Here is a 72089-nt window from a genome sequence, read left to right as displayed (position 1 = left end):
TTGCCAAGCCTTATGGCCTGACTTACCACAAACATAACAGCCACCAGATCCTTTCTCTGACTTCCCATTTTTCTTGAAGTCTCCACCTTTCTTGCTTTGAACACCAAGTTGTTTTGAATTCTGATTCTTCTTCTTGAAGTTTCCAGAATTCTTGTTTTGTTTATTAAACCTGCCAGATTTTGGGAAAGAAGATTCCACAATGTTAGCTTTAACAGAAAGTTCATAAGGAGAAGAGTCCTTATCCTTCAATCGGTTGGCTTCTTCGATCTTCATGTGACTGACCAGTTCTTCAAGGGACATATCTTTCTTCTTGTGCTTGAGATGATTGCGGTAATTGGACTATGAATCAGGAAGCTTCTCGATCAGAACATTGGCTTGCAGCACCTCACACATCTTCATACCTTCTGCCAGAATGTCAGCAACCAGATTCTTATACTCATGGACTTGATCCATGATTGGCTTGTCATCAACGATCTTGAACTGTAGCCACTTTCCCGTAACATACTTCTTTTTGCCAGCATCATCTGTACCATATTTCTTTTCCAACGTCTCCCAAACAGATTTAGCAGATTTGTTATTGATGAAAAGATCAAAAAGAGAGTTACCCATATGACTGAGAAGGTGACCTCTAACGAACTTGTTGTGCTTCTCATACTTAGCGATCCGTTCATCAACATTTGGTGTGGCAGTAGCAGCATCGGATTGTTGAGGACAGTCTTGAAGAAGGACGTAATCAACCTCCAACTGCTCAAAAAAAAACAGTAATTTTTGAGACCAACGTTTGTAATTGGTACCATCGAGAGGTTCCAATTTGGAGAGATCAGGAAGAGTCTTGATGAGAGATGAATCCATAATCAGATTTCACAGTAGGAAAATTTTGCTTCTAAATTGTAGGAAAGAATACTGTAAAATCCGAAAATGTAAATGAAATGTGGGCCGAATATTTGATGTATATAAAGCTGTGACGTGTTATGCAAACACTATCTTAGAAGCAAAATTCGCCCCGACTATGGTGCAATCGTAATAGGCGTTGCTCCCCAAGATTTTACACAGCAATTCGTTTTAACGTGCACTCGAATAAAACGAACAAGGAACTCATAATATGCTCAGAAGAATAGGAGAAGAGAGTTGGAATTTTTCGGTGTGTACAAAACTGATTCCCCAAAACTGATTATAAAGCAAGCAAGGGTTTGTAACCGAAATTAGAATTAAATTGGGCAATTAAACACTTGTAACTGCCAATCAGAATTGATCATGCAATTAACTGCCAATTAAACTGAAAATCAGAATTGATTTGGGAATTAAAACGGAAGCGAAAATCAAGGAACGGAATTAATGCGACCGTTACGGAATGAGCTACGTAACTGAACGGTCTCATAATAACTGGACCGTCAGTTACGACATGTCCCAAAAAGGAGGCCCCACCACACCGCGCACGTGCCACGAACACGAACCGGTCGGACGGACAGCGGCGGCGCGCGTGTGGGGATTCCCTTTCTAGCCCAAACCACTAGGGGAAGCACTTCAAAGTATAAACATTCCTTCCCTATATTTAAACAAAAGGAAGAGTTCATTTTCTTCCCATGTGGGACAATCCCCTTTACTTTAAATACTTCCCTTGAAAACCACACATTTAATCTCTATCAATGTGGGACATTTTCACAAATGGTAAAATTCTTTCTTTGCATTATTTCCAACACATGCCTCTCTAAAGTGATAATTTTTAAATCTTATACAGAGTATTAGATTAATTAAGTTGATTACAACTGCAAGTCTTGGTTTGTTGGTCAATTTATGGTCTGGCAGATGTTAAGTTGTTAGTTTTTAACTTGAAAATAAGTTAGGCATCCTAACATAATCTACTTACACATTTGTTTTGGCAATTTTAATTATGGAACATAAGAGTGATCTAATTAATTGGCAAAGTAGATTTATTACAATTGCTGATTCTTAATTTATCAATGATATGTTTGTTCCCTTTGTGCTAGCGGTGAGCAATGAGGTTGGTCGTAGTCCTCCCATTATACATCACAGTTAAAGAGACTATATGCATGCTTCGCTTTATTTTTCCACTGTCAAAAGGGAAATTGATCACCATATGCATAATTCCTGATAATCATGTCCCCCTGTAACACCCTAATAATTTCTTGCTTTTTATAAAACATTTTCCAACTTGAAACACAGGAATTACCAAGATATTACCGCCACCGTGATAACGGCTAAGGCTATTTACCAAAATTACGCAGCGGAATTAACTAACTTTCAGAACATATTAAATAAATAGTTAATGGTTATTAAAACAAGTTGGAACCGTTGAGGCCCAAACTAAAACAAACCATTTGAAATCCATTAACTGAAATAGTAGTAGTCATGACTTTAAAATAAAATAATAGAGTTTATAAAGTACGGAAGAATAAACTCTCAACACGAATCCCATGATAACTTCTCCCGCAAGTTATCTCTATGAACCAGCTTTATTGAAAATCTACTCCCCAACAACGCAAATGCAATTGATGGATCATCATAGGGTCATTAAGGCAAAGGCCATGACCAGAAGACATGAAGCATGAAGTCAGCAAAGGCTGAGTACGAACAAGCTAGAACAACATTCTATCCTAACATGCTTCACTCAACAAATTAGATAATCCACATGCAAAAGCCATAAAATAAACAGATAAACATGGAGACAAGACTCGACACATGACACGACTCTTGACTCACAGATTAATAAAAAGTAGCTTCGAACGGGTAAAGTAAGGTATCCTCAAAAGGAAAGAAAAGGGTGATGGGAGCCAACCATACACCAAAATAAGTCGGGCTACTACCGACAATCGGGCCATACCGACAGGAATTCCAATGCACAACGGCATAAAAGAGATTGAAACAACGTCTTGTATCATTCTAGGAGTACAAGTTTTCCGGCAAGACTCCCCCCATTGTTCATACTCAAGGTATATACGTTCCAAGAGTTTTGAAGCTCTTTGCGTTACACTTTACGTTAATTAGTATATTATGTTCAGGGCGACTCAAGACACAACATACAAACAATTGAACAATTAAACAATTCAACAAGGACTCTTTAATATTTTACTTCTTTAGGACTTGTGATCAAACATAGACTCAAGTGAAATTACTCCCATTGTTCCTTCTCAAAAACATTGTTTGAGATAACCCGACATTGCCTATTAACAAGTGGGGTGTGCCCTTAGCACGAATTGTCCTTAATTCAATTCATATAGATTCTCTAACATATTCTACCCCTTGGTAGAATATATATTGCTCACTGGCAATATTCGACTGGCTCAATAATTATGCTAGACATCCTGTACTATAGCATAATAATAATAATAACATGCATGCGCACTACTCATACATGCAAACCAACTTGAACAACATGCTTGACATAATTCAACGATTATAAAAGTCCATAACATGATAGTTCAATAGAATCCATAAAGCATAATTCAATTCATAACATGCTCGTTCACATAGATTCAACAATTAATAATAACATGCTCGTTCTCAACATTAAACATGAACCCATAATAACATATTCATTCCCAATCGTCAAACATGAATTCATAACATCATATAAGTTCACATGATTCGCATTCAATACACTTCACAAAGTCCTCAAGGGATGGGTGGTCACCCAAGTCTTGTACGTACCAGGAATACCTAAGTACGGGGGCCATTGTGCGAATCACGACTCACTAGAAATCAACTCCTATAAACAAAACAAGAGAACTAAATTATTATCCATGTTTACTAAATTTCCATCAACTATTTAAGAAACTAAAACTCTTAGTTTAATTGAAAATCATTCATTAATTGGTAATTTAATAGTCTCAAATAGTCAACTCAAGTCCTAGCATAAAAACATTGACTTTTTAGCTTTAAAACCCTTAAAACCAACCTTTTAAAGTTTATAAAAATTCTGAAAATTTTGATTGATTCCCATAATTTAAATTGTCATTAAATTATGTAAATCAATTGCTCAATCAATTTGAAGCCAAAACCCTAACAATGGTTTAAATCCGAAAATGTGTTTTGCCTTCAAAAATCAACACTTTATAAACATATAAAATCTGAAAATTATAAACTCAATCATCAAAACCAATTTCTTTAATCAAAACATACTACTAACCCAATACGGTGTTCATAACCGTTTTAATTAATCTAAACAATCCAATAATTAAACTTAATCACAATAATTAAATCAATTTAAAACTGAAAATTAATATTTTTGAAAACATAATTTGATTGTCCCAATTCAACAACAACACACACACACAACAATTAATTGTGTTGTTTGTGTGTTCGTCGAACAAACAACGCAACAACAACAACAACACACGCACGTACCGCAGCAGGCAGTGCACACGAGCACTCGACGAAGGGGCGAGAGGGACAGGCGCTGGGCGCGCGAAACAGCGACGAGCGGGCACGAGGCTCGTGTGGCTGCTGGGCGGGACGACGCACACGCGACACACAGCAGCAGCGAGGGCGCTGCGCTGCGGGGCGAGGCGACGAGAGAGAGGGAGCACGCGAAGTGCTGGGCGAGAGACAAGGCAGCAGCAACACGGGGCGCTGCGGGGCTGCGGGACGAGGCAACGACGCGTGAGGCTGGGAGAGCACACACGGCACGACAGCGTGCCTTGCGCTGCAAGCAAAGGGGACGGTCGAAGGGGTGTGTGGGTGTGCCGCAAGGAGAGGAAAAGAGGAGAGAGAGAGATTTCTGAATTTTTGATTTTTGGGGTTTGATATGAGGTCTATTTATAGGTTTTCTCTCCCTTGTGGGCTAGGTGAGGGTAATTTGAGTTGGGCTCCTTACCGGGCTCATTTAAGTTTACTCCTTGCAGGCTTTGTTGGGTTTAATTAAAACAAAACGACCGGGCTTTAAGTTTATTCAATTCGTTTTTGAAATACGACCCAACAATTCCCGATTAAATAAATTCCTTGAATTAATTTAATAAAATCCGGTTTTCGAAATAATTAATATTTAAATTAATTAAAAATAAAAGCGCATTTAATTCTTATTAAATGAAAATAATTTATAAAACTACACGAAATGTTTTATAAATATAATAAAATATATTTATAATTATTAGAAAAATACGAGGTATTACAGTCTACCCTCCTTAAAAGAAGTTTCGTCCTGAAACTTGGGCACGGAAATCACAATTTTAAAACTAAACTTGAGACTATTTTGAGACTTTAGTGCGTTTTCTTTGCAAAAAGTTTTAGTTGATGTACTCTTTAATTAATTCAACATGACAATAAACAGTGAAACTTCACTGGAAACAACGATTCAAGCATATCCTAAAGGATAAGTTGGGTAAATAAGGTAAAAAGCGCGAAATTCTACCGCACTCTACCCCCCTTAAAGAAAACGATTTACGGCCCCGTAACTCAACTAACCTCGGGAAAAAACTCGGGATATTTCTTTCTCATTTCCTCCTCCGCTTCCCAGGTAGCTTCCTCAAACTCTTGGTTAGACCACAACACTTTTACGATCTTAACGTCCTTAGTTCGAGTGCTACGCACTTTGCTATCAAGTATCTTGACAAGTCTTTCCTCAAAGGTCAAACTTTGGTCTAACTCTATGGTCTCCGGTTGTAGTACATGAGACTAATCCGGGACATAGGCCTTGTTCTTTAGAGCTGAACTGAACTGAACTGAACTGAACTGAATTGAACTGCACTGAACTGAACAGAACTGAATGCTCCTGAACTAAACTGAATGCTCCTGAACTAAACTGAACTGAACTTAACTTAACAGAATATATTACCGAAATAAATATAATAAATAATAAATAATAAATAATAAATAATTAATAATAAATAATTAATAATAAATAATTAATAATAAATAATAAATAATAAATAATAAATAATAAATAATAAATAATAAATAATAAATAATAATAAATAATAAATAATAATAATTAATAATTAATAATAAATAATTAATAATAAATAATAAACAATAAACAATAAACAATAAACAATTAATAATTATAATAAATAATAAATAATAAATAATAAATAATAAATAATAAATAATAAATAATAATAATAAATAATAAATAATAAATAATAAATAATAAATATAAATAATAAATAATAAATAATAAATAAATAAATAATGAATAAATATAAATAATAAAATAAATAATAAATAATAAATAATAAATAATAAATAATAAATAATAAATAATAAATAATAAATAATAAATTAATAATAATAAATAATAATAATAATAAAATAATAAATATAAAATAATAAATAATAAATAATAAATAATAAATAATAAATAATAAATAATAAATAATAATAATAAATAATAAATATAAATAATAATAAATAATAAATAATAGAATAATATAAATACTAAATAATAAATAATACATAATAAATAATAATATAAATAAAAATAAGAAATAATACATAATAATAATAAATAATAAATAATAATAAATAATAAATAATAAATAATAAATAATAAATATAAATAATAATAATAAATAATAAATAATAAATAATAAATAATAAATAATAAATAATAATAATAAATAATAATAATAATAAAATAATAAATAATAATAAGAAATAATAAATAATAAATAATAAATATAAATAATAAATAATAAATAAAAATAATAAATAATAAATAATAAATAATAAATAATAAATAATAAATAATAAATAATAAATAATAAATAATAAAATATAATAATAAATAATAAATAATAAATAATAATAATAAATATAAATAATAAATAATAAATAATAAATAATAATAATAAATAATAAATAATAAATAATAAATAATAAATAATAAATAATAAATAATAAATAATAAATAATAAATAATAAATAATAAATAATAATAATAAATAATAAATAATAAATAATAAATAATAAATAATAAATAATAAATAATAAATAATAAAATAAATAATAAATAATAAATAATAAATAATAATAATAAATAATAAATAATAAATAATAAATAATAAATAATAAATAATATAATAATAAATAATAAATAATAAATAAAATAATAAATAATAAATAATAAATAATAAATAATAAATAATAAATAATAAATAATAAATAATAATAATAATAAATAATAAATAATAAATAATAAATAATAAATAATAAATAATAAATAATAAATAATAAATAATAAATAATAAATAATAAATAATAAATAATAAATAATAAATAATAAATAATAAATGTTATCTAATAACTAAAGAATAACTATTAGTTAAGATCTAAATAACTATATAACAAATAATAATAATAATCTGTAATTGATTATTCAATAATTACAATAAATGGTAAATATTATAATAATAATAATAATAATAATAATAATAATAATAATAATAATAATAATAATAATAATAATAATAATAATAATAATAATAATAATTCATATTTAGTACTCCCTCCGTTTCTTTTTGTTGTATCCGTTTCCATTTTAAGCGTTTCATATTGTTGTATCCATTTTGAATCTATTCTATTTTTGGACATACATTTTATCCTAAAATACCCTCACATTTCTATCTAATTACCAAAATACCTAAAGATTCTACCAATATTCCCACCTAATTTTCCCCACCCATAATATTTAATTCTTTTCCCTTCCCCATATACCCACTCTCTAACCTCATTTATCACCTATCATTATCACTCTTCTCTCTTACCTTATTTCTTTATTATTTTCTCACTCCTTTATTTATTATAATCTCTTACACCCAATCATTTCTCTTACACCCAATCATTACACTTATACCCATACAAACCAATATTCCAATTTTCTTAAAACCACACCAGATTCCAAATGGATACATCAAAAAGAAATGGAGGGAGTAACTAATAACTAAATAATTAATAACTAATATTCCGTAAGTAATTAATAAATATTAATAAATTAAATTAATTAATAATAAATAATTAGTTATAAATAATAATAATAATAATAATAATAATAATAATAAGTAATATAATAATATAAATATAAATATAAATATAAATATAAATAATAAGTAATACAATAATATAAGCAATATTAATAATAATAATAATAAATATAATAATAATAATAATAATATAATAATAATAATAATAATAATAATATAATAATATAATAATAATATTATTATAAAAATAATAATAATAATAATAATAATAATAATTATTATTATTATTATTAAATTAAATTGAATTGAATTAAACTGAATTAAATTGAACTGAACTTAATGCTCCTGAACTGAACTGAACTGAACTGAACTGAACTGAATTCTCCTAAACCGAACTGAACTGCCAAATAAGTCCTGAAACTGAAATGAAGCAAAAAAGAACAGGGCCATACTTCCTCAGCTGGGATATATGAAACATATTATGCACTCTATGCAAGTCCATGGGCAAGGCTAGTCTATACGCTACCTTCCCTATCCGTTCTAAGATCTCATATGGGCATATATACTTTGGGCTAAGCTTTCCCTTCTTTCCAAATCTCATTACACCTTTCATTGGTGAAACCTTTAGCAACACTTTGTCACCTATTTGGAACTCTTCATCCCTACGCTTTAAATCTGCGTAGGTCATTTGGAGATCTTGCGCGGCTTGGATTTTGGATTGAATAGTCCTAACCTGATTCATAGTGTCCTCTTTCAATTGGGGACCTAGTACAACGGTTTCACTAATGTCACTCCAACATAATGGACTTCTGCATTTTCGTCCATACAGGGCTTCGAATGGTGCCATTCCAATACTGGCATGATAGCTATTGTTGTATGAAAACTCAATTAGATCTAGGCTATCTTCCCATCCACCTTGGAAATCGATCACACAAGCTCTTAGCATATCTTCTAAGGTTTGAATGGTTCTTTCTGTTTGTCCATCTGTGGCTGGGTGGAATGCTGTACTCATTTTCAATGTTGTACCAAAGTTCTTCTGCACACTTTTCCAGAAATTCGAAAGGAACCTAGAATCTCTATCTGATACGATATCCTTAGGAACTCCATGTAATCTCACTACATGTTTGATGTAAGCTTTGGCAAGTTGTTCCATTTTCCAGGTTTCTTTCATTGGTATGAACACTGCTGACTTAGTCAACCTATCGACCACTACCCAAATAGTGTCATTTCCACTTTTCGACTTGGGTAAGCAAGTGACGAAGTCCATTGAGATACAGTCCCACTTCCAACTCGGAATTTCTAAAGGTTGGACCTTTCCCTAAGGTCTCCTATGCTCAATCTTAACCTTCTGGCAAGTCAAACACCTTGCCACGAATTCAGCCACTTCGTTTTTCATCCTTGGCCACCAATAGACCTTCTTCAGATCCTTATACAGCTTGTCACCTCCCGGGTGAACAGAATATGGTGTATTGTGACCATCTCTCATCAACTTCTCTTTTAGTTCACCACACTTTTGAGGTACGCACCATCGTCCTTTATACCTCAAACTTCCATCCTCGTGGACCTTAAAATCAATCTCCTTTCCTTGCGAAATCTTTTCCTTGATCCGCTCTAACTTAACGTCACCAGCCTGATTCTCCCTGATTTCATCAAATACTGACGACTGGATGGTTAAGGCATTCCTCATACTCTCAAGGCATTCTCCACTCAATATTTCTAGGTTCAGTCGCTGCATGTCCTTACACAGCTCGTTATCAACTACTAACGCATTCACACCATGACTTGATTTCCTACTCAAGGCATCTGCAACTACATTGGCTTTTCCCTCATGGTATTGAATATCTAGATCATTGATGAGCGAAATTTATGTCGCTTTAGCTTAGGATTTTAGTTCATTTTATTAGCATTTTATTATTATTTTCGCTTAGTTTTATCGTTTTTAGTTCGTTTATCGCATTTTTGCATTAATCGTAATATTTTCTCGTCTTGCGTATATTTTAGTCGTTTTTGCTCTAAATGTGCCTTTTGTGCGCATTCTCTTTGCGCAAAGGTCGTTTTGAGTATTAACGCGTTTAATATTGTGCCCTTATGCTTGACGATGTTTTAATATGATTTTACGATTTGCAAACATGCGATACGAATTAATAAAATGCTACGCGATTTAATAAGTGTGCTAGGCGATTTAAATAAGTTGGCTATTCGTTGTTTGATTGAGTGTAGCGACGATGTTCTTTGTGCAGCGAAGTAGCAAGCCCTAGCTCTATGTGCAGCCAACAACACTCGAGCTACCTCAGAACAATGCAGCAACAGCCACTCACGCAGCAACCTTGTACATGAGCAAGTAGTCCATAGCTGCTGTTCACGAGTCCTTGCAGCAGCTCTGTGGGCTTATTTTCAAGAGCCTTGAAGCTCCTTTACAGCAGCAACTAAGGAGAGTTATCAAGGCAAGAACACAGCCACAGCAAGGCAAAGCAGGCGCAGCAGATTAGCACAGCAGAACACGCAACAAAAGATAGACAGAACAACTGCAGTTCTGTTTGGTCGCACGAGGCTTGCTGTGCGATCGAACAAAGTTGTGCGAGCAAACATTAGCTTCTGTGCGGGCGAGTGGCTAGGCAGAATGGCCTGAAATTGGTGTGCGACCGAATGTTATTCCTTGTTCGACCGCATAGAATTTGTGCGACCACACAGACCTCTTGTGCGACCAAACAAGAGCGCGGGGCTACTTCTATATAAACTAAAATCGCAGCATTGTCGAGCATAGTTAGTTTTACGTAATTCATTTCTAATTTTCAGATTTTAGGCTTAGCTTATAATTCTCTCTCTAGAATTAGTTTAGGGCTTAGATTAGAGATTAGGATTAGGATTCATTGCTTCAAATTCTTCAATTCTTAGTGAATTCAATCATCAAATTTTCAGATTTCTTTTCTCTTTCTCTTGAGCTTTGTTCTTCATTTTTGTGCTTCAAGTTTGATGCAATTTCTTCATTTCAAGGTATAATTCTAATTCTTCTTTTGATTTGATCTTTAATTCTTTAATTGCTTCATTAATTTCGTTTATGCTTTGATTTCATGTTTGAATTCTAGAATTAGTTTCATGCTTTGAATTTCATTGAATTTTCCCCAATTTTTGTAGTTTGAATTTTCTGAATTTTATTGTTTCAATTAGCTTCATTAGTTCAATTAGTTTCATGATTAGGATTAATATTAGTTTAATGTTGATGTTCATCATGCTAGTTGAGTAGTTTAGTCTAGAGGTTAGGGATGAAGCCTTGGCATTGAATTTGGGGAATTTTAGGGAAAATTCATGATTGATGTTGTGATTAAATGTGATTTAGTGATAGGATTTTCCATTATCAATTGAGTAGTAGTTGCAAATGCTAGTTGATTGAATTAGATTGGAATGTATGATTTAGGTTTTGCAAGACATTGTGAGCCTAATTCATGCAAGTGAATGATAGCACCTATTATATGCTTGCTAATCTAGCTTAGGACTATGCAAAAGCTTTCCATAGGCTAGGTTGCTTCGCGTGCTCTATCCGAGAGGTGGCGAGTACGTCATTAGTTTTCATTCCCCTAATTGCTATGTCGTTGCATATTCATGAATGTCTTGACCTTGTTATTTCTTTGATTCGATTCCATTGCCGATTCCCGATTCCTCTAGAATTTCTTTATTTGTTTGCATTTCTAGCTTAGATTAGATTAATTCAAAAACTCAAATTCCATTCGAACTAGCTTGTGAACGCATAGATTGAATAGCCATGCATATCCATTCCTATGGGACGATCCCTATACTTGCCGCTATAGTCCATATAGCCGGTAGTTTAAGTGTTTTATAAATATTGTTTGGTGAGGTGATTTTCTATTCAACGACGGAAAAACACCTTATCAATCATAGTCCTTGATCAATTCCAACCACCTTCGTTGGCGCATGTTTAGGTCCTTCTGTGTGAAAATGTACTTTAAGCTCTTATGATCCGTGAATATCCTACATTTCACACCATACAGATAGTGTCTCCATATTTTCAATGCAAACACTATGGCGGATAACTCTAAATCATGGGTAGGGTAATTGGATTCATATGGCTTCAACTGGCTCGATGCATACGCAATCACTTTCCGTTCTGCATCAACACACACCCTAAACCATTCTTAGAGGCATCACTATACACATCATAAGTACCGCTCTCATCTGGCAAAGTTAACACTAGCGCGGTTGTCAATCGCGTCTTTAAGGCTTGGAACGCTTCCTCACACTGGTCATTCCATTCAAACTTTGCTTCTTTCTTCATCAAGATTGTCATTGGTTTGGCGATTCTAGAAAAGTCTTGCACAAAGCGTCTATAATAACCCGCTAAACCAAGAAAACTTCGAATATCGGTGACACTCTTAGGTGTAGGCCACTCACTAACAGCTTTATCTTTGCAGGATCCACTGCAACTCCTTCCTTGGATACAAAATGTCCTAAGAACGCAACTCTTTCCAGCCAGAATTCACACTTCGAGAAATTGGCATACAACTGATTGTCTCTTAGGGTACTCAACACTGACCTTAAGTGTTCCGCATGATCCCCCTCATTCTTAGAGTAGACCAGAATATCATCTATGAAAACCACTACAAGCTTGTCCAAGAATGCATGGAATACTGGGTTCATTAAGTCCATAAAGATTGCAGGTGCATTGGTTAACTCAAATGGCATAACTGTGAACTCATAATGACCGTATCTAGTCCTAAATGCAGTCTTTGGTATATCGTACTCTGCGATTCTCAACTGATGATAACCTGACCTCAAGTCAATCTTCGAAAACATTCCTGCTCCTTTCAACTGGTCAAATAGATCATCTATCCTAGGAAAAGGATACTTATTCTTGATTGTGACTTTATTGAGCTCCCTGTAGTCTATACAGAGTCTCATACTACCGTCCTTCTTCTTCACAAACAAGACTGGCGCTCCCCAAGGCGATGCACTTGGTCTAATATAACCTTTCTCTAGCAATTCCTCAAGCTGACCTTTTAGCTCAATCATTTCTGCTGGATCCATCCGGTATGGGGCTTTCGAGATGGGTGCAGTTCCGGGTGTTAAATCTATGGTAAAATCGATTGGTCGATTGGGCGGCATTCCCGGGATCTCTTCCGGAAACACGTCCAAGAATTCACTCACCACTGCAATATCCCCTGGTTGCTCTTTCATTACATGGTCTAGGTCTCTTACATTGCATAAGAAAACAGGGTTCCCTTTGTGTATTAGCTTCACGAGTTCCATTGCCGTGACGATTCCTACACTCCTAGGCTTCCCAAAACGACAATACGATACAACCTTTCCTAGACTAGACTTCAAGTGAATCTTTTGCTTCTCACAGTCAATCTTAGCTTTACACATGGCTAACCAGTCCATTCTCAAAATCACATCTAAATCTCCTAACTCAAACTCAATTAGGCTAGACAAGAATATGGTCTTGGCTATGGTTAAAGGTACATTCCTATGGATCTTGGTACATTTCACGATCTCACCGGTTGGTATCACTATGGGTACTTCTATCTTTTTAGGTTCTTTCAATCCTAACTTCTCTAAGATACCCTTTGATATAAATGAATAGGTCGCACCAGAATCAAATAGTACTTAAACTAAAACGGAGTTAATAGAAAAAGTACCAGCTATGACGTCAGACGAGTTTTCGGCTTCCTGCCTAGTGATCACATTCAGCTTCCCTTGGGCAACTCCCTTGTTATAGCCACCTCCATTGGAATTTCCATTGGCATTTCGGTTCCCATTTTGCTGATAGTTCCCTCCGGCCTTTCCATTACCCTGGCCATTATTGCCATTGTTTCCACACTGGTTACCTCTTTGGTTTCCACCATTATTCCCTCCATTCCGGTTTTGGTTATTCCGGTTGTTGTTCTGGCGGTTGCCTTGGTTGACTTGGTTGGGTTTCCCATTCTTGGCCCAACACTCAAATTCTCTATGGCCTAGCTTCTCAAAGCATTCTCACATCTTTGCCACCATAAGTCGGCTTCTCCCCTAAGGTAATAAACAACACTATTAACCCTAAGGTTCTCTGGGCAATTGACAGCTATGATAAGCTTATCGAACTCCCTTAGCCAGTTCTCAAGTACAGTTGGGTCTATCTCCCCTTGATACAAAGGAGGCTTACTTTGGGCCACCTTCTTAAACATTTCACCAGCTGGATCAACTCCCTGGTTATTCCTATTATGTGCTAAGTTCTGCACTACTTCAGCTAGTTGCCTGACCACGTCGGCAATTCCTTGGGTAGTTATTTCCCTTCTCCTGAATGAAACAAAAGACTAATTTTAACAACTGAGGTTGGACACTGCCTTACTATCACATTGCACTAGCTAGTCATTCAATTGGTGCATAAACACAAAAAAATTCGGACCCTAAGCAGGATAGGCGCCTGTTTATGGGCCGCTTTTCCCCTTAGTCCACATCACAAAGTTCAAGTGGTGAAAGATTTGACCACCTTGCAAGTACAATTTCGTTGTAGAAATGCATAAAATTCCTTTCGCGATAATCGCTCAAAGATAGCATAGACTTAGAATTAAGGATATAAGAAGGAATTCTAGATTTTATTACTTCAATGGAAAAATATGATACATCCTTTGGATCGTACTTTATTCGGAAACCACAAAACTGAACTACTAAAACCATAAACAGTAGTGTACTACTTTATTGCTCCACTAATCTAGGAACTATCTATTACAAAAGCTTAAAATGCTACTCTACTATCTAACCACCTCTACAAACTGGTGAAGAGTGCTCATGGTCTTCAAAGTCATCAAAGTCTTCCTCCGGATCAGACTCATACTCCATATCCTCATTGTTTTGCTGTAGCACACTGTTCACTTCATCATTGTTGATTTCAGGCTCAATTTATGTGTCACTGGAGATCTCAATAGTGGGTTCAGGAATGATAGGATTAGGGTTCTCAATCTCAACAACATCATCATCACTATCCTCATCCATCTGAGTCTCTGGATCATGATATATTCCTACATTGTGAACACTTGACACTATCTTGCCATCCACAAAACATTCCTCCGCTAACTCTATAATCGTAGTCATAATCTCCAAATCATATCTCCATTTACCATCTGGAGTACCATACTTGTAGTAATTGGGAATACCATTTTCCATATGCATATCCCGAAATCGGTTCTTAAGCTCTATGTATAGGTTCTTGGAAGGTAAGAAATGAATAACCATCTCTGCCATAACATCTTTCTTCCTTAATACAGGTAGGTCCTTCACTGAAGCAAAGTAATTGCAGGCAAACTCAATCTTCTTGACATAAATAAGTGGGGTCTCACAGTCTAGCTTCTCTAGGTTTCCTAGATTTGCGTACTTTGAAATCAACATCTTAACCCTGAAAGTTAACAACTACAAAATCTTACTAAAGTGTTCCAAAAACAAAGTAAGTTCGTTGAGCCATACAATTTCAATGCACAAGTACATGCTTAATCATGAATCGTGATGCAATTAATCACATAAAGCAAAACAAAACATGCTCAAACTTTAATTAAAGATCACAAGAATCAAGGCATAATCACATAAACACTTGATTAGAAAGGCATACTTAAACAACACATACTTAGACTAATTATACCCTTCTTATTCTACCCATTCCTCACCTAGAAAAGAAATAAAAAATTTCAAAATTAATTTAAATAAATAACTTCAAATATTCACGAAATTATTAGAAATTAAAATCGAAAATTTAAAATAATTAATCGAATACTTTAATTAATTCGATTATTTTCAAAAATAATGATAAGAATTAAGTAAATAAATAAATAATTAATTCGGAATTTCCGAAAAAATATACATTTATTTATATATATATATTTTTTAAAATTCGGAAAAAGTCCGAAAATTCAAAACAAATCCGAAAAAAAAGGAAAATTTGAAATTTTGAAAAATTTAATTCGACTTGATTTGAATTTGATAAATCCGAAAAAAATATGAAATTAAAATCGATAAATTTTCAAATAACTTAAAATAATTAGTATTTGACTTTTCAAAATATTGAGTACTCAAAATAGCATTTTGACTTTAGGAAAACAGTTTTCAAAAATCCTAAAGATCAGCAAGTACCACTTTGTAGTATAGATTACTAAGAAGCAGCCTTAGTCTCCGATTACCACTTTGTAGTATTACTTACTACAAATAAGGAATGAAACTAAGCTCTAGTATACCACTTTGTAACACTCTAATAATTCCTTGCGTTTTATAAAACATTTTCCAACTTAAAACACAGGAATTACCAAGATATTACCGCCACCGTGATAACGGCTAAGGCTATTTACCAGAATTATGCAGCGGAATTAACTAACTTTCAAAACATATTAAATAAATAGTTAATGGTCATTAAAACAAGTTGGAACCGTTGAGGCCCAAACTAAAACAAACCATTTGAAATCCATTAACTGAAATAGTAGTAGTCATGACTTTAAAATAAAATAATACAGTTTATAAAGTACGGAAGAATAAACTCTCAACACGAATCCCATGATAACTTCTCCCGCAAGTTATCTTTACGAACCAGCTTTATTGAAAATCTACTCCCCAACAACGCAAATGCAATTGATGGATCATCATAGGGTCATTAAGGCAAAGGCCATGACCAGAAGACATGAAGCACGAAGTCAGCAAAGGCTGAGTACGAACAAGCTAGAACAACATTCTATCCTAACATGCTTCACTCGACAAATTAGATAATCCACATGCAAAAGCCATAAAATAAACAAATAAACATGGAGACAAGACTCGACACATGACACGACTCTTGACTCACAGATTAATAAAAAGTAGCTTCGAACGGGTAAAGTAAGGTATCCTTAAAAGGAAAGAAAAGGTTGATGGGAGCCAACCATACACCAAAATAAGTCGGGCTACTACTGACAGTCGGGCCATACCGACAGGAATTCCAATGCACAACGGCATAAAAGAGAATGAAACAACGTCTTGTATCATTCTAGGAGTACAAGTTTTCCGGCAAGACTCCCCCCATTGTTCATACTCAAGGTATATACGTTCCAAGAGTTTTGAAGCTCTTTGGGTTACACTTTACGTTAATTAGTATATTATGTTCAAGGCGACTCAAGACACAACATACAAACAATTGAACAATTAAACAATTCTACAAGGACTCTTTAATATTTTACTTCTTTAGGACTTGTGATCAAACATAGACTCAAGTGAAATTACTCCCATTGTTCCTTCTCAAAAACACTGTTTGAGATAACCCGACATTGCTTATTAACAAGCGGGATATGCCCTTAGCACAAATTGTCCTTAATTCAATTCACATAGATTCTCTAACATATTCTACCGTACCCCTTGGTAGAATATATATTGCTCACTGGCAATATTCGACTGGCTCAATAATTCTGCTAAACATCCTGTACTATAGCATAATAATAATAACAACTTGCATGCGCACTACTCATACATGCAAACCAACTTGAACAACATGCTTGACATAATTCAACGATTATAAAAGTCCATAACATGATAGTTCAATAGAATCTATAAAGCATAATTCAATTCATAACATGCTCGTTCACATAGATTCAACAATTAATAATAACATGCTCGTTCTCAACATTAAACATGAATCCATAATAACATATTCATTCCCAATCATCAAACATGAATTCATAACATCATATAAGTTCACATGATTCTCATTCAATACATTTCACAAAGTCCTCAAGGGATGGGTGGTCACCCTAGTGTTGTACGTACCTGGAATACCTAAGTATGGGGGCCACTTTGCGAATCACGACTCACTAGAAATCAACTCCTATAAACAAAACAAGAGAACTAAATTATTATCCATGTTTACTAAATTTCCAGCAACTATTTAAGAAACTAAAACTCTTAGTTTAATTGAAAATCATTCATTAATTGGTAATTTAATAGTCTCAAATAGTCAACTCAAGTCCTAGCATAAAAACATTGACTTTTTAGCTTTAAAACCCTTAAAACCAACCTTTTAAAGTTTATAAACATTCTGTAAATTTTGATTGATTCCCATAATTTAAATTGTCATTAAATTATGTAAATTAATTGCTCAATCAATTTGAAGCCAAAACCCTAACAATAGTTTAAATCCGAAAACGTGTTTTGCCTTCAAAAATCAATACTTTATAAACATATAAAATCTGAAAATTATAAACTCAATCATCAAAACCAATTTCTTTAATTAAAACATGCTACTAACCCAATACGGTGTTCATAACTGTTTTAATTAATCTAAACAATCCAATAATTAAACTTAATCACAATAATTAAATCAATTTAAAACTGAAAATTAATATTTTTTAAAACATAATTTGATTGTCCCAATTCAACAACACACACACACACACAACAATTAATTGTGTTGTGTGTGTGTGCGTCGAACAAACAACGCAACAACAACAATAACACACGCACGACCGCAGCAGGCAGTGCACACGAGCACTTGACGAAGGGGCGAGAGGGACAGGCGCTGGGCGCGCGACATAGCGACGAGCGGGCACGAGGCTCGCGTGGCTGATGGGCGGGACGACGCACACGCGACACACACCAGCAGCGAGGGCGCTGCGCTGCGGGGCGAGGCGACAAGAGAGAGGGAGCACGCGAAGTGCTGGGCGAGAGACAAGGCAGCAGCAACACGGGGCGCTACGGTGCTGCGGGACGAGGCAACGACGCGTGACGCTTGGCGAGCACACACGGCACGACAGCGTGCCTAGCGCTGCAAGCAAAGGGGACGGTCGAAGGGGTGTGTGGGTGTGCCGCAAGGAGAGGAAAAGAGGAGAGAGAGAGATTTCTGAATTTTTTATTTTGGGGGTTTGATATGAGGTCTATTTATAGGTTTTCTCTTCCTTGTGGGCTAGGTTAGGGTAATTTTGAGTTGGGCTCCTTACCGGGCTCATTTAAGTTTACTCATTGCAGGCTTTGTTGGGTTTAATTAAAACAAAACGACCGGGCTTTAAGTTTATTAAATCTGTTTTTGAAATACGACCCAACAATTCCCGATTAAATAAATTCCTTAAATTTATTTAATAAAATCCGGTTTTCGAAATAATTAATATTTAAATTAATTAAAAATAAAAGCGCACTTAATTTTCATTAAATGAAATTAATTTATAAAAATACACGAAATGTTTTATAAATATAATAAAATATATTTATAATTATTAGAAAAATACGAGGTATTACACCCTCCCCTCCCCCCAAGTAACCTGCCCTAGAAGAATAGGTGGGAAGATAGCCTGAAGTTTGATGAATATTAATCTTACATTATAATTTTATTTGTTTGTCCTGTAGGACTTGGTACCTGTCTGAGCATGCCATTCCTGACCTGCATTTCGTTTTTGGTTGTTTGACTTTCTCACTAATTTCTCTTAGTCACTAAAGATCCAAACCCTTTTTCTCTCCTCTACCAAAGAAAGAAATTGAGTAAAGACACAAACCCTCTTTCTCTCTGCTACACCAGAACACCACCGTCCCAACTCCCAACCACCACCGCCGCCACCTCTCATCTTGTAATTGTTCTCTTCTCCGCAACCAGAATTAAAGTTTGCATCTAAATTAGCTACAGTATTTCACATCGAAGTATTTCAACCGACAGAGAAGAAGCTTTCTCCTTTACTTCAAGTTGTATGGGAAGATGATTTTAGCTGTAGTACTAGTATATCGTATTTAGTGATTTCGTTTTAATTTACGAATAAAATGAACTGTTTTGAGTGATTAGAAGCGGAGGCTTTTACTATGGACTTTGAATTGTTTCAGACCTATGCCACAAGTTTACTTCTAGGAAATGTATTGGAACACTTGAAAATTTCTGTTAACTTTGAGCTAAAGAACACTTGGAAATTACTGGCCCTAAAGAACACTTGGAAATTACTGTTAAATTCATTATTTATTTTTGAGAATTTGTTTCCGATGAATTCTAGTTCATCTATTCAGATTTTGAATCCAATCCTTCGCAAATTATGTAATTTAAAATTGAATTCTAGTTCATCTGTTAAATTCTTTATTCATTTATTGCATGATCACGAATTTATGAATATATGTACTTATCAGTTTATGATGTCTTGCGTTTTGAATATACTTTTGTCTGCAGTAATCTATTTCTAGTTGTAGTTTTGTTTATACATGTAAAGTTCCATTTACGTATGAATAATAAGAAAATTCCTAGTCTCTTAGTTGGGCTTTCTACTGCCTTTTCCCCACTCCCTCTCCTGCTGAGACCTGACCCTCTGATAAGCACTCCCTCTATCCATCGTGACTGTTGGAAAAACAGACATGAGTTAACGTTAACACTTGTCCATTGCACATTTGTCCCAAAGTTTTACTTAGCTACCCGAAGACCCTTTTCACTAATTGTACCTACTGTCGAGAATACAGCGTCATTATCAACACTAAAAAATGCCTTTTAAAAGGCTGTTGCTAATGGCAGGGAAGATGGGGGGGGGGGGGGTGTATGCTTTTTTACCTCTATGTCTGTACACTTCATAGATAGGCTGTTTAGTTACCTCCGTTCTGAAAGGCAAGGGCTGTCTACTTTACAAAAGGCATGAAAGTGGATTGTTGGTTATCTAATTTGATTCACTTCACTAATGATGAGAACTTGAGAATAGTAAACTCTTCGGCTCCTTTTGATAAGGACATTATTATGACGTTTTGGGGGAATATAAAACCATGCCAAATATAAATTGATGCTCCAAACATGATTGTTTCTGATTTTTAATGTAAGCTTTAGGAATTGTTTTCTATGTTCCAATATTCTATGAGAAGACTAAAGTAAATAAATGTCTAGTGAACTTCTATGATAAGGTAAAAAAATGTGATCTCTAAAGTTTGTTGAACTTTAGATAGATATGATTAATACAGGTTAACTAATACTTGTTGATTTGGTTAAGGTTTTTGCAAAACGAGATCACGAAAAACAAGCTCCAAGAAGAAGTTGGATTTTTTTGTCCGCATAAGCTAGGGCTGGTAAAGTTCGTCCCAGTATCCACACAAAATATGTGAATCATTCAATTACCAAGCAAAGTACGAAGAAATATATACTTGCCCCGATCCGTCAAGAGTAAGTACATTTATACTACTTATTGATTATAATGCTTTAAATCAGTCCATTTTTTTTCCTTTAAAACTAATATCTTCCTTGTTTTGTTTTTCTGGAGTTGAAACAGCTACCCATCTTTTGTAGGTGGGTACTAATATCTTCCTTGTTTGCAGTAAATATCATTGGATGTTGGTTGTGATTTGCCTTGAAAGAGGGGATGCCTTTTTCTTTGATTCAATGGCTGATGGGTCGTTAGAGAATTTTCATACCAAAGGCTCCCTGTTTGTGTAAGTACTCTAGCTTCCTTACCTCACACACTTCTCTCTTTCTCTCTCCTCTTTCTTACTCTTCACTACCGACATATATTCGAGATTCAATCTGCAACTATAAGCCATTCATCTGTTAATTTGAAGATTCAAGTTTAAATTTCTGCTTTACTGGCTGCATTGTGGCATTTGTATAAATGTATAATTGTAGATGGCCTTGACTATGTTGGATATCTGATCATTTATCTAAACTTTTACATTTACTGCCGGAACTAATCAAGGGTGTTACTTAATGCAGATATTATTTTCTAATTATAGAAATAAAAATTACAACACTACCCTAATTAATTAAATTAAAATGAAAAAAAACTCCCAAATCCACTAATCTAATCTAATTCTGCGAACGTTAATCCATTACTCTAATTCCCTGAACATTAAGTCCCTCCATCTACCCACTAACATAATCTCACATTCCCATGACTATACCCCCACTGTCATCATTTTACAAAACCGGCCAGTTATGCTTGCATCAGTAAGATGAAAAAAAAACTGTACGAAACAAATTAATTTACGTTTAATACCCATAATCCAAATTAATCATACATATGAAATAAATACTTTGTTGTTATTGAAAAGATAATTGGTTCTTTTTGCATACTACTAATGCATATCAATTCATAGAATAAAAAGAACCATAAAAATCATAAATACTTATTTATGTATTCGTTGTGGTATTGTCCAGATTTTCTTGTCCTCCCTCCATACTCTTGATTTTAAAAGTATTAGGTGTATATAATTATGGAATTCTTATCAAATACGAAGTAATAATATAGGTTGTACTCAAATTAGTAGGATAAGTTTTATCAACTACTCAGTATTTAGTGCGCATAAGAACACTACAATTTCAATAGCATAAGTTTTTTTTCAGTAGGAATTTTTTAAAACCCTTTTTATTAATTTGCTGGCAATTTATTTAACCCTTTTGATTAATTAATTAATAATTAGGGTTGTTTGGTAATATTTAATTTTGCATTTAGAAAAAAATATCTGCATTTAGAAGCTATGCTAATCAACTACTTAACTGCAATTATATATGTTTTATTTTTTATTTTTTGGTTTTTAACTTAAATTCTTTTTACTTCTGCAGTTTTAGTTCTAGCTTTTTGCAAATAGTTTTTGTATTGTATGTGGTGTTTTTTTTCCATGGCATGCCTCAATGTGATGCGGTTCGTGCTTATTAGCTTATCACTTCCTTAGCCTTTCATTCGTAGTGCATTTATTTTAACAAAAATGTGTAGTGGATTGGCATTTATATAGTTCACAATAGTTACCAGACTTGGGTCCCATTCTGGAGGGTAGTAGAAATTACCAGCTCGAGCTGCTGCAAGAGTAGAATGTAGCAGAAACAGAAGCTAAAATGTGTATAGAAATTCTCAGCTCGATCTGCTGCAAGTGTAGACTGTAGCAGAAACAAGCAAAGAGAAGCTAAAATGAGTATAAAATCCATAGCAAACACCAGAATCAAAGAAGTCTCATCACAAGGAGTAAGGACCAAATATCCAGATGACAGAAACGGCACAGGATATTTTTTTTCCTGCTCCACTAATCAAGTAAAACATGATTAACATCTAATCTCACAGTTACTGTGGTTCTTAGCTCTTTTTGCACTCTATAGCTTCATTCTGTTTGTTAACGCCTGCAAGTTACATAAGGGATTGGCTAATTTTGCAGTTGTAAAATAGTTTGTGTTGTGGGGTTTTTCCGGGAGATTTAGACTTGGAGGTTTCCGGTAGTTAATGTTCTAGCAAGAGTCTATCTTTAGAGAGAGAAAGTAGAGAGAAGGCAGAGCAATAAAATGTTCTTGATTGTATTGATTGTGACCCCTTTTTTCTAGGGAAATGGGGCTATTTATAGTACTAGGTTATTGTAGGAATAACCTAATATTCCTTTTACATGATTGGATGAGGTATGAGAGGAGGACACGTGTCCTTCCTTCTTATAGTTTACTAGCCCTTTTAGGCATAAGTGGGCTATTTGGGCCTATTGTGCTCATTTATACTCCGTAGAATACTTGCTACTTATGCCCCTTAGGTATAGATAGAATACATACATTTATACATACATAAATATGAATACATATACGTTGCAGATACGTAGATTGATATCCATACTCCGGGGTAGACGTCGTATGGTTCTTGCTTACGGGGCATAATACGTGCCACGTGTCACATCCTCATTGATACACGAAGGCACGATAATTTTGCCCACAACATTTGCCCCTCAAGAAGGGCATTTCTGGAAACAATCTTCCGGATATCGTTTCTTGACCTTTTATTTGCAGCTACGTCTTTGGGACAAGTGTTAAGATAGTGACAAGTGTCACTTTTCAGGGGAGGGGTAAATTTCATTTTTTTATATTTCATTTTCACAGAGCTATAGACAGGCGATTTCCGGCGTATTTCCACCACCAGCAGGCGATTTCCGGCCACCGCGAGACTCAACTTGTTCTTCATCAAACTCAACCTGTTCTTGGCGAAACTCATCCTGTTATTGGCGAAACTCATCCTGTTCTTCACCGAGTACTTCTCAGATCTTTCATGGTTAGTTTTCGCATTTCTTTCCTGTTTTTGTCATTTCCTCGTCATTTTTATCCTCGTTAGCGGCCGGCACCTTAGTACTAGGTAAGGACTTGATAGTTTTAATTGAGATCTTTACGCCACTCGTCTTTTGTCGGGGCGGACGCCCAATCACGTCTTTTTCTTCATTGTTGGTCACCCCTAAGCCGTGCTTCATTCACTATGCAGAAGGCATAGCTAGAACCAAGCAACGGCAGATCCTACTCGCCTGCGTTTGTGGGAGGAAGCATCCACGCCCCCTAGGGAGAGATATTCTTCCACCGCCCCGGCAGCTGACGCAGAATATGCCGATCTCTTTCAAGAGATCGACGAATATGTCGAGGCTGAGGAGGAACAAACTGCAAGCTCGTCAGGGGGTACAGCGAGCCAGGCAGTGGGGGAGTCGAGCATAGCTCCATTGCCGTCGGCTGCCGAAAAGCAAGAGGTTTCTCCCCTGCCCATTAGGCCCAGAGGTCGGGAAGAAGCTCAGCTTCTTCCTTCGGAGATTCACCCAGACATTGGCTGGATGAGATGGCTAGATAGGCATGGGGCCAAGATGAGGGACGACCTCTGTGTGGGGGGAAGGATATCAGATGCGCGTGTGTGAGGGGGTCGAAAAAGCGCGAGGCTAATGCGTGACCTTGTCCCTCGTGGGTGTGACGATTCTTTTTATTCAATCAAGTGTAATTGGATTTCCTGTGAGTATACACCCAATTGACTAGTAATATAGGAGTCGCCATTCAGTTTTTAACGACAATGAGAAAAACTGACAAAACCTGGTTATCGTGACATAAAGGGAGTGCAATTATGTTTAACCACGACGGCCGTAGGTTCCCTAGTGATCCCTGGTGTGGGGATCTCTCAATGTACACCCGCAAGGTAGAGATTGAGGGTTCAGGGGACGTAACTACCGAGAGGAGTAATTTGCTCGTCGATAACTCCAGAGGCAGGATATCCTTACTAGCTCAGCATAAATAATTGAAGGGACATGCGTTAACTATTAAACTAATCTGAATTGATTTTAGCAATATGCAGCATATAATGCTAATTCGATCGTGATTATCTGATTTAAATAGCATTAAGGGACCTAGCATGATAATCCGATTTCCCAAAAATATTATATTAAATAGGCGTGATAGAACAATCATATTAGGTTACTTTAACAGTTCATAAAAAGGGCGAGGAAAGCAGTTAAATCATCGAAAAGGGACACATTACGACGCACCCTTGAGAGGTGCGTCACGGTTCTCAGAAAACTAACCACTTTGACTTTGCTATTTCTCCTTTTTATTTAACGAATCTCGATTATGGGACAGGATACGTTCTGTTCGATTTATGGATCGATTGCGACAGAACGCGTGAGCAGTTTCGCAGCGAGAGGCTTAGGCTAAGGGTTGGAGTCAATACTCAGAATATAATTATGTGTTGTGTGTGTTGTTTCACGTCGAAACTAGGGGCCTATTTATAGGGAAGAGTTCGTGGAAAGATAGAATTGCAGAGTTCTAATCCGCAAAGAATTAGGAAAAGAAACGTACCTAGGTATTTTCAGCGCCCAGGCCTGGGCGCCGAAGATTTCGGCGCCCAGAGCCAGGCGTTGAAAATAGGGTCTGGGCAGTTTTTGTTTAGTCAGATTCGGATTCTAAAATCCGTAGAGTTTGAGATTAATTTGAGTCTTTTAGCGCGTATCAATTTGTGACGGAATGCGTCTGGGCCCGTTACGAACTCTAGGCTCGTTAGGATTTAAATTAATACGTAACTCTTATTTCCGAATCCTATTAGGAATAGGATTCTCGCAGTTTTCTATCTCATTTAGGATTTATGTTGGAATGCAACACCTAATTCTGACAGGTTTCTATCTTTTATGATTTGCTACTTTTAGAAGCTACCTTTTACGGCAGTTATTATTTTTAGCAGGTTTCCATAAATAGCAGGTTTCGGGTGAAATGAAATAGGGAATCGAGATTCGTTTATTTTATAGGAGACGCGTTGTCAAGTGGAGTTTTTATGCTTTCATCATCGAACCTTTCCCTTGCGGGAATGGGGACAAAAGTAGGTGTCTACAGTTAGCCCCCACTTTGACTGAGTCTTGGAGTAAGACGATGGTCAAAGTATTAGACGGAGTGCGTCACACAAGCCATGGTGTATGTGACCTGTTTTGCGAGGGTCTCACGAGCCCCCGAGTGATAACATTTGACTTAAGGGTCATCACTTGAAGTGTCGACATATCCCTCACGTGTCATTGGGATTTGTCAACTGATAGTATAGAAACTTCCTCACTTTGTCATTGGAAGGATCTAAAGATGCGTAGAAACTCCCTCACTTTGTCATTGGAAGTAACTACAGATGTTTTCGAAATTAAAGCTGTAAAGTGTAATTGGGCCTGGCCAAGCCCAATCACGAGGTAAAACGTTTTTAAAGATTCTCATTTTCAGGGCTAGCTAAACGAGAAAACCCCCTTGTTTTTATAGGATGTAAAACGAAGGAAAATCCAACAAACCAATCCTTTAATTTTTGGAAAAGGGAAAACCAATAAAAGTTATGGCTGCAGCGACTAAGGACCTGCGCTGTTAGTGACGCAGACCCCGCCCGCTGAAGGTGGGCAAGCCTGTCCTCTGAGGGTGGACCCCCCGTCCGATAGAAGTGGACGAATCTGTTTGGTGTTTTTGAAAATAAGGACCTACGCGGTTTGTGACGTAGACCCCGCCCGCTGAAGGTGGCGAACCTTGTCCGCTGAGGGTGGACGCCCCGTCCGATAGAAGTGGACGAATCTGTTTGATGTTTTTGAAAATAAGGACCTACGCGGTTTGTGACGTAGACCCCGCCCACTGAAGGTGGCGAGCCTTGTCCGCTGAGGGTGGACACCCCGTCCGATAGAAGTGGACGAATCTGTTTTGAAATTTTTTGAAAATAAGGACCTACGCGGTTTGTGACGTAGACCCCGCCGGCTGAAGATGGCGAGCCTATTTTAAATTCGAAGACTTTATTTTTCGAAAACTGAGGACCTGCGCGGCTAGTGACGCAGACCCCGCCCGCTGAGGGTGCGCGAGCCCATTTTGAATTTCTTATTCTGCCTATGTAGAAGGGCTTTTGTGATTACAACCTGTTGGTGGGTCGTAATATCTCCTGATTAGATGTGTCCTATAAGTGGGTCCACATTGTGTATATTTTTGTTTAACGATATTTTATTTTATTATTTTTTATTTATTATTTTTTTTTTCAAAATACCGTTTTTTTCTTTTTTGGGATAGAAATAAGATAACGGATATCTTTACACAAAATAGGGGAGTACGCGTGCCCGACAGCGAATATTCGCTGTCTGGGAAGCATTTTCAGCGCCCAGGCCTGGGCGCGAGAATTTCTAACGCCCAGAGCTGGGCGTTGAAAATGCGAAAGGGGGACTGGTCTTTAAATTCGCGGACCGTCTCCTTCCTTTCCCATTTCCACCATTTTCGCTCAAACTTCTTCACTTCTCTCTACTGATTTTTGCTCGTTTTCTTCACTTTCCTTCACGAATTCTACTCCAAATTACTTCCCAATCTTCCCAATGTAAGTAATTTTCAATAATTTTGAGCTTTTCTGTCAATTTCAGTATTTTTGTCAAGTATTTTTGTGCATGAAATTGATTTGGGGGATTTTGATTTTGTGCCCCTTTTCTCCATTTAGATAGTTGGAAATGTTCCACATAACATGTTAATTAGTTTGTGCATGTTAATTTTTGCAAGTATGTTGATTTTTGTTGAATTTGGGCATTTTCATGCTAGCCCCCAAGTATACCTACGAATCTAGTATTTTCTTATAATGTAGGTGTTCTTGGTATATTGCTTGCGTTCCTCATAATTCAAGAATGACAAATTATGGGAGCATTTTGATTTTGCTGGAGTTAATTTTTACTTAGGGAATTTTGCTAAGTATGAACTTAGTATCATGTTTTTTAGGGAACAAAAATTGTATGACTCCATTTCATGAGTGAAATGCACTCTTTTTAGGGATCGGTATGAGTGCCGATTTTGTCAAAGGTATAATGCCTTGTTGTATTGTTGATCAGCATGTCTGACGAGTCGTTACCCCCTCCTGGTGGCCACGAGGTGCGTGGCATGACGCGCCAGTCGACTGGCCCGGGTCCCCTATGGGTGGGCCCTGAGCTTTACGATGGTCGTGATCTGCACTACGACCTAGAGCACCATGTGACTTCCCGCCTTCACGCGAGGAGAGAGACTACGGTTCGCGGCTATGGCGCCGCGACGAGTGAGACTGTTTTTAGCTATCTGAGCTCGGACGCCCAGGCTTTGGTGAGGGCGAGCTCACTGTTTCCGGTGGTTGAGACCTTCTGGGAGATACTGTGGCTCAACATCTCCCTGTCCTTTCTGCGGTCGTTCATGAGGTGGTGGTGGGATACCACCAACACCTTCCATTTTCCTTGGGGCGAGATGACGATCACTCCTGAGGACTACACAGCTTTGACGGGTTTGACCTTTACAGGGAACCCGTTCGTCTGAGGTCGGACGGCCCATCGCCGACTGTTGCTGAGGGTACCAGGCTCCTGGGCTCGTGGATGGGTAGTAGGTTACCTTCGTACCAGCCCCGTGGGATACCTTTCGCTGACCTGATGTGGGCTTTGGAGCACGGGGTAGAGGAGTCGCCTTTGAGACAGGCTCGGATGTTCTACCTCCATTTTATTACTTCCACTTTTCTATCGGGTCCGACTGACACCTTTGACCCGAGGTGGATAGGCATGGTGGAGGACGTGTCTACACTGGGTGACTATCGCTGGGGCGATTTGGGCTATGCGACACTTGTCGGCCAGATGAGTTTGTCGGTGCGCGTCTCGGACCCGAGTATACGTCACTTTGTGATTACATTAGAGGGAGTGCCGCGTTTGATTGAGGTATGTGCCTATACTTTCTTTTGTTTTTCTCGCTTTTACCCGGCCTCTTTTTTTTAACGTTTTATTATCTTTTTCTTTTTGCAGCTGTGGGCCTTCGAGCACTTACCCTGGCTGGCTCCCCGAAAGGGGCAGAGGCCTTTGGAGTTCCCTGCCGGTCGCCGTTGGGGTTGGAGGAAGAAGCTGACAGTGCGTCCACCGCCCGATACCGTGTGGGATCTTATCCGGGACGGGAACCCTGAGCATGTACAGAATCTTATCCTCTATCTCGTATTTCGTCATTTTTTTCATGTGCGAGATCTGACTGCGTTTTGTACGAAAACAGGTGGTTTGGACCCCATGGCTTTCTTTTAGGGGTACCCATGCTTCGGTCAGGGAGAGTTATGCCCTGAGCCAGATGCGGGTCTTGTTCGTTGGCCGCCGGGACCCTGTCTGGTACCTGGGAGAGCGGGTACGTATGCAGACGGTCGCGGTTTTTTTGGTGCCCAGGACTCCGCCTGCGACCATGCTGTCTACTCGCTCGATAGGCGAGTCGTGGAGGGTCCACTCGAGGACTGGTGTGCCGGCGACAGAGTTGGTGATAGAGGGAGCTAGCTATTACCAGTTTATCCAGGATTCTCTTCGTCTCCCGGAGCCTGGCGCTGTAAGTTGCCTCCTCTCTTTGTATTGATTTTAGTGTTTTCATGTTCGTGCCCATGTGTTTATGCCTACTGTGTTTTGTGCAGGAGGGTACTGACCCTTTGTTGGGGGGATGGGTGCTTCCCGATGCTCGGATCTCGTATACCGGAGAGAGTGGATCCGAGATTGTGGAGACTTTCCCGGACCGGGTTTTCCATGCTCCGCTCCCTGAGGGAGTAGAGGCGGTATGCACCTTTCATTTGTGTACTCTTCTTTATATTTTTTTTACTAACATTCTTGTTTTAGGTTCCGGCCCGTACGGCCAATGCGATGGTGGGGGTGATCAACCGGTTGAAGTCCGCGTTGGTTCGAGCTCGGTCTGCACTTTCTCGCAGGAGCCCCCACTCTACTCGGGTAATGTGCCCTCTCTTTTATTCTTTTGATCTGTACCTTTGGTTTGGCTTTCGTTTATTCACTCTCTTTCTTTTTTTTTGTCCCTTTTTTGCAGACGACTAGTGGGCGTGCTGGGGCCGACGACGCGGGTCCCTCGGGCGGGGGACACGGTCGTCGCGGGAGAGATAGAGCACAACACTCGCCCCTACGGCATCGCCGTTCTGACGCGGGGGTGAGTTCTTCCGGGGAGAGGTCCGAGACGGAGCGTAGGCGGCGTTCCGTGTCGGTGGCCCGAGAGCCTAGCCCCGAGTTGCAGTCGCAGCCTCATTTTTGGGGTGACTCTGGCTGGGGTCCCTCATACCACGGGGAGTGGAGTGGATGGACCGGCGAGGCTTGGAGACATGGAGCCGATGACGAGTCTTAGGCTTACATCCTGTTTTATACATATTCATTCTTGTGTTCCGCATGTATATATATTTTTTTGCGATTTTTGGTGCAAGAATGTTTTGAGCCTTCCGTGGGCTTTGTTTTAACATATTATAGCAATATTAGCTTCCTAAACCAACGACGAATTTTTAAAAGGAAAAGACTTTCGTAAAAATAATGAGTTCATATAAGAGTGCACATATATTTTTAGACTAACCGACTACTTGGGGTATTACATATGCATGTTCAATATTTTTGTTTTTTTGCCGACTCGTGTCATACTCCTTTGTTGGGCTTGTTCCTGGAAACTCTTGTGGCTTTTTCATTTTATTTGGTCTTGCCCGTGCATGGGTTAGGGTAGAGTGCCCTTTGCGATATCTTTTCTTCTTGATGCGTTGCATGACATTATTATTTTATAATTTTTTATTGGACCGAATCCTTGAGAAGGATTGCCTACGTATCTTGTCAGAATCAGGCCGCGCGTAGTTCTAGCTTTTTTGAAAAAAACTTTTTGAAAGGGTGTTCATTACTCGTCTGCTTCCCCCCCAAGTGTTCGTGGTTCTTTTGAGGGTTAGAAAAAGGAGTACGAACACTTTGTAGAAGCGGGAGGGTAGGTGGCAAGAGAGAACAACGCCCGATTTAGGGCGAAGGAAGTATCGGCCAGGCCTGGGCGTTAGAAATAACAGCGCCCAGTCCTGGGCGTTGAAGTTTTGTCCTTCGCTTTTTCTACTTTATCGAGTTTTATGCCGTTTGTTTAGAGTAATGCGCATAATGTTTTCTTATGAGTTTTAATGTGTTTTATTAGATGCCTTAACTCCGGACTGAATTTTATTAAATATAGTACTTTTTCAATTGGTCTAAGTTCGTGAGGTTAGCGAATTCCGCTCCATCTATGTCGGCTAGTTGGACTGCTCCGCCAGGTAGGATGGTCTTTACAAAATATGGTCCTGTCCAGTTAGGCCGGAATTTTCCTCGAGGGTCCGTAGTAGGTGCGCGGACTTCTTTCAAAACAAAATCGCCTTCTTTGATGTTTCGAGGTTTGACTCTTTTGTTGAATTGCCTTGCGATGCGCTTTTGATACAATTGCACGTGATGTAGAGCTCTCAACCTCCGTTCGTCTAAAAGGACGAGTTCGTCGTACCTAACTTGAACCCAGTCAGTTTCGGGTAGCTTGCTTTCTAGGACGATCCGGAGGGAGGGAATCTCCAACTCGACCGGTTGGACTGCTTACATTCCGTATACCAAGGAGTAGGGTGTTACTCCAATGGAGGTGCGGATTGAGGTTCGATAGCCCCATAATGCGAAGTGTAATTTATTGGGCCAATCCTTATAATTTTCGGCCATTTTTTCGATTATGACTTTAATATTTTTGTTGGCCGCCTCTACCGCGCCGTTCATTTGCGGCCTGTAGGGAGAGAATTTATGGTGTTTGACATGATATTTTTTGAGCAGGTCTTGGACTTCGGCCCTGAAGTGGGAACCTTGGTCGCTTATGATTTCATGTGGAACCCCGTATCGAAAGAATATGTTCTTTTCTAGGAATTGGGCGACATGTTTGGCTGTTAACTTTGCATAGGAGACTGCCTCTACCCATTTAGTGAAGTAATCAATTGCAACTAAAACGTACTCGTGTCCCCCTATGCCTGTTGGTGTTACCTTGCCGATTATATCTATACCCCAGGTGGAAAAGGGCCATGGAGAAGTAAAGGTGTATAGTTCTGAGGGAGGTAAATGGTTAAGGTTACTGAAGATTTGGCATTTTGGGCAAGTTTTTACAAAGTGATGGCAATCGGTTTCCATAGTGGTCCAATAGTACCCTGAGCGGGATATTTTTCGGGATAGCATTTTTCCGTTCATATGGGGTCCGCACACGCCGTTATGGTATTCTTCCATTAGTCTTTGGGCTTGGTTTTGATGGACACAAAGTAACTTGATTTTATTCGGCGTGTATTTGTACAGTTCTCCCAGAATTATGCTATATTGTGAAGCGAGGAGGCGCAGGGCCTTTTGTGCTCGCGGGGAAGTGTTTGGGGGGAATTCCCCACTTGTTTTGTAACGAAGGATGTCCGTGTACCATGGTTCTTCCTCGGTGTTTTCAGGTTCGGAGTCTATGGCACAACAATAAGCCGGCTCTTTCCTTCGCTCGACCCGAAGGGTCATTCCGTCCCATTCATTCGGGATGTTGAGAATTGAAGCTAGCTTCGCTAGTGCATCCGCGAATTGGTTGTCGTCTCTTGGCAAGTACGTATACTCGATTTTTTCAAATTGCTCGACTATTTGGTCCAAGTGAGCTTGATATTTTGAGAGACTAGTGCTTCGGACCTTCCATCTTTTGGATATATGGTTGATTATTAGGGAAGAATCCCCGAAGACTTGGAGGTATTTGACTCCGAGGCTAACTGCGGCCTCTAGCCCGACTATGCAGGCCTCGTATTCGGCGGCATTGTTTGTGGCCTCGAAGTCAAGTTTGACGGAAATTGGTATATGGGCCCCTTCGGGACTGACTAGGAGAACTCCGACGCCGCATCCTTTTTGGTTGGACGCGCCATCGAAGTATAGTGTCCAATAGTCGTCTTGTATCATCAGAAGTTCCTCGTCGGGGAGGAGGTAAGCTTCCGGGGTTTCCTCATTCGTGGCATGCTCGGCCAGGAATTCGGCTACCGCTCTTCCTTTGATTGTTTTTTCCGGCTTCGAATTCTGAGAGCATGACTAGCCACCTGGACAGGCGACCACTCAGGGCGGGCTTTTCGAACACGTATTTTAAGGGATCTAGTTGTGACACTATATGAACAGTGTGGGCCAATAGGTAATGTCTGAGTTTTTTGGATGCCCAGAAGAGGGCGAGACAGGTTTTCTCAAGTTCTGTGTATCTCGTCTCGTACTGTATGAACTTCTTGCTCAAGTAGTAAATGGCTCGCTCGGATCCATGTACACACTGTGAGAGCATAGCTCCTGCTGCAGTATCCGTGACGGTTAGGTATAGGCGTAAAGGGATTCCAGGCAAAGGTGGGGAGAGGACGGGTGGCTTGCTTAGGTATTCTTTGATTTTATCGAAGGCAGTTTGGCATTGTTCATCCCATTCGGCCTTTTCCTCTTTTCTTAATTTTTTGAATATTGGCTCACAAGTCATAGTAAGCTTGGAAATGAACCTACTAATGTATTGCAGCTTTCCTAAGAAGCCCCTTATCTGTTTTTCAGTTTTTGGTGGGGGCATTTCGGTAATGGCTTTGATCTTAGACGGGTCAATCTCGATTCCTCGCGTACTAACAACATATCCTACACTACAAAAAAAAAATCTCGTATAGCAACGGATATATAGAGACGGATTTATATCCGTTTCTAATTTAGAGACGGAATATTCAACATCTGTCTCTAAATTTATTTAGAGACGGATTTTGGAAATCCGTCGATACTTTTATCGAGGGATTTATAAACCCGTCTCTAATTTAGGGACGGATTTCAAAATCCGTCTCTAATTTAGGGACGAATTTCAAATCCGTTTCTAAGGTAGGGACGGATTTCAAATCCGTCTCTAGGTTAGGGACGGATTTTGAAATCCGTCTCTACGTTAGGGACGGATTCCAAAATCCGTCTCTAAGTTAGGGACGGATTCCAAAATCCGTCTCTAAGTTAGGAACGGATTTCAAAATTCGTCCCTAATGTGTTTTAGCAATTTCAAAACGTAAAATCCACTAGCAATTTCTCATAGACTCTTCGTAGAAAGTTAGATCTAAATTAGAGAGCGAATTTTAAAATCTGTCCCTAATGTGTTTTAGCAAATTCTCTAAATTAGAGATAGAATTTTAAATCCGTCCCTAATTTAGAGACGGAATGTTAAATCCGTCCCTAGTTTAGGGACGGATTTTTTAGATCCGTTTCTAATATTTCTTTTACTTATTATCAATTTCACACATAGAAGAATACAAGTTGTATTTGGTGTGGTTGGTTAGAGTTTCTCCTCGTGACTTTGAGGTCACAAGTTCGATTCCCCTTTTCCCTTCCCCTTGCAAAGCTGGACCGGGTTGACCTAAGCGAGATTTCAAACCGGTAATGGGACCGAGTTGAACCGAACATCTAACAATAGGTTGCAATTATTTTTACTTGTAAATTTAGAGACGGATTCAAATTCCGTCCCTAAATTTTAGAGACGGATTTTTGAGTCGGTCCCTAAATTTTAGAGACGGATTTTTAAATCCGTCTCTAAATTTAGGGACGGATTCAAAAATCCGTCTCTAAATATTAGATACGGATTTTTGAATCCGTTCCTAAATTTACGGACGGATTTATAAATCCGTCTCTAAATATTAGATACGGATTTTATGGAATCGGTCCCTAAATTGAATTAGCGACAAGGTTTTTAGTAACGGACGTTATCCGTCCCTAAATCCGTCCCTAAGCACACATAGCGACGGATTTGACCAATTTAGAGACGGATTTGGTCCGTCGCTATATGAGCTTTTTTTTGTAGTGTAGCAATTTTCCCGAGGTTACCCCGAACACATATTTTTGTGGATTTAGTCTAATGTTATATTTCAAGATTCGGGTGAAGAACTTTCTAAGTGCCGGGAGGTGACCGCGCCGGTCTTTAGATTTGACGATCATGTCATCCACGTAGACCTCGATTTCTTTATGTATCATGTCATGGAGTAACGTGGTGGCTGTTCTTTGATAGGTGGCCCCCGCGTTTTTCAAACCAAAGGGCATTACAGTGTAACAATATGTTCCCCAAGGGGTAATGAAAGTTGTTTTTTCCATGTCTTCTTCTGCCATGAGTATTTGGTTATATCCGGCATACTCGTCCATAAAGGAGAGGAGCGCGTGTTCTGCGGTGTTGTCTACTAGTATGTCAATGTGAGGTAGAGGGAAGTCATCTTTAGGACTGGCTTTATTGAGGTCTCGAAAGTCTACGCACATTCGCACTCGTCCATCTTTTTTAGCTACGGGGACAATATTGGCCACCCATTCTGGGTAGTTGGAGACTTTTATAAAGCCGGCGTCTAATTATTTAGTGACTTCTTCTTTTATTTTCAAGGCTATCTCTGGTTTGAGCCGCCGTAGTTTTTGTTTTACTGGCGTCATTTTGGGATCTAGCGGAATTTTATGCTCAGCGATTTCTCGATCTATTCCCGGCATGTCTTTGTAGGACCAAGCAAAGACACCCTCGAATTCCCGCAAAGTGGAGATTAGATCGGCCTTTTCAGTGGGAGTTAAGGTGAGGCCAATTTTAATAATTTTAGGATTTCCTTCTGTTCCAATATTTACCGATCCTGTGTCTTCAATTATAGGAGTTTTGAGTTCTTGTTCATTTACAGCTTTTATTAGTTCGGTATATTCCTCTTCTGGCTCTTTTTCGTGCTCATTAGTGGCGAGACATTCTGCATTATTACTCTGATTTTTAAGCGGCACATACTCAAAAGTTTTGTTTATCTTATTAAAGTCATGAAGCATTACATCAAAAAGATCTCCCGGAGTAAAGATTTCCGGGTCTAAACTATTTTTGGGAGGGGTTACAATTTTGCTAGGTTCGGACTCGGAGTCGGACTCGGATTCAGACTCTAATTCTTCGTACATCGGACCCTCTCCCGCAGATATCTTGAACTTTATCCCACGAGCATTAGTCCTTTTGAAAGTCTTGCGCCACCCTCGTTGGATTTGGTCATCTTTTGAGGGTGATGGAGCGATCAACTTAGTAGGATCGAACACTTCATCTTGGAGAGCTAGTGCCATAATTTCTGTTTCTTTCTTCGCTCTTTTCTTTTCTAACCCAAACAATAGCCCGAAAGCATGTGAGTTGGGGAGCGTTTTTGGCATAACATGGTTCTTTGGGGAGAGTGGCCTTTGAGAACGTAAAGGATCGTGTCCCAGAGCATGCATCTCTTGGGTTTGTGCGACCTCTAGGTACAAATGTTCGGGATATGCTTCTTCCATCGTGTTTCTTGATGGCTATCACGGGCAAGTACTCAGGGGCCCTGCATTATTGTTGTGGAGTAGGAGACACATTAGTTTGTTTCGTGAGTCGGTTTTTTAGGCATTCTATGACTACCCTTAAGTCGGACTAGTATATTTGGACTGTTATGTGTGCACTTTGAACTCTTTATGTTTTTGAAAATCTCTGCCCGTGTGACATTCATGATTATTTGTATGGTCGACTTTTAGTGTCGAGCATTGCCGTCGTAGGAGGCCTAACAACGACACAAAGAGTTATTAATTTTTCGCGAGTCGCTTTTAAAATCGAGTGCTTTTCTTACGCCCTCGTAGCAATTCCTTTTTTATGAACATTTTTTGCTACGTATTTTCTTTTCGTGCGGGCGCCGAAGCTGCTGCGCCTGACCAGAAGGTCAAGCAGCAACTTCAGCGCCCAGCTAGGGGCGTGAGAAATTCTGGCGCCCAGCCAGGGGCGTTGAAAATGCGTCCCTGGTTGGTTCTCGTTTTCTGTCTTCTGTTTATGCGACTTCGACTTGCGTGCTTGCCTAATAACGTCCTTTACGCGTAACAGCGTTTATGGGATTCGTTACGGGCCATCCCGAGCGTCGCTTATTTTGTGGCGATCGTTCGGGTTTGCGGAACACGTGTTTCGGTATAACTCTTTGGCAAATTCGTCTATGAATGTTTGGGCCGTTTTTTTGAGGTCGTTGGTTTTCTAGGATAGTTTGTCACACACAATCACATATTTCGCTATACATAACTACATTACAAACATGGATTTGAAAATTAAATATGCCACGTAGTTTATGATAGGTTTCTATGGGTAGTTTATTTGCGCCTGGCTTGGTACCGCTTCTATCGTAGATCCAACACATGCCCCGGTCGAGGTAGTGTCTTCAACAGACGAATTTCGCTCAAGAGGCCAACCCGCAAGTGCAAGCCAAGGGGGCATGCAGGCGAGAGGGACCTAATGAGCGAGCGATTGGGTTCGGGATAGGTGTACTACCTGCACAAGTACCGAGTGGGAAACATGCGCGGCGTATGCACCCCCCTATTGGCGAAAAAAGGTATCCTTAGTCCCGACTCCCGAGGGAGCCGAGATTCGTTATGATGTTCTGGCCGTTCACATTAATATGCTGATTTTCAGGTCGTCCCAACTTGATGGGGAAATAAACGTGGGGTAGGATCGTTTCACCCTTCGGCTATTTTGATTACCTACAAGCACGAGTATTTCCTTCACTATCCCCAGTGGAGTCGCCACTGTGAGGGGGTCGAAAAAGCGCGAGGCTAATGCGTGACCTTGTCCCTCGTGGGTGTGACGATTCTTTTTATTCAATCAAGTGTAATTGGATTTCCTGTGAGTATACACCCAATGGACTAGTAATATAGGAGTCGCCATTCAGTTTTTAACGACAATGAGAAAAACTGACAAAACCCGGTTATCGTGACATAAAGGGAGTGCAATTATGTTTGACCACGACGGCCGCAGGTTCCCTTGTAGTGTAGCAATTTTCCCGAGGTTACCCCGAACACACATTTTTGTGGATTTAGTCTAATGTTATATTTCAAGATTCGGGTGAAGAACTTTCTAAGTGCCGGGAGGTGACCGCGCCGGTCTTTAGATTTGACGATCATGTCATCCACGTAGACCTCGATTTCTTTATGTATCATGTCATGGAGTAACGTGGTGGCTGTTCTTTGATAGGTGGCCCCCGCGTTTTTCAAACCAAAGGGCATTACAGTGTAACAATATGTTCCCCAAGGGGTAATGAAAGTTGTTTTTTCCATGTCTTCTTCTGCCATGAGTATTTGGTTATATCCGGCATACTCGTCCATAAAGGAGAGGAGCGCGTGTTCTGCGGTGTTGTCTACTAGTATGTCAATGTGAGGTAGAGGGAAGTCATCTTTAGGACTGGCTTTATTGAGGTCTCGAAAGTCTACGCACATTCGCACTCGTCCATCTTTTTTAGCTACGGGGACAATATTGGCCACCCATTCTGGGTAGTTGGAGACTTTTATAAAGCCGGCGTCTAATTATTTAGTGACTTCTTCTTTTATTTTCAAGGCTATCTCTGGTTTGAGCCGCCGTAGTTTTTGTTTTACTGGCGTCATTTTGGGATCTAGCGGAATTTTATGCTCAGCGATTTCTCGATCTATTCCCGGCATGTCTTTGTAGGACCAAGCAAAGACACCCTCGAATTCCCGCAAAGTGGAGATTAGATCGGCCTTTTCAGTGGGAGTTAAGGTGAGGCCAATTTTAATAATTTTAGGATTTCCTTCTGTTCCAATATTTACCGATTCTGTGTCTTCAATTATAGGAGTTTTGAGTTCTTGTTCATTTACAGCTTTTATTAGTTCGGTATATTCCTCTTCTGGCTCTTTTTCGTGCTCATTAGTGGCGAGACATTCTGCATTATTACTCTGATTTTTAAGCGGCACATACTCAAAAGTTTTGTTTATCTTATTAAAGTCATGAAGCATTACATCAAAAAGATCTCCCGGAGTAAAGATTTCCGGGTCTAAACTATTTTTGGGAGGGGTTACAATTTTGCTAGGTTCGGACTCGGAGTCGGACTCGGATTCAGACTCTAATTCTTCGTACATCGGACCCTCTCCCGCAGATATCTTGAACTTTATCCCACGAGCATTAGTCCTTTTGAAAGTCTTGCGCCACCCTCGTTGGATTTGGTCATCTTTTGAGGGTGATGGAGCGATCAACTTAGTAGGATCGAACACTTCATCTTGGAGAGCTAGTGCCATAATTTCTGTTTCTTTCTTCGCTCTTTTCTTTTCTAACCCAAACAATAGCCCGAAAGCATGTGAGTTGGGGAGCGTTTTTGGCATAACATGGTTCTTTGGGACGAGTGGCCTTTGAGAACGTAAAGGATCGTGTCCCAGAGCATGCATCTCTTGGATTTGTGCGACCTCTAGGTACAAATGTTCGGGATATGCTTCTTCCATCGTGTTTCTTGATGGCTATCACGGGCAAGTACTCAGGGGCCCTGCATTATTGTTGTGGAGTAGGAGACACATTAGTTTGTTTCGTGAGTCGGTTTTTTAGGCATTCTATGACTACCCTTAAGTCGGACTAGTATATTTGGACTGTTATGTGTGCACTTTGAACTCTTTATGTTTTTGAAAATCTCTGCCCGTGTGACATTCATGATTATTTGTATGGTCGACTTTTAGTGTCGAGCATTGCCGTCGTAGGAGGCCTAACAACGACGCAAAGAGTTATTAATTTTTCGCGAGTCGCTTTTAAAATCGAGTGCTTTTCTTACGCCCTCGTAGCAATTCCTTTTTTATGAACATTTTTTGCTACGTATTTTCTTTTCGTGCGGGCGCCGAAGCTGCTGCGCCTGACCAGAAGGTCAAGCAGCAACTTCAGCGCCCAGCTAGGGGCGTGAGAAATTCTGGCGCCCAGCCAGGGGCGTTGAAAATGCGTCCCTGGTTGGTTCTCGTTTTCTGTCTTCTGTTTATGCGACTTCGACTTGCGTGCTTGCCTAATAACGTCCTTTACGCGTAACAGCGTTTATGGGATTCGTTACGGGCCATCCCGAGCGTCGCTTATTTTGTGGCGATCGTTCGGGTTTGCGGAACACGTGTTTCGGTATAACTCTTTGGCAAATTCGTCTATGAATGTTTGGGCCGTTTTTTTGAGGTCGTTGGTTTTCTAGGATAGTTTGTCACACACAATCACATATTTCGCTATACATAACTACATTACAAACATGGATTTGAAAATTAAATATGCCACGTAGTTTATGATAGGTTTCTATGGGTAGTTTATTTGCGCCTGGCTTGGTACCGCTTCTATCGTAGATCCAACACATGCCCCGGTCGAGGTAGTGTCTTCAACAGACGAATTTCGCTCAAGAGGCCAACCCGCAAGTGCAAGCCAAGGGGGCATGCAGGCGAGAGGGACCTAATGAGCGAGCGATTGGGTTCGGGATAGGTGTACTACCTGCACAAGTACCGAGTGGGAAACATGCGCGGCGTATGCACCCCCCTATTGGCGAAAAAAGGTATCCTTAGTCCCGACTCCCGAGGGAGCCGAGAATCGTTATGATGTTCTGGCCGTTCACATTAATATGCTGATTTTCAGGTCGTCCCAACTTGATGGGGAAATAAACGCGGGGTAGGATCGTTTCACCCTTCGGCTATTTTGATTACCTACAAGCACGAGTATTTCCTTCACTATCCCCAGTGGAGTCGCCACTGTGAGGGGGTCGAAAAAGCGCGAGGCTAATGCGTGACCTTGTCCCTCGTGGGTGTGACGATTCTTTTTATTCAATCAAGTGTAATTGGATTTCCTGTGAGTATACACCCAATTGACTAGTAATATAGGAGTCGCCATTCAGTTTTTAACGACAATGAGAAAAACTGACAAAACCCGGTTATCGTGACATAAAGGGAGTGCAATTATGTTTGACCACGACGGCCGCAGGTTCCCTTGTGATCCCTGGTGTGGGGATCTCTCAATATACACCCGCAAGGTAGAGATTGAGGGTTCGGGGGACTGTAACTACCGAGAGGAGTACTTCTCTCGTCGATAACTCAAGAGGCAGGATATCCTTACTAGCTCAGCATAAATAATTGAAGGGACATGCGTTAACTATTAAACTAATCTGAATTGATTTTAGCAATATGCAGCATATAATACTAATTCGATCGTGATTATCTGATTTAAATAGCATTAAGGGACCTAGCATGATAATCCGATTTCCCAAAAATATTATATTAAATAGGCGTGATAGAACAATCATATTAGGTTACTTTAACAGTTCATAAAAAGGGCGAGGAAAGCAGTTAAATCATCGAAAAGGGACACATTACGACGCACCCTTGAGAGGTGTGTCACGGTTCTCAGAAAACTAACCACTTTGACTTTGCTATTTCTCCTTTTTATTTAACGAATCTCGATTATGGGACAGGATACGTTCTGTTCGATTTATGGATCGATTGCGACAGAACGCGTGAGCAGTTTCGCAGCGAGAGGCTTAGGCTAAGGGTTGGAGTCAATACTCAGAATATAATTATGTGTTGTGTGTGTTGTTTCACGTCGAAACTAGGGGCCTATTTATAGGGAAGAGTTCGTGGAAAGATAGAATTGCAGAGTTCTAATCCGCAAAGAATTAGGAAAAGAAACGTACCCAGGTATTTTCAGCGCCCAGGCCTGGGCGCCGAAGATTTCGGCGCCCAGAGCCAGGCGTTGAAAATAGGGTCTGGGCAGTTTCTGTTTAGTCAGATTCGGATTCTAAAATCCGTAGAGTTTGAGATTAATTTGAGTCTTTTAGCGCGTATCAATTTGTGACGGAATGCGTTTGGGCCCGTTACGAACTCTAGGCTCGTTAGGATTTAAATTAATACGTAACTCTTATTTCCGAATCCTATTAGGAATAGGATTCTCGCAGTTTTCTATGTCATTTAGGATTTATGTTGGAATGCAATACCTAATTCTGACAGGTTTCTATCTTTTATGATTTGCCACTTTTAGAAGCTACCTTTTACGGCAGTTACTATTTTCAGCAGGTTTCCATAAATAGCAGGTTTCGGGTGAAATGAAATAGGGAATCGAGATTCGTTTATTTTATAGGAGATGCGTTGTCAAGTGGAGTTTTTATGCTTTCATCATCGAACCTTTCCCTTGTGGGAATGGGGACAAAAGTAGGTGTCTACAGCGTGCTGGCCGGTTTGGACTCGACCGTTAGCTTGCTCGCTGAGGGAGAGTTCCCAGTTTATGCCGCGGCCATTAAACTTTGCATGAAGTTCCCTCCACATCCCTTCGTTGTGGAGGTTCTAGATGGTTTTAACATTGGGGTGACTCAACTGACCCCCAACTCCTGGGCAGATATTTTTGGCTATATCGCCAAATGTGCGCTGAACAACGTGGAGCCCTCGTTCAACGCATTCTTGCATCTGGTTTCCATCTCCCGTTCCCCCAATCCCGCCAAGGGGTGGTTCAATCTGAGCAGTCGTGGTACGTACCAGACGGTGGTGGGCAAGCTCAGCAAGTGGCACATGTGGAGGAAGAGATGGGTCGTGTTTTATACTGACGACCAAGAGATGTATGACAGGATGAGCCGTTGGAGTCGCACGGCAAATTATATGGAGCGCGACGAGCCTCTCTCACCCCTTACTGCCGAGGAGTGGGATCAAATAATGGTCTTGTTCAAGGCTAACACCCATCACTTAACTGTTGACAAGACCTTCCATGTGCCGGCCGAGTGGTTGCCGCACATAAGCCAGTTTCGAGATGAGGCTTTTCTAGCGGCCGTTGGCCTAGGATGTTCTATTACCCGAGGTAGTATGCCAGATTATGTGCCGCTCCACTTTGTTCTAATCCTTTTCTAACTATGGTTCCTTTTTGTTTGCAGAGGAAGGGATGAGCAAGCTGTCCGCAACGGATATTGGGAAGGGCGACATGACTGACTGGACGACCGACATCTATGAGACCAAGATGAAGAAGGCCAGGGCCGAGTTGGAGGAGAAGGTGAGTATCCTTTTATTTCGTCTTTTGTGAATTAAGCTTTACCCGTCCAGAATTGGCGGCGAGCGTCCTTTTTAATGACGAGCTACCATCTTAGTGAGTGGCTCGTGATTGCTAAGGTACGCCTCGTCAATTTTTGGACGGACGTCCTTTTTAATGACGAGCCATTATCCTAGTGTGTGACTTGTGGTTGCTAAGGTACGCCTCGTCACTTTTTAGACGGGCGTCCTTTTTAATGACGAGCCACTATCAGGTGAGTGACTTGTGATTGCTAAGGTATACCTCGTCACTTTTTAGACGGGCGTCCTTTTTAATGACGAGCCACTATCTAGTGAGTGGCCTGTGATTGCTAAGGTACGCCTCATCACTTTTTTGACGGGCGTACTTTTTAATGACGAGCCACTATCTAGTGAGTGGCCTGTGATTGCTAAGGTACGCCTCGTCACTTTTTAGACGGGCGTCCTTTTTAATGACGAGCCACTATCTAGTGAGTGGCCTGTGATTGCTAAGGTACGCCTCGTCACTTTTTAGACGGGCGTCCTTTTTAATGACGAGCCACTATCAGGTGAGTGACTTGTGATTGCTATGGTACGCCTCGTCACTTTTTAGACGGGCGTCCTTTTTAATGACGAGCCACTATCTAGTGAGTGGTCTGTGATTGCTAAGGTACGCCTCGTCACTTTTTAGACGGGCTTCCTTTTTAATGACGAGCCACTATCTAGTGAGAGGCTTGTGATTGCTAAGGTACGCCTCGTCACTTTTTAGACGGGCGTCCTTTTTAATGACGAGCCACTATCTAGTGAGTGATTTGTGGTTGTTAAGGTACGCCTCGTCACTTTTTAGACGGGCGTCCTTATAAATGACGAGCAACAATTTAGTGAGTGGCCTATGACTCGCTACTGGACCAAGTATCTGACTTTCCTTTGTGTTCTTGTTTAGCAAGCGAAGGACGCGGCTAAGGCGTCCGGGAAGAAAAAGGGGACGACTCTGTCCCAACTGAAAAAGAGATCTGCGCCGGCTGACTCGGAGACTCCGAGTACTTTCAAGAAGCCCAAGCCCAAACCCCGGCGTCTTGTGAAGAAGGACGAGTCACAGGCCGCCGAGGGGGATCACCCTACTGATGATGAGCAGGGCGTGGATAAGCCCTCTTCGATTGTGGACTTGGTGTCCAGGTCGAAGTCTGGGGGGCACCATGCCGAGCCGGAGGATCCTCTATCTGGAATTCCGGCCAATGTTCTTTCTCAAATCCCTGCGGAGGTGGCCCGCCGAGCTAGGTCATCAGGGGGTAAGTTTTATTCGAACGTCGTACAGACGTGCCGAGTCTCATCTGGCAGTTCTTCTTACTCTCCGCGTCATCCTAAGGCCATTGTTTTTCCTATAGCTAAAGACAAGGGAAAGGGAGCAGCTGTGGCGGTGGACGAGGATATTCCCGGTACTCCTCATTACTCGGCAAGAGATAGGGCGGCAATATGTCGCAAGGTTTTTAAGGCGGTCCCTGCGGAGTACGTTGCTTCTCTTCCTGGCCGTAAGACAGACGCCCAGTTTGGTGCCATCCAAGCCACTCTACTTGACGTGAGTCTATCTCCAATTTTTGTATGTGTGTTTGTTTTTTGCTTTTCTTTTTAGAGCTTTTACTAACATGTAACCCCTTTTGCAGTTGTTCTGCCGCATGGAATTCTGCAAGAGTTGGAAGACCAACACTTCTGAGGAGCTCAAAGCTCAAGTGGCCGAGTCCACCCACCATGGTGATTATGCGTTCAAGTCGATTGAGGAGGTCCGCTTGCAGATGCAGACGACCATAGACCTTCAGGCGAAGGAGGTGGCTTCGTGAAGATCTGATAAGGCCGAGCTGCTAATGAAGATCCTGGCGCAGGACACGGACATGGTAGCGATGGTCGAGGAGGCCAGCAAGGCAGCGGCAGAGATACGCACGCTCCAGGACAAGCTGCGGGAGTACCCTCAAGTGAAGGAAGCAGCTGACCATGCCGAGCAACTTCAGGGAGATCTGAAGACTGCCAGCTGGTCGCAGGTTCGTGCCCTACGCGAGCGTCTTCATGAGTCTTATGACCAAGGAGAGCAGGCGGCAAAGGATGCCGTTAAGCATGCCTGGGAACATCACATGGAGGAATATGACCTCGCATGGTTCCAGCGGCGCTTAGAACACAGTGCTGCCGTGTTGGCTGATGAGCGTCTCGTGAAGCCGCCTCCTGAGTTTGTGCCTTCTGATGACAAAGACGACGCTGCTGACGCTGCCCCTTGACTTGCTGTCCTTTGCTGTGAAATAGTTTTAATTTCAGTGTTCTTATGCCTTAGGGCAAAAACAATTTCTTTTTATCAAGTTTTGGCGCCGCTGGCGTCTATATCATTGTGCCTGCTGAGCACACAACAAATTTTTTTATTGTTTGGGCTACTTTTGCACGCCTTACAATGGGCGTTGTTCCATAAGTAGGCTGCTTCCGTTGCTTCTTTTATCTCGTGTTTATTTGTCTTTCGTACTTTTTTTTAGCGGTGCTACCAATCAATAGGTATGGTCGTCATATTATCTGGCACTTATCAAAGGGTGTAGCCTGCCCGTCAGATAACGATGTCGACCAAGATGCCGCCGGTCGTTAAGCATACACCAAGCAGTTATGTAGTCGTCCCAATTATTAACGAGCGTGTCTACCACCATATAGATTACAATTGGGCAACAACTTTTGCCCCATGGTTATTTCTGCCGCGGGCGCCTGAGTATGTGCTCGGCACTTATGTGGTCGTCACAATCTTTGACGAGTGTGTCTACTACGACATTGGTTGACGCAAGTCAATCAATAGGTAAGATTGCCGCTAGACATGCTCGTCAAATGGAGTGGACGACCAAAGAACTTGCACGAACAACCCTTTGTTCCACGGATGTTCGTGCCGCCACACATTTGGCAAACAACTTTTGCCTCCTGGTTGTTTCGGCCGTGGGCACCTGAAAATGTGCTCGGCACTTATGTGGTCGTCACAATCTTTGACGAGCGTATCTACTACGACATTGGTTAACGCAAGTCAATCAATAGGTATGATTGCCGCTAGACATGCTCGTCAAATGGAGTGGACGACCAAAAAACTTGCACGAACAACCCTTTGTTCCACGGATGTTCGTGCCGCAGCACATTTGGGCAAACAACTTTTGCCTCCTGGTTGTTTCGGCCGTGGGCACCTGAGAATGTGCTAAGCACTTATCTGGTCGTCACAATCTTTGACGAGCGTGTCTACTACGACATTGGTTGACGCAAGTCAATCAATAGGTATGATTGCCGCTAGACATACTCGTCAAATGGAGTGGATGACCCAATAAAGGGCATATGGCGACCTTTCTCAAAGGTCATTTTTGCCGTAGAGCTTTTGGGCAAACCACCTTTGTTTCAAGGTGACTTCTGCCGCAGGGCTTTTGAGTAAGCCACCTTTGTTTCAAGGTAACTTATGCCGCAGGGCCTTTGAGTAAGCCACCTTTGTTTCAAGGTAACTTCTTCCGCAGGGCTTTTGAGTAAGCCACCTTTGTTTTAAGGTTAGCTTTGCCGCCGGGTTTTTTATTAAGCCCTACGTAAGTTAATGTGCCACTAGGTGGTTTTAATGCGGCATGTTATGCCGCTGATGTGAGAGTTAAATAGGTGATCAGCCTATAACTTAGTGTTAATCTAGGCCACTTCTTAGGTCTCAAACAATTTGGCTTGTTAAGTGTAGGTTCTAATCTAGGCCACTTCTTAGGCCGTCATTCAATTAGGCTTTGATATTCGTCTCGAGAGAAATAAATGATATGAAAAGAATAGAGTAGTATTATTTATAACTTTGCATGGCGAATTTAGCCGGTTACAAAAGTGATTACTACCCTATTAGGACCATTAGAGGCCGCCCCTTAAGCAACGGATAGCTCTATGTAAGACAAAGCTAACACACATCTAGAAGAAATATTTCTTGAGATTGTCAGCATTCCAAGTGCGCAAAATTGGTCGGCCTTGCATGTCTTGAATGCGGTAAGTTCCATCCCTGACTTCATCATAGACCTCATAAGATCCTTCCCAGGTGGGCGTCAGCTTACCCTGTTCATTTGCTCGGCCTGTGGATTCCATTTTTCGGAGAACGAAATCTCCCACTTTGAGCACTCTGTTAGAGACTTTCTTGTTGTATTCTCTTGCCATTATTATCTTGTACAACTGTTGTCTCAGTGCTGCATTTCCTCTGACCTCAGGCAAGAAGTCCAGGGCTGCTTTCATCATCTCCTAGTTAGCATTTTCGTCGTACAGCATGACCCTCAAAGTTGGTTCACACATTTCAATGGGTAAGACGGCCTCGGCTCCATAAGCTAGCAAGAAGGGTGTTTTGCCGGTTGAATTCTTAGCCGTGGTGCGGATTGACCATAAGACGTTTGGCAGCTCACCAGCCCATAGACCTTTGGCTTCGTCAAGCTTCTTTTTCATCCCTTCAGAGATAATTTTGTTAAATGCCTCAACCTGGCCATTGGCTTGGGGACGTCCGACCGATGCGAAACAAGTGTGTATGCCGTGGTCTACTAGCCACTTTTTCAGCTTAGGCGTTTCAAACTGAGGCCCATTATCAAAGACGATAGCCTGTGGAATCCCAAAACGAGTCATGATATTTTTCCAAATGAATGCTCTTACGTCACTGGTTTTAATGTTTTTGAGTCCTTCTGCCTCCACCCATTTGGTGAAGTAATCTACAACAACTATGACGTAACGCCTCCCTCCAGGAGCAGCGGTAAATGGGCCTAGGAGATCCATTCCCCACTTAGAAAATGGAATTGGACTCGTAATGGGCGTCAGAACTCGTGCCGGTCGGTGTATTAGGTGAGCAAAGCGTTGACATTTGCCACACTTCTTTACCAATGAGATAGCGTTATCCTTAAGAGTCGGCCAGTAATAGCCGGTTCGATGTGCCTTTTCAGCCAAAGCCCTTGTAGAGGGTGTCGTTCCACATTTCAAACCAAGAGCATTTCTTCTGAAGTTTTGCCGCTTGCCTTGAGTCTTCTGGCAAGACTCCATTCATTTTGAAGTTAACTATGTCATCCATCAATGTGGAGGTCCTATCAAGGGTTTCCAACTCCATTTGCTCAATACTTTTGTGTTCCTTTACCTCCCAAAATGACGAGGAGTATAAAGACGCAGAACTGGCCAATTTTGACAAGGCATCAGCTTGGTTATTTTCTGAGCGAGAGACTTGTCTTACTTCAAAGCTTTTTAGTGGCTCTACTTCTTGGTGGACGGCCTGCATGTATTTGACCATCGTCGGATCCCTAGCCTCGTAGGTTCCATTAACTTGGCTCACAATCAATTGAGAGTCAGATAGTGCTACAATCTCCTCGGCGCCTGCCGCCTTACACATTTTAATGCCACAAAGCAGGGCTTCATATTCGGCTTCATTATTTGACGCCTGAAAGTTAAATCGCATAGCATACTCAAAAGTATCCCCTTCGGGGGAGTGACAGATTATCCCAGCTCCACATCCATTCTGCGTGGACGAGCAATCTACGTACAGTGTCCACACAGTCTTTGTATTCTTGGCAAAGTCAGGCCTCGTCATTTCGACAATAAAGTCGGCACAAGCTTGCCCCTTGACGGCCTTTCTTGGCTCATAGGTGATATCAAAGGCATTCAGATATATTGCCCAATTCAGCATTCTTCCTGACGGCTCCAGCTTCGTGAAGGGAAGTTTAAGCGGTTGATATGTATAGACCACTATTATGTGGGCTAAGAAATAAGGACGAAGTTTTTTGCTCGCCATGAACAGGGCTAAGACAAACTTCTCCACCGTAGGGTATCTAATTTCAGCATTTTGAAGAACATGACTAACAAAGTATACTAGCATCTGTATTCCCTCCCTCTCTGTCAGTAGAAAGACACTCAACGAGTGTTCAGACACGGCAAGATACATGTATAAAGTCTCTCCCTGCAAGGGGCTAACAAGACGAGGTAAGGTGTGCAAGTGTTCCTTTAGTCTGACCAACGCCGCCTCGGCTTCGCCCGATAATTCAAACTTAGCCTTCTTTCTGATTGCCCTAAAAAAGTAGTGACACTTGTCTCCGGCCCTGGGAAAGGAATTTGCCCAGGGCGGCCACGCAACCTGTGAGCCGCTGGACCTCTTTTACCGTCTTTGGTGAGCTCATATCAATTACTGCCTGGATCTTGAATGGGTTGGCTTCAATTCCTCTTTCATCAATCAAGAAACCTAAGAATTTTCCCGACGTCACCCCAAACACACACTTCTTAGGATTCAATCTCATGTTGTAAGCTCGAATAGTCTCAAATGTCTCCCTAAGATCAGCTATGTGTGCCGCCCGCAGCTTACTTTTCACTATCATATCATCAATGTAAGCTTCAATATTTCGGCCGAGCTATTTGGTGAACACAGTGTTAATAAGCCGCTGAAAGGTGGCCGGTGCATTCTTTAATCCAAACGGCATTACTTTATAGCAGTTAAGGCCTTGTTCAGTAACAAATGACGTTTTTTCCTGGTCGTCAGGCCACAAGGGGATCTGATGAAATCCTGAGTATGCATCCATGAAGCTCATCATGGCATGCCCCGCCGTGGAGTCGACAAGCCGGTCAATCTTTGGCAATGGGGAACTGTCTTTGGGACATGCCTTATTGAGGTTGGTGTAATCAACACACATCCTCCAGGTGCCGTTTGGTTTCTTGACAAGGACCACATTAGCAACCCAGTCGGGATACTGACTCGGCCGGACAAACCCTGCATCCATCAACTTCTGTATTTCCGCTGCTGGCGCTTGATTTCTATCTTCCCCATGGTTCCTTTTCTTCTGACGAACCGATTTAAAATTTGGGTCCACATTCAGCTTATGGACGGCCACAACAGGATCAATACCCGGCATTTCTTCCACTGTGAAAGCAAAGATATCTTCAAATTCTCTCAGTAGGTGGACCAACTCTGCCGCCAGCGGGTCGTCAAGAGGAATTCCGATGGGCACTACTCTGTCTGGTTTGTCTGTATTTAATACCACATTGAAATGAGCCCAAACAGGCTCTGGTCGTCTCTCTTCCATGTGCCTTGTTGAGATAGTTAATGTTTCTTTGACGACTTTGGGTTGTGTGTCGCCACATTTTTGTTTGTTTCCCACCGTGTCTTTCTCTTCGCCTGACCCCCACGCTTCCGGACTCAAGGTGGTTAAATAGCAGCCTCTAGCTTGTTGCTGATCACCATGTATGGTGGTGACGCTCCCATCATCACAGACAAACTTAAGAAGCATCAAGTGAGTCACAATAACAGTCTTTGCCTTATTGGAGGTAGGACGCCCCAAGATGATATTATATGCCGTCAGATCTTTCACTATGAGCAAACGGACGTCCATTTGACGAGATTCATTTTTATTTCCCATTCGCAGAGGAAGAGAAATGATGCCGACTGGATGGATGATACTACCTCCGAAGCCTATAATGGGATAGTGGATTTTCTCAATCTTCGAGGAATCATGTTGCAGCCGGTTCAAGCACTCTAGACTAATTATGTTTGACGAACTTCCTGTATCAACCAAGATACGCCTAACCCTCAGATTAGCAACCTTTAACTCAATCACCAACGGATTGTCATGCGGGGTGGCTATTTTCCCACGGTCGGCCTCGCCGATTTTTACCTTTGGAAACGGGTCGGCTGTGGCCTTCCCGGACATCATCACTTGCCCCAGCCGCTTGGCATAATCTTTCTGACCCCTCATGGTCGGACCACCGGCGGCCAATCCTCCTGAGATGACTGCCACACACTCTGGGTCAGTACGGTTCCCATCTTCTTCCGAGGGAGGTGATTTGTTCTTTTTGTAGAATGGTTTGCCAGAACCTCCCGTGTTCCTGCTGATATAACTCTTTAGGAATCCCTTAGTGGCTAGGCCGTCCAGTGCCCTTTTTAGGCTCTTACATTCTTTGGTGTCATGTCCAATGTCACTATGAAAGTGACATTACAGCTTGGGATCCCTGCTTTCTGGTGGCGACTTCATGGGAAATGGACGATCAATCTCATACTTGCACCCAACGTCCATCAGAATTGTGTACATGTCTGTGTTATACTCAAATCGCTCCCGGTCATAAGTTCTGGACCTCTTCTGGCCTGCCGCCCCGGGAGCCCTGTCTGACTCTTTTGCAATAGCCCACGTCCCATTAGGCCGGCTCTTCTTCTCAAATTTTTCCTTTTTTGCTGCCGGCTCAGCGGTATCACTTCCCCTGGGATCTTTTGGGATACTGCAAATTTCTGTTGCGTGGATGAAGGCCTCGGCCTCATCTAGCACTTCTGCCATGGTTCGGACGCTTTTCTTTACCAGATCAAACTTGAAGGATCCCTTCTTAAGCCCTCTAATGAAGTTATCAAATGCAACACCATCCGGCAAATCTGGAATTTGCCCAGCCTCTAAGTTGAATCTCTTCACATAGCTCCTCAGAGACTCGTCTTTCCCCTGCTGAATTCTACTCAAATGCATGCTCGTCTTCTTTTCTTCCTAGCTTGTGAGCCATGAACCGGGTAGAAAATAATAACTCGAGCTCTGAGAAAGAGGGAATAGTTCCAGCTGGAAGCCTCTCAAACCACTTAGATGCTACTCCTTTGAGTGTACTTGGAAAATACTTACACCAAGTTGAGTCAGTTGTTCCTTGAACATATATGTGATGCCGGTAAACTAAGAGATGCATTTCTGGATCTGTGGTCCCATCATAGGCATCAATGTTGGGCGGATTAACTTTGGGCTCCCTCGGGGCTCTCATGATGTTATCTGCAAAAGGGGTGGGGTGTCCCAGGGCCATGTTTGACACCCCCTCCTGAATGTGATACATAGGATCCTGACGCCTTGAGTATGGTTCCCGCCGAGAAGACTCACGTCGGCGAGTTTGAAGAGTTGGACGAGTGGCCCCTGGGCGCGCTTGGCTCAAGTGCGTGTAAGTTGGGTGAGGGAGAGGTCTATCCGGCATGACGGGGGTTGACCCGGTATCAGAAAGTTCAGACTCAGAATCAGGCACCTGCTCTGCGTGTGGCTGCTCACGTCCTCGAGACGTTTCGCCGACCAGCCGTTGAGGCAGTCGGCGCGGTAGGTAAGACAAGGCCTGATTTGCTGGCAGCCGACTCCCAACATCCCCGCCTGTTTTTCTGGTCCAGACGTTGGGAGGCCGCAGGGACATGGACGGCCTAGTATCCGCCGGTCTCTCATGATTGGCAGCCGTAGTGGAGCTGAGGTGTAAATCATCATGCTCTTCTACACCTCGGCGTTGACCGTCTTGCCCATATCAACTTGAAACTCGGCCAAAATAGCTCGCAGGGCGCCCACAGACACGGGCAGGTCTGGATTCTCCTCCATTACTGTATCCGCTTGAGGATTTAGGTGCCCACCAGGATTCTAGGAATCCGAATCTGACAAAGAAACGGCCCAAACAGCAATTTCAACGCCCAGCCCTGGGCGCTGAAATTGCCTGGATCCTATTTTTAACGCCCAGAGCTGGGCGCCGAAATCTTTGATGCCCAGCCCTGGGCGCTGAAAATACATGGGACGTGTTTTTTCCTAATTCTTTGTGGATTAGAACTCTGCAATTCTATCTTTCCACGAACTCTCCCCTATAAATACAGCCCCAAATTCGACGTGAAAGGAACACACACAACATACACAATTCATATTCTGAGTATTGACTCCAACCCTTATCCTAAGCCTCACGCTGCGAAATTGTTCACACGTTCTGTCGCAATCGATCCACAAATCGAACAGAACGTATCCTGTCCCATAATTGAGATTCGTTAAATAAAAAGGAGAAATAGCAAAGTCAAAGTGGTTAGTTTTCTGAGAACCGTGACGCACCTCTCAAGGGTGCGTCGTAATGTGCCCCTTCTAGATGATTTAATTGCTATCCTCGCCCTTTTTATGAACTGTTAAACTAACTAAATCTGATTGTTCTATCACGCCTAACAAATATAATATTTTTGGGAAATTGGATTACCATGCTAGGTCCTTTAATGCTATTTAAATCAGATAATCGCGATCGATCTAGTATTATATGTTGCATATTGCTAAAATCAACTCAGATTAGTTTAATAGTTAACGCATGTCCCTTCAATTATTTATGCTGAGCTAGTAAGGATATCCTGCCTCTGGAGTTATCGACGAGCGAGTACTCCTCTCGGTAGTTACAGTCCCCCGAACCCTCAATCTCTACCTTGCGGGTGTATGTTGAGAGATCCCCACACCAGGGATCACAAGGGAACCTACGGCCGTCGTGGTCAAACATAATTGCACTCCCTTTATGTCACGATAACCGGGTTTTGTCAGTTTTTCTCATTGTCGTTAAAAACTGAATGGCGACTCCTATATTACTAGTCAATTGGGTGTATACTCACAGGAAATCCAATTACACTTGATTGAATAAAAAATAATCGTCACACCCACGAGGGACGAGGTCACGCATTAGCCTCTTTCTTTTTCGACCCCCTCACACTTTTCAGTAAGCCACCTTTGTTTTAAGGTTAGCTTTGCCGCCGGGTTTTTTATTAAGCCCTACGTAAGTTAATGTGCCACTAGGTGGTTTTAATGCGGCATGTTATGCCGCTGATGTGAGAGATAAATAGGTGATCAGCCTATAACTTAGTGCCAATCTAGGCCACTTCTTAGGCCTCAAACAATTTGGCTTGTTAAGTGTAGGTGCTAATCTAGGCCACTTCTTAGGCCGTCATTCAATTAGGCTTTGATATTCGTCTCGAGAGAAATAAATGATATGAAAAGAATAGAGTAGTACTATTTATAACTTTGCATGGCGAATTTAGCCGGTTACAAAAGTGATTACTACCCTATTAGGACCATTAGAGGCCGCCCCTTAAGCAACGGATAGCTCTATGTAAGACAAAGCTAACACACATCTAGAAGAAATATTTCTTGAGATTGTCAGCATTCCAAGTGCGCAAAATGGGTCGGCCTTCCATGCCTTGAATGCGGTAAGTTCCATCCCTGACTTCATCATAGACCTCATAAGGTCCTTCCCAGGTGGGCGTCAGCTTACCCTGTTCATTTGCTCGGCCTGTGGATTCCATTTTTTCGGAGAACAAAATCTCCCACTTTGAGCACTCTGTTAAAGACTTTCTTGTTGTATTCTCTTGCCATTCTTATCTTGTACAGCTGTTGTCTCAGGCAAGAAGTCCAGGGCTTCTTTCATCATCTCCCAGTTAGCATTTTCGTCGTACAGCATGACCCTCAAAGTTAGTTCACACATTTCTATGGGTAAGACGACCTCGGCTCCATAAGCTAGCAAGAAGGGTGTTTTGTCGGTTGAATTCTTAGCCGTGGTGCGAATTTACCATAAGACGTTTGGCAGCTCACCAGCCCATAGATCTTTGGCTTCGTCAAGCTTCTTTTTCATCCCTTCAGAGATGATTTTGTTAAATGCCTCAAGCTGGCCATTGGCTTGGGGACGTCCGACTGATGCGAAACAAGTGTGTATGCGGTGGTCTGCCAGCCACTCTTTCAGCTTAGGCGTTTCAAACTGAGGCCCATTATCAAAGACGATAGCATGTGGAATCCCAAAACGAGTCATGATATTTTTCCAAATGAATGCTCTTACGTCACTGGTTTTAATGTTTTTGAGTGCTTCTGCCTCCACCCATTTGGTGAAGTAATCTACAGCAACTATGATGTAACGCCTCCCTCCAGGAGCAGCGGTAAATGGGCCTAGGAGATCCAATCCCCACTTAGAAAATGGAATTGGACTCGTAATGGGCGTCAGAACTCGTGCCGGTCGGTGTATTAGGTGAGCAAAGCGTTGACATTTGTCACACTTCTTTACTAATGAGATAGCGTCATCCTTAAGAGTCGGCCAGTAATAGCCGATTCGAAGTGCCTTTTCAGCCAAAGCCCTTCCGCCAATATGCGAGCTACACATTCCTGCCCCTTTTCAGGCGTCACACATTTTAACAACGGACGGGAGTAGGCCTTTTTGTAGAGGGTGCCGTTCCAAATTTCAAACCAAGAGCATTTCTTCTGAATTTTTGCCGCTTGCCTTGAGTCTTCTGGCAAGACTCCATTCATTTTGAAGTTAACTATGTCATCCATCCATGTGGAGGTCCTATCAAAGGTTTCCACCTCCATTTGCTCAATACTTTTGTGTTCCTTTACCTCCCAAAATGCCGAGGAGTATCACAAGACGCAAAACTGGCCAATTTTGACAAGGCATCAGCTTGATTATTTTCCGAGCGAGGGACTTGTCTTACTTCAAAGCTTTTTAGTGGCTCTACTTCCTGGTGGACGGCCTGCATGTATTTGACCATCGTCGGATCCCTAGCCTCGTAGGTTCCATTAACTTGGCTCACAATCAATTGAGAGTCAGATAGTGCTACAATCTCCTCGGCGCCTGCCGCCTTACACATTTTAATGCCACAAAGCAGGGCTTCATATTCGGCTTCATTATTTGACGCCTGAAAGTTAAATCGCATAGCATACTCAAAAGTATCCCCTTCAGGGGAGTGACAGATTATCCCAGCTCCGCATCCATTCTGCGTGGACGAGCCATCTACGTACCGTGTCCACACAGTCTTTGTATTCTTGGCAAAGTCAGGCCTCGTCATTTCGACAATAAAGTCGGCACAAGCTTGCCCCTTGACGGCCTTTCTTGGCTCATAGGTGATATCAAAGACATTCAGATCTATTGCCCAATTCAGCATTCGTCCTGACGCCTCCAGCTTCGTGAAGGGTAGTTTAAGCGGTTGATTTGTATAGACCACTATTCTGTGGGCTAAGAAATAAGGATGAAGTTTTTTGCTGGCCATGAACAGGGCTAAGACAAACTTCTCCACCGTAGGGTATCTAATTTCAGCATTTTGAAGAACATGACTAACAAAGTATACTGGCATCTGTATTCCCTCCCTCTCTGTCAGTAGAACGACACTCAACGAGTGTTCAGACACGGCAAGATACATGTATAAAGTCTCTCCCTGCAAGGGGCTAACAAGACGAGGTAAGGTGTGCAAGTGTTCCTTTAGTCTGACGAACTCCGCCTCGGCTTCGTCTGACCATTCAAACTTAGCCTTCTTTCTGATTGCCCTAAAAAAGTAGTGACACTTATCTCCGGCCCTGGAAAGGTATCTGCCCAGGGCGGCCACGCAACCTGTGTGCCGCTGGACCTCTTTTACTGTCTTTGGTGAGCTCATATCAATTACTGCCTGGATCTTGTCTGGGTTGGCTTCAATTCCTCTTTCATCAATCAAGAAACCTAAGAATTTGCCCGACGTCACCCCAAACACACACTTCTTAGGATTCAATCTCATGTTGTAAGCTCGAATAGTCTCAAATGTCTCCCAATGATCAACTATATGTGCCGCCCACATCTTACTGTTCACGATCATATCATCAATGTAAGCTTCAATATTTATGCCGAGCTGTTTGGTGAACGCAGTGTTAATAAGACGCTGAAAGGTGGCCGGTGCATTCTTTAATCCAAACGACATTACTTTGTAGCAGTAAAGGCCTTGTTCAGTAACAAATGACGTTTTTCCCTGGTCGTCAGGCCACAAGGGGATCTGTGAAACCCTGAGTATGCATCCATGAAGCTCATCATGGCATGCCCCGCCGTGGAGTCGACAAGCTGGTCAATCTTTGGCAATGGGAAATTATCTTTGGGACATGCCTTATTGAGGTTGGTGTAATCCACACAGATCCTCCAGGTGCCGTTTGGTTTCTTGACAAGGACCACATTAGCAACCCAATTGGGATACTGACTCGGCCGGACAAACCCTGTATCCACCAACTTCTGTATTTCCGCCGCTGGCGCCTGATTTCTATCTTCCTTATGGTTCATTTTCTTCTGACGAACCGGTTTAAAATTTGGGTCCACATTCAGCTTATGGACGGCCACAACAAGATCAATACCCGACATTTCTTCCACTGTGAAAGCAAAGATATCTTCAAATTCTCTCAGTAGGTGGACCAACTCTGCCGCCAGCGGGTCGTCAGGAGGAATTCCGATGGGCACTACTCTGTCTGGTTTGTCTGTATTTAATACCACATTGAAATGAGCACAAACAGGCTCTGGTCGTCTCTCTTCCATGTGCCTTGTTGAGATAGTTAATGTTTCTTTGACGACTTTGGGTTGTGTGTCGCCACATTTTCGTTTGTTTCCCACCGTGTCTTTCTCTTCGCCTGACCCCCACGCTTCCGGACTCAAGGTGGTTAAATAGCAGTCTCTAGCTTGTTGCTGATCACCATGTATGGTGCTGACGCTCCCATCATCACAGACAAACTTAAGAAGGATCAAGTGAGTCACAATAACAGCCTTTGCCTTATTCAAGGTAGGACGCCCCAAGATGATATTATATGCCGTCAGATCTTTTACTATGAGCAAACGGACGTCCATTTGACGAGATTCTTTTTTATTTCCCATTCGCAGAGGAAGAGAAATGATGCCGACTGGATGGATGATACTACCTCCGAAGCCTATAATGGGATAGTGGATTTTCTCAATCTTCGAGGAATCATGTTGCAGCCGGTTCAAGCACTCTAGACTAATTATGTTTGACGAACTTCCTGTATCAACCAAGATACGCCTAACCCTCAGATTAGCAACCTTTAACTCAATCACCAACGGATTGTCATGCGGGGTGGCTATTTTCCCACGGTCGGCCTCGCCGATTTCTACCTTTGGAAATGGGTCGGCTGTGGCCTTCCCGGACATCATCACTTGCCCCAGCCGCTTGGCATAATCTTTCTGACCCCTCATGGTCGGACCACCGGCGGCCAATCCTCCTGAGATGACTGCCACACACTCTGGGTCAGTACGGTTCCCATCTTCTTCCGAGGGAGGTGATTTGTTCTTTTTGTAGAATGGTTTTCCAGAACCTCCGGTGTTCCTGCTGATATAACTCTTTAGGAATCCCTTAGCGGCTAGGCCGTCCAGTGCCCTTTTTAGGCTCTTACATTCTTTGGTGTCATGTCCAATGTCACTATGAAAGTGACATTACAGCTTGGGATCCCTGCTTTCTGGTGGCGACTTCATGGGAAATGGACGATCAATCTCATACTTGGACCCAACGTCCATCAGAATTGTGTACATGTCTGTGTTATACTCAAATCGCTCCCGGTCATAAGTTCTGGACCTCTTCTGGCCTGCCGCCCCGGGAGCCCCGTCTGACTCTTTTGCAATAGCCCACGTCCCATTAGGCCGGCTCTTCTTCTCAAATTTTTCCTTTTTTGCTGCCGGCTCAGCGGTATCACTTCCCCTGGGATCTTTTGGGACACTGCAAATTTCTGTTGCGTGAATGAAGGCCTCGGCCTCATCTAGCACTTCTTCCATGGTTTAGACGCTTTTCTTTACCAGATCAAACTTGAAGGAGACCTACTTAAGCCCTCTAATGAAGTTATCAAATGCAACAACATCCGGCAAATCTGGAATTTGCCCAGCCTCTAAATTAAATCTCTTCACATAGCTCCTCAGAGACTCGTCTTTCCCCTGCTGAATTCTAATCAAATGCATGCTTGTCTTCTTTTCTTCCTTGTGAGCCATGAACCGGGTAGAAAATAATAACTCGAGCTCTGAGAAAGAGCGAATAGTTCCAGCTGGAAGCCTCTCAAACCACTTAGATGCTACTCCTTTGAGTGTACTTGGAAAATACTTACACCAAGTTGAGTCAGTTGTTCCTTGAACATACATGTGATGCCGTTAAACTAAGAGATGCATGTCTGGATCTATGGTCCCATCATAGGCATCAATGTTGGGCGGCTTAACTTTGGGCTCCCTCGGGGCTCTCATGATGTTATCTACAAAAGGGGTGGGGTGTCCCAGGGCCATGTTTGACACCCCCTCCTGAATGTGATACACAGGATCCTGACGCCTTGAGTATGGTACCCGCCGAGAAGACTCACGTCGGCGAGTTTGAAGAGTTGGACAAGTGGCCCCTGGGCGCGCTTGGCTCAAGTGCGTGTAAGTTGGGTGAGGGAGAGGTCTATCTGGCATGACGGGGGTTGACCCGGTATCAGAAAGTTCAGACTCAGAATCAGGCACCTGCTCTGCGTGTGGCTGCTCACGTCCTCGAGACGTTTCGCCGACCAGCCGTTGAGGCAGTTGGCGCGGTAGGTAAGACAAGGCCTGATTTGCTGGCAGCCGACTCCCAGCATCCCCGCCTGTTTGTCTGGTACAGACGTTGGGAGGCCGCAGGGACAAGGACGGCCTAGTAACCGCCGGTCTCACATGATTGGCAGCCGCAGTGGAGCTGAGGTGTAAATCATCATGCTCTTCTACACCTCGGCGTTGACCGTCTTGCCCATATCAACTTGGAACTCGGCCAAAATAGCTCGCAGGGCGCCCACAGACACGGGCAGGTCTGGATTCTCCTCCATTACTGTATCCGCTTGAGGATTTAGGTGCCCACCAGGGGGAGTGCGGTTAGCCTGCTCGTCCTCCTCACTGAGCACTTCCACCTCGGCGGCATGACGAGGTATGTGTCCAGCTGCAAAAATCCGGGCGGCTTCTCCAGTGATTCTCGGAGACGGCGTATACTGCTGCTTGATCGGTGTTTCCCTTTCCAGCCGTGGCCGCTCCACCCGTAGAGGCCGCCCAACATCGTTCTCCTGTTGTTGCCCTTCCATACTACCGTACCTCTCCACAGACGGCGCCAAATGTTGCGGGGTTTTTCCGGGAGATTTAGGCTTGGAGGTTTCCGGTAGTTAATGTTCAAGCAAGAGTCTATCTTTAGAGAGAGAAAGTAGAGAGAAGGCAGAGCAGTAAAATGTTCTTGATCGTATTGATTGTGACCCCTTTTTTCTAGGGAAATGGGGCTATTTATAGTACTAGGTTATTGTAGGAATAACCTAATATTCCTTTTACATGATTGGCTGAGGTATGAGAGGAGGACACGTGTCCTTCCTTCTTACAGTTTACTGGCCCTTTTAGGCATAAGTGGGCTATTTGGGCCTATTGTGCTCATTTATACTCCGTAGGATACTTGCTACTTATGCCCCTTAGGTATAGATACAATACATACATTTATACATACATAAATACAAATACATATACGTTGCAGATACGTAGATTGATACCCATACTCTGGGGTAGACGTCGTATGGTTCTTGCTTACGGGGCATAATACGTGCCACGTGTCACATGCTCATTGATACACGAAGGCACGGCAATTTTGCCCACAACAGTTTGGGCTGTGTTGTAGTTGCTATGGGAGCTGAAAAGGTTCTAAGGCTTGTACCATTTCATCCAACCTCTTCTCAGCTTAAACACATAAGCTCGATTTAGCTAAAGAAACCATAATTTCATTGTGAATCAAGTTTGACAAACTGAATATTTGCATGTTCCCTTGGCAATCTTTGTTCTTGTTCCCTAGATATTATGGCTTTCCCATTTAACAGTATGGATAGAAGCAACATTAAATTATGTGGATTTTTTTCCTTTGATGTTCAGCGCATATAGGACTTTAATGAACATGGACAAAGGATCTCGGAAAACGAAGCTAATGTGGAAGGTGGTTAATTAAGGTAAATTTTTATTATATTATATTTTTTGTTGTGAGAATAAAGACCTTATTTATCTATGTGTTGACATTATTTTTATCTTATATTATATGTGGTTAAGTTTCCACGTTCTCAACAAGTTGGCCTAGTTGAGTCCAGCTATTATGTCATGAAGTATATGGATCAAATAGTATCGCTTGTATCGAAAAAGTAACTTGATTTTCAAAAGGTAATTAACGCATCAAATTTTTTATCTTTAAATTTGCACTTGCTTAATTGTTTGAGTGTACTTGCATTGATTCTAATATATCTATGCATTTAGTTTTGTGTATGTAGCATTTCACTCTGGAGGCATATACTCAAGAAGTTATCGATGATGTTCGCGAAAGATGGTGTAGATTTTTCATTGATAATTTTTTATAGTTAATTAATTTCAGTTTGACACGTGGTTGACATAAACTTATTAAATTCGTGTCCAGGATTTTCTAATATGTAAAAATACAAAAGTATTATGTATGCCTTTTATCAATTTTAGAGATTATATTGAAGTGGTTTGAATTTTTATTGATTCCATTTAATTTCGATCGGTCTAAATGTGGCCATTTAGAAAACATGTGGCGCATCTACAACACCGTCGACGTCGATTTTTGTCGTCGCTTCTCATGCATATAGGAAACACCGTAAATTACTATATAAATCGCCTCTTAAAAAAAAGGCGACACCATAGCGTACCATATACATCACCTCAAATGAAGTAGGCGACACCATAGAGTATCATACATCGCCTCCAATAAAGGAGGCGACACCATAGAGTATCATATACATCCCCTTGAACAATGGAGGCGACACCATAGAGTATCATATACATCGCCTCAACAAAATAGGCGACTCTAAAGAGTACCATATGGGTCGACTCTAAATAAATAGGCGACACCATAGAGTACATTTGAATCGCCTCAACATAAGTAGGCGACACCTTAGAGTCCCTTTGAATCGCCTCAAACGAAGTAGGCGACATGATAGGGCACCATATGCGTCGCCTAAAACGAATTAGGCGACTCAGAAAAGTACATACAAATCCATAGATTTCCTCTTCGGAGTCGCTTCTAACGTAAGAGGCGACACATAAGCTGGCCTACAGTGTCGGGTCACAGGCGACACATAAAGGGGGTACCTATAGAATCGCCCCCTGTGGAGTCGCCCATGAGGCGACTCTATAGGTGGTTAAGAGGCGACTCCAAAAGGTGTTTTTGTAGTAGTGGAATACAATATCTGTTTGCAAAAAAAAAAAACTATCCAAAAAACCAAAAACCCGAAACCCGAACCGGTATCCGATCCGAAAAAGTGGGTACTATTAGGGGGAAAAATAGCCTCTTGGTGACGTGGACAGACGTGGCAAGTAATGCCTATGTGGCTTCCAGCAGGACGTGCGGTAGCACCTTTCAGACTCGCCCTCAACGGCTGGGATCAATACAGCCGTTACAAACCGTTGATGGAGCCGACCTTCATTACGTATTTATTATTCAATTATGTGCAATTAAGCACATTGTGAGGGGGTCGAAAAAGCACGAGGCTAATGCGTGACCTTGTCCCTCGTGGGTGTGACGATTCTTTTTATTCAATCAAGTGTAATTGGATTTCCTGTGAGTTTACACCCAATTGACTAGTAATATAGGAGTCGCCATTCAGTTTTTAGCGACAATGAGAAAAACTGACAAAACCCGGTTATCGTGACATAAAGGGAGTGCAATTATGTTTGACCACGACGGCCGTAGGTTCCCTTGTGATCCCTGGTGTGGGGATCTCTCAACATACACTCGCATGGTAGAGATTGAGGGTTCGGGGGACTGTAACCACCGAGAGGAGTACTCGCTCGTCGATAACTCCAGAGGCAGGATATCCTTACTAGCTCAGCATAAATAATTGAAGGGACATGCGTTAACTATTAAACTAATCCGAGTTGATTTTAACAATATGCAACATATAATACTAGATCGATCGCGATTATCTGATTTAGATTGTTTTAAGGGACCTAGCATGATAATCCAATTTCCCAAAAATATCATATTTATTAAGCGTGATCGAACAATCAGATTTTAGTTAGTTTAACAGTTCATAAAAGGGCGAAGAAAGCAATTAAACCATGGAAAAGGGACACATTACGACGCACCCTTGAGAGGTGCGTCACGGTTCTCAGAAAACTAACCGCTTTGACTTTGCTATTTCTCCTTTTTATTTAACGAATCTAAAATTATGGGACAGGATACGTTCTGTTCGATTTATGGATCGATTGCGACAGAACGCGTGAACAATTTCGCAGCGTGAGGCTTAGGCTAGGGGTTGGAGTCAATACTCAGAATATGAATTGTGTGTTGTGTGTTCTCTTCACGTCGGCTTTAGGGGTCTATTTATAGGAAAGAGTGGCGTAGAAAGATATATTTTCAGGAATTTGAATACGAAACGGATTAGGAAAAGAATCCGTCCCAGGTATTTTCGGCGCCCAGCTCTGGGCGTCAAAGATTTCGGCGCCCAGGGCTAGGAGTTGAAAATAGGGTCTGGCGGAATTCTTTGTCAGATTGGACTCTAGATTACGGAGTTCATTAAGAGACTTAATCCGAGTTATTTGGTGCGTATCAATTTACGACGGAATGCGTCTGGGCACTTTACGAACTCTAGGTTCGTTATGAGTTTAATTAATACGTTAACTCTTTTATCGAACTGCGATAGGAATAGAATTCCTTTTACAATTTCTATCTCTTTTAGGATTTATGTTGGAGTGCAACACCTAATTCTGACAGGTTTCTATCTTTTTATTCTTACTACTTTTAGCAACTACCCTTTACGGCAGTTACTATTTTTAGCAGGTTTCCATAAATAGCAGGCTTCAGGTGAAATGAAAAGGGTGATTGAGATTCGTTATTTTATAGGAGATGCGTTGCCAAGTGGAGATTTTATGTTCTCATCATCAAACCTTCCCTTCCGGGAATGGGGACAAAAGTAGGTGTCTACAGTTAGCCCCCACTTTGACTGAGTCTTGGAGTAAGACGATGGTCAAAGTATTAGACGGAGTGCGTCACACAAGTCATGGTGACCTGTTTTTGCGAGGGTCTCACGAGTCCCCGAGTGATAACATTTGACTTAAGGGTCATCACTTGAAGTGTCGACATATCCCCCACGTGTCATTGGGATTTGTCAACGGATAGTATAGAAACTTCCTCACTTTGTCATTGGAAGGATCTAAAGGTGCGTAGAAACTCCCTCACTTTGTCATTGGGAGTAGCTACAAATGTTTTCGAAATCAAAGCTATAAAGTGTAATTGGGCCTGGCCAAGCCCAATCACGAGGTAAAAATGTTTTTAAAGATTCTCATTTTCAGGGTTAGCTAAACGAGAAAACCCCCTTGTTTTTATGGGACGTAAAACGAAGGAAAATCCAGCACATCGTTCTTTTTGGAAAAAACGGAAAACCATTCTTTTAAATTTTGGAAAAAGGGAAAGCTACTCACATCGTTCTTTTTTGGAAAACCGGAAAACCAATCCTTGAAAAAGGGGAAGCTATTCACATCGTTCTTTTTTGGGAAAACGGAAAACCAATCTTTGGAAAAAGGGAAAGCTACTCACATCGTTCTTTTTTGGAAAAACGGAAAACCAATCTTTGGAAAAAGGGAAAGCTACTCACATCGTTCTTTTTTGGAAAAACGGAAAACCAGAAAAAGTTATCGCTGCAGCGATTAAGGACCTGCACGGTTAGTGACGCAGACCCCGCCGGCTAAAGATGGAGAGCCTGTCCGCTAAGGGTGGACACCCCCGTCCGATAGAAGTGGACGAATCTGTTTTTGAAATTTGAAAATAAGGACCTACGCGGTTTGTGACGTAGACCCCGCCGGCTGAAGATGGCGAACCTGTCCGCTAAGGGTGGACACCCCGTCCGATAGAAGTGGACGAATCTGTTTTGAAATTTGTTTTGTGTTTTGAAAATAAGGACCTACGTGGTTTGCGCCGTAGACCCCGCCGGCTGAAGATGGCGAGCCTGTTTCATTTTTGATTTTTGAAAATTTCATTTTTGGAAAACTGAGGACCTGCGCGGCTAGTGACGCAGACCCCGCCCGCTGAAGGTGGGCGAGCCCTGTCCGCTGAGGGTGGACGTCCCTGAATTCATTTTTTCGATTTGGGAACTCGCGTGGTTCGTGACGCGATTTTGCCAACTAAAGATGGGCAAGTTCCTATTTCTTTTGTTCTTTGTGATTTCTTTTAAGAATTTCTTTTTTATTCATTCTTGTAGGAGCGAATTCTTTCGAGGGATGCTCAGATTTAGTTGTAACCTTAATGTGGGTTGGCAACGTGCTTAGGCGGACCATTGTCTTGTGGTCATCTTCCTTCATGGTTTTGAGCTAGTCCTTACGGCTCAATTTTGCCACTACCTGGGTCCTTGATTGGGGGACCATGTATAAATATCAACGGCGACCTTTGTCTTGAGGTCGTAAACTGGTTCTTTTTCTTTTGAGATTATCCAAACACGGGACTTTGTACAGCGTAGTCTGGGAATATTTTTTTAACTTTGCATACCCCTTTTTTGAGATATATTTTTTCTTTCAAGCCACCAAGTACTCGTACTTGGCGGTCAGTTCTTGTCAAAGAGGTTCTTTGGGGATACGCATTTTGTAACGTCCTTGATTGCGTTTGGGATCGTGCTCTTAAGTGCGAGCGATCTTCGTAGTGGTGTGCTACTCTTGACAAAGTCGTGAGGTGCAACTTTCAGTAAGGAAATTGGCGATTTTCGAGTCAAATGGATGCGGCAGGGCCCAATAGAAGTTAGGGCCTGTTTTTTTGGGTCTGGAATCATTTTCGTCGCCCAGGCCTGGGCGTTGAAATAATTCACGCCCAGGTGGGGCGTTGAAGGTGTTGTTTGGGCTGGTCTTTTGATGACACAGTTGGCCTCTTGTTCATTCGTTTATTTCACTTGGAAGTTCTATGTAATCTCGTTTTTTCTTTGTTTTTAGAACGTGTTGATTTTATTGAGAAGCCGTAGCCGATTGGTGGATTACGGTGCTTTGTCGCTTTGGGGCGATTATTTTTAAGGAACTGTTACAGTTATTGCGATAGTTGGGCGAGTCTATATGGCCCGAGGAACATACCTTGAGGCGTAAGACTTTGATCGCTCTTGTTGTTGTATATTTTTCCTTTTGAACGCGTTCGTAAATGTTCGATACTTAGAATGATGATATATATGTGCGAACGAGCGTTCATAGAATGGCCGTTGTGTGCGGTCCATTAATCAGTTTGCTTGAATCATTTTTTTCGAGCGATGACTGGTTTTGAATAGTTTGCTTAGAAGCTTGATAGGGTTCAGGCCCATTCATGAAGTGGGCTCAAACATCGTACCCTTTCGATTGTTCAACATTTGCTTCGAGATTTTTTTATTTTGCTATGGTTGTTTCGTAGCTTGGAGCCCCCAAGTATGCATGTTGGGATGCTTCCTTTTGGCGTACGATTTTCGTAGGTTCTTTCGAGAAAGATACCTTGGGGTTCCGCTCGTGTAGGTGCGAGCTATCCCTTTCGTGGTAGGTAATATTTTGCTACCTTTAATCCTTAATGTAGAAGTCGTGTGGCTTGTATTTTGGGCGATAAGTAGTCTTTGTCTCTTTTACACATTCTCTTGCTCGTGCCTGCATTAGTGCAATATGCCTTACTCTCTTTTTTAGACTTGTACCGTGTGATGGTTGAACTTATGGTGCGACGTAGGCTTGTGCGGCCTAACCGCATGTATTAGAACATTTCTCCAGGTGTTGGGATATAACATTATTATTTTTTGCATTGGAGTACTTCATCATGCCTCGTTCAGGTGTTCGAACAAATGTAGCACCTTCTGCGTGGGTTTGCACGGCTTATTACTTCGTTCGATGCGAGGATTCATAGGTGTTTCTTTCTTATTTTTATATCAGGGCAAAACTTGGCTAGCAAAAAGATTCAGCGCCCAGGCCGGGGCGTTAAAGATATCGGCGCCCCAGCTCTGGGCGTTGAAAATGATTTCTTGGTATATTTTGACAGTTCTTATCCTTGATTTTTTTCTTTCGCTTTTGCTTTGGAACGAGGTAAACTGTGTAACGGGCGCTTATAGGGTGAGCGTTAGGTGCAGTAGTTTGATCGGAGTTTCGATGACTCGCGATTTTCAGTTACCCTTGTTAGTGGGGTGACTTTATATATTCTAAGTAGTGCTTAGAATTTGGGAGGGGTTGTAGCCATTCTATGGTTCGTTTTACACGACTAAAGCTTAGGATTGAGCCCCTATGACATATGTATAGCATTAGCGTCGAGAATTTGCGATGAAATAGTCATTTCGAGCATTTTTAGAGTGTTTTTCTCAAGCCTCCAACTGTAGCTACGGGATTGGCTTGGTGCTATAATGCCTTGCATACGTTTTTGTGCATTCATGGTGACATGGATCATGAATAGTTTGAACCAGACTTGTTTAGTGTGAGATACGTTCGAGTAGTAATCTGCTACTTCTCTTGTAAATGTGGTATTGTGCGACATTGCCATGGTCAAGGTAATCACATGTTGAAGTGTGCCTTGACCAAAAGCTAGGTGCCTTTCTTTACCCATAATCATATTTAGAAATATCTTTGACTCACTTGCAAAACGCATACTTAGATTAAACCAATGACACTTTATTATGTTCGAAGAAGTCTTTGAAAATTATTTGAAATCCGAGTCCTACTGTGTACAATCCGAAGTGTCCTAAGTGAGTTTGACTTATAGAAGGGTTCGTACAGGATTACATGAGTGAATCAAAATACTGTTACGATTTTTGGAATGCTCTCTAAGGATTTGCTGGCAGCCAAGGTGCAAGCGTCAAGATATTACTTGTGCCCGTTTGGCATATGCTTCTAGGCTTTTAGGGCCATCTTTTCCAGAGTTGCGGGAATATAAACCGTTTTCAAATTGACTTAGATTTACTTGGTGTATGTCTGCACAAAAGGTCAAGGTATACTTAGTTCTTTCCCTAGCTCTTTCATTTCAATTTTTAGCCCCCAGTTGCTATTATGTCTTCCCATTAACGATGTTTTTAGATTTCGATTTTAGATGCCCGTGTCATATGTCTGAGTAGGGTAAGCCTTGGTTAAGTGCCAAGTCCTATTGACAATGTCTTATTTTTTCCAAAGGGGATTAGCAAGCATTTGAATTACCATGAACGGGTGCCCTAAGTTCGAAGGAACGATGGGGTGATGCCGTAGAACAATCCTCTTTATTGCAAGCTTACTGCCTTTACTACTTGTCGGCGACTATGACTGTGTCTAGGGGTGAATGAAGGTCTTTAAGCGAACGACTATGTCTAGTGGTGAAAGAAGGTCTTTAAGTGAGTTAGTTCGCTTTAGGTCAGGTCGAGTACTTTAGAGGTCATGGACGCTTGCGCTAGCCCCCATTCAATTGAGGCAAAGCGGTCTTTTGAGTCTTGGCTAAGTGCCTAGGAGTGTGAGTGCTCCTTCTGGCAAGGGTACGTGTCCTTATTATTTTTCGATGTGTGCTCGTTTTGGCATCTTGACGACTTGGATTCTTTCTTTGACTTAAATTTTTCTTTCGACTTGGATTGCAAGTAATTAAATTTCAATAAGGGACTCCATTTCTTATTCTTGTTATTCTATAGGCTTTAACGTTTTTACAAATTGGTTGGACTGAATCATGGATTGCATACGTATCCGCCTTAAATAGATTTAATTTGGAATCAGGTCTTGCGTAGTTCTTAGCCTAGAAAATGGCTTCTTAGAATGCCGAATTCGATAAGTATTTCTGAGATGGAAAAATATTATTTGAAACGGTAGAATAAGTGAAGTTTATTATTATTTTAATCTGCCGCCTTGCCGTAAGCCAAAAATTTGTTTTATATTTTTAAGTACATGTATTTGCACAAAAATCTTTTCATGTGTTTTTTGGTACATATATCTGGATACGTGTTGTACCCCTCCAAGTGTTCGTTGTTTCTCCGTGTATGTGCGGATAAAATGACGAGCACTTCTGGACAAATTCTAGCAAGTAGAGAGATTCAGCCCCCAGGCTGGGGCCCTAAAGATTTCGGCGCCCAGCTGTGGGCGCTGAAAATGATTTCTGGCGGATCTTTTTTGGTGCGCTAAATGCTCCTTTTTCTTTTTAGACTAACTTTAGAGGCGCTTTGCAAAGTTCCCTTTTTTATTATTTATTACTTTTTTGTACTTTTCATTTGTTTTCCTTTTTTATTCGTGACTCAAGACGGTTTGAAGGATGGGTTGAATGAGATAGGATAATTTGTATAGGTATTGGTCAAGCATGAGGATTACATCCGCTCGGACTCACAATTTGCAGCCTCGAGCTAGGGTCATGAGTTTACATCAACCAAGGCCAATGAGTAGCATGGGGACGGCTCAAGGGTATATCAACAGGATGTATCCACACAAGTTATATGGTCATTATGCTAATGGTGGTGTATGAGCAGGTTTGGGCTTTGGAAATGATGGGCATGACGCACGTGTCAATGACCGTACGTGGTTTGTAGTTGATAACAAGTTCAAGAACAAGAGTCGAGGTAATGGTTTCTTGGGTTATGGCAATGAGAACATGGATGGGTTAAATGAGCTGAACAGGGGCCCCAGAGCGAAGGCGTCTAAGAACATAAGGATTGGAAAGGGTAGACATCATAGAACTTTATGATTTGGATTGGTTGACTCAATTTTTTTCCTTCGTTTACTTGGGTAAATTTCGCATTTGGGAGGTACGGGCTAAGTATTTCATGGCTCGCTCTTTTCGCTCTCCCTTTTCTCTTTTTATTTTTTCCTTTTTGCATGGGATTTCTCCCCAACATAAATCCTTCAAAAATTTTATTTGGGCTAAAAGGTAGATGGTTGTGGTTTTTGAGTCACGAGGCGAGACTGAGTGAGCCTCGTTTAGTAGTCCTATAGTGGACCTTTAACTTTAGTAGGGCCTAGGGTGGACCTTTAGCTTTAGTAGGCCTAGGGTGGACCTTTAAACTGTCTTACTTTGCAAGCGTATTTAGTCGTTTCTTAAAAAGTGCAAATAGCGTGGATTCAAAATGTTGTTTTTACCTTATTGAAATTTAACGAAAGAATTACATCGAAATAATTTTTTTTGCTTCTTTTCAGATTCCAGTTTCGGTATTTAATTGGAAGTTGTGATTTAGACTCGAACTTTCATTAATTTTTCTGATTATAACTCGTGTATGAATACAAGGAGGTGGCCTAGACTCAAAATGATGACATGGAGTAAGCCTATAACACTTGACCAAGCGACTCTCAGACTTAGGCTAATTGGACCATAACTTTCGTTGGTTGACACTTTAGATTTTAACCCTTGGGTGTTCATTTGTCATGCGCCATTTTGCTTAATGTTGGCAAGGTAGTTAGTTGGGGAGATCGAATTTTTATTTTTGCGAGACTAGAATCATTAGTGCGGCTTCTCTCTTAGTGTGTATTGCTTTACACCAATGGTAGCCTTATGGTATGCCGATTTGGGTATTTTCGTGGTTGGTCATGTTGCATTCATGGAAAATCTTTTAGTCAGTACTTAGGAGTATTTAAAGGAGCGAATGACTCGAGAGGACTATGATAGTCGTGACCCAATGTGATCATAAGCCTTGAGGCTATTAATTTTGTGCCAATGGTATTGATACCTTAGGTTCACTTTGGGGGTTGTGCGACTATGGGGAATGATTTTCAGAATGTGACTGTTTCCATTTTGCAAATACTATAATATATTCTTTTATTGGTGAGAGAGAGTATTGAGGCCGTAGACTCTTAGCAAGGGATGACAATTACATATGGGTGCCTATTGATTTAAATGTCAGGAAGGGAGACTCAATATGGTTTAACCTTTTAACTTTGAAGAACAACACCAAGCATTAGGACCGATTCTATGGATAAGACAACTAAGACTTAGGATTTAGATTGTACTTTGGCATGGCCTAGTCTAGACTCGGATTTATTTTTTATTCGAACATTATTTTTTTCTTGAAGACTCTATTTGAACAATTTTTTTTTTGAATACTTTGCCCATGTGACATTCAAGGTTATTTCAATTAGCGTGCTCGGTTTTGGAGCCGAACATTGTCGTCATAGGAGGCCTAACAACGACATAAAGAGTTATTTTATTTATTTACAAATCGCTTTTAGAATCGAGTGCTTTTTCTTACGCCTTCGTAGCAATTCTTTTTTTACGAACGTTTTTTGGTGCTACGTGTTTCTATTTTGGGCGGGCACCGAGGCTGCTGCGCCTGACCAGAAGGCCAAGCAGCAACTTCAGCGCCCGGCGTCGGGCGTGAGAAATTTTGGCGCCCAGCCAGGGGCGTTGAAAATGCGTCCCTGGCTGGTTCTCGTTTTCTGTTTGCGTCTACTTTGTTTATGCGACTTCGATTTGCGTGCTTGCCTAATAACGTCCTTTACGCGTTGTGCAGCGTTTGTGGGATTCGTTACAGGCCATCCCGAGCGTCGCTTATTTTTGTGGCGATCATTCGGGTTTGCGGAACACGTATTTCGGTATAACTCTTTGGCAAATTAGTCTATGAATGTTTGGGCAATTTTTAAGGTCGTTGGTTTTCTAGGATACTTTGTCACACACAATCACATATTTCGCTACACATAACTAACATTAATCATGAGGCGATAATAACATGTCATGTAGTTTATGATAGGCTTCTATGGGTAGTTATTTGCGCCTGGTTTGGTACCGCTTCTATCGTAGATCCAACACATGCCCCGGTCGAGGTAGTGTCTTCAACAGACGAATTTCGCCCAAGAGGCCAACTCGCAAGTGCAAGCCAAGGGGGCATGCAGGCGAGAGGGACCTAGTGAGCGAGCGATTGGGTTTGGGACGAGTGTACTACTAGCGAAAGTGCCGAGTGGACAACATTCGAAGCGTATGCACTCCCCGATTGGCGATGGGTATCCTTAGTCCAAACTCCCTGAGGGAGCCAAGATTCATTATGCGGTTCTGCCCGTTCACATTAATATGCTGATTTTCAGGTCGTCCCAACTTGATGGGGAAATAAACGCGGGGTAGGATCGTTTCACCCTTCGGCTATTTTGATTACCTACAAGCACGAGTATTTCCTTCACTATCCCCAGTGGAGTCGCCACTGTGAGGGGGTCGAAAAAGCACGAGGCTAATGCGTGACCTTGTCCCTCGTGGGTGTGACGATTCTTTTTATTCAATCAAGTGTAATTGGATTTCCTGTGAGTTTACACCCAATTGACTAGTAATATAGGAGTCGCCATTCAGCTTTTAACGACAATGAGAAGATTGACAAAACCCGGTTATCGTGACATAAAGGGAGTGCAATTATGTTTGACCACGATGGCCGTAGGTTCCCTTGTGATCCCTGGTGTGGGGATCTCTCAACATACACCCGCAAAATAGAGATTGAGGGTTCGGGGGACTGTAACTACCGAGAGGATTACTCGCTCGTCGATAACTCCAGAGGCAGGATATCCTTACTGGGTCAGTATAAATAATTGAAGGGACATGCGTTAACTATTAAACTAATCTGAGTTGATTTTAACAATATGCAACACATAATACTAGATCGATCGCGATTATCTGATTTAGATTGTTTTAAGGGACCTAGCATGATAATCCAATTTCCCAAAAATATCATATTTATTAAGCGTGATCCAACAATCAGATTTTAGTTAGTTTAACAGTTCATAAAAGGGCGAGGAAAGCAATTAAACCATGGAAAAGGGACACATTACGACGCACCCTTGAGAGGTGCGTCACGGTTCTCAGAAAACTAACCGCTTTGACTTTGCTATTTCTCCTTTTTATTTAACGAATCTCAAATTATGGGACAGGATACGTTCTGTTCGATTTATGGATCGATTGCGACAGAACGCGTGAACAGATTTGCAGCGTGAGGCTTAGGCTAGGGGTTGGAGTCAATACTTAGAATATGAATTGTGTGTTGTGTGTTCTCTTCACGTCGGCTTTAGGGGTCTATTATTAGGAAAGAGTGGCGT

The 72089-nt window shown here is 41.4% G+C and overlaps 1 protein-coding gene across 1 annotated transcript; it reads left to right on the top strand.

Moving 5' to 3' along the window:
• Nucleotides 1–29530: 29530 nt before the first annotated feature.
• On the top strand, nt 29531–30314 carry LOC130466908 (uncharacterized). The gene is made up of 2 exons (XM_056835472.1): nt 29531–29810; nt 29905–30314. Exons 1-2 carry the CDS (start codon nt 29727–29729, stop codon nt 30211–30213), a joined length of 393 nt encoding a protein of 130 aa, XP_056691450.1. The 5' UTR covers nt 29531–29726; the 3' UTR covers nt 30214–30314.
• The last annotated feature ends 41775 nt before the right edge of the window (nt 30315–72089 follow it).

This window comes from Spinacia oleracea, chromosome 2 (assembly GCF_020520425.1).
Source record: "Spinacia oleracea cultivar Varoflay chromosome 2, BTI_SOV_V1, whole genome shotgun sequence".
In the NCBI taxonomy this organism is placed as follows: domain Eukaryota; kingdom Viridiplantae; phylum Streptophyta; class Magnoliopsida; order Caryophyllales; family Amaranthaceae; genus Spinacia; species Spinacia oleracea.
Note: the sequence above shows the minus strand (reverse complement) of the source record. Positions and strands in the feature narration are given on the sequence as shown.

Coding starts and splice junctions, on each gene's coding strand:
- LOC130466908 (XM_056835472.1), top strand. CDS start 29,727: ATGGTGGGGGTGATCAACCGGTTGAAGTCCGCGTTGGTTCGAGCTCGG. Junction 29,811..29,904: donor GGAGCCCCCACTCTACTCGG/GTAATGTGCCCT, acceptor CCTTTTTTGCAG/ACGACTAGTGGGCGTGCTGG.